The 71,709-nt window shown below is 47.4% G+C and overlaps 3 long non-coding RNA genes across 6 annotated transcripts; 1 reads left to right on the forward strand and 2 right to left on the reverse strand.

Annotated features, from left to right (window-relative positions):
• The first annotated feature begins 46,656 nt into the window (after positions 1–46,656).
• On the forward strand, positions 46,657–53,351 carry LOC109494872. Of its 4 annotated transcripts, none has more exons than XR_006590424.1 (3): positions 46,657–48,816; positions 51,456–51,637; positions 52,509–52,837. It is a non-coding gene; the product is annotated as an uncharacterized LOC109494872 (long non-coding RNA). The 4 variants fall into 4 exon arrangements; XR_002149982.3 differs by lacking the exon at positions 46,657–48,816 and adding an exon at positions 53,295–53,351 and having other exon boundaries at positions 51,101–51,637; positions 52,509–52,741; XR_002149981.3 differs by lacking the exon at positions 46,657–48,816 and having other exon boundaries at positions 51,101–51,637.
• On the reverse strand, positions 49,455–51,085 carry LOC109494871. The gene is made up of 2 exons (XR_002149980.3): positions 50,892–51,085; positions 49,455–49,933 (listed from the first exon to the last, which is right to left on the reverse strand). It is a non-coding gene; the product is annotated as an uncharacterized LOC109494871 (long non-coding RNA).
• Positions 53,352–53,362: 11 nt separating the features above from the next.
• On the reverse strand, positions 53,363–57,749 carry LOC123382281. Its single transcript, XR_006590425.1, has 3 exons — positions 57,518–57,749; positions 54,664–56,566; positions 53,363–54,505 (listed from the first exon to the last, which is right to left on the reverse strand). It is a non-coding gene; the product is annotated as an uncharacterized LOC123382281 (long non-coding RNA).
• Positions 57,750–71,709: the final 13,960 nt, after the last annotated feature.

Consider the following 71,709-nt stretch of genomic DNA (forward strand, 5'->3'; position numbering starts at 1 on the left):
GGGGGGGGGTTGCTGAGTCCCAGAAACTGTGTTTTCCAGGCTTGTCCTCATTTATTCAAGCCTCAGAGCGACCGTGTGAGGTAGACGCTATCGTTGTCTCTAGGACTGAAAACCGACGTTGAGAAGACTGAGTAATTTGCTCAAGTCCCAGAACTCCGGGTGCACTGAGCTGGGACTCAGACTCAGCCTGTCTTCTCTGGGCCACACTGTCCCTCCGCTCCGTGAGAGGTCCTGACATGCAGCCACCCTGCAGGGATTCTGTTTTGCTTTTCACATCATGGACCATCTATCTGGTCACGGTGGCCTTTTAAGAGGGTCCACGGAAGAAGCCTTGCTTGGGTTTCAAGACCAGGGAAAAGCGAATCATCTCTGGAGAGATTCGATTGCTTTTCTTTGATGGACACGGGGAAACTTAGCAAACCAACCTCTCACACCAGGATACAGATTCTAATTTCTTTCTTTGTTACTACCTTTTGTGGCCGATTGTATTTTCCCAGATTGAAGACCGCCATATTTCTGGTCTCACATGTGCCTTCAGAGCTTGGCCACACCCTCCCCTTGAACCAGGATGGGCTTTTTGTAGGTGCCTGGACTGACGGGGGGTGGGAGGGGGAGCGGAAGCGATGTCACATGACTTGCAAGGCAAAATCATACAAGATGAAATGGGTTGGTTCTGTTTCTAGCCAAGACGGGGTAAGCACACCTTCCCTTGTCTCTGTCAATGAATGCCGCCACAAAATGCAGACGCACTTGGAGCAGATATGTGAGGGCTCTAGAGGGTTAAGACTAGCAGGCAGATTCATGAAGAAGACCAGAATTTGAAGTATCCCTGAACTGGGAGTGAGCGTATCATTTTTCTTTCCCACCTGACTCTGGATATAGGTGCAGTCATGGAAATATATAGCAGATTGGGATGACGAAAGCCCCAGATGCTAGGATAGAGAACACAAAAGAGATTCTTCAGTGTATTAAAAAGTACCAGGGAGGGGCGCCTGGGGGCTCAGCCGGTTAAGCATCTGACTTTGGCTCAAGCCGTGAACTTGAGGTACATGGATTTGAGCCCTGCATTGGGTTCTGTGCTGACAGCTCAGAGCCTGGAGCCTGCTTTGGATTCTCTGTCTCCCTCTTTGCTTGTACTCTGTCTTTCTCTCAAAAATAAATAAACATTAAAGAAAAAAACATTAAAAAAAAAAAAGGACCAGGGAGATAAGAAAGAGAGTAGAGTTTAGGAAAGCAACTCCATAAAGTGATTTATGAGCTCCTAGGCTTCCTTCTGGGCTATGCACAGGTGGAGCTGAGCCCAATTAGCATATCAAAGACTTTGAAACGGAAGTGACACATGGACCGCGACCCAAGTGCCAGACTGGCCCCTGGGTGGTGTGCACACAGAGCCAGAGTCGAAGAGTGCTATGAAGACTTTCAAAACTTAAGTTTAAAAACCTATCCCCCCGGAAGATAGGTTGGCACTCGCGGCCCTAACTAGACACGTCAGTTGTGTGCTAAAACAAAATGGCAGCCTTCTCCATAGGGCTTATGTAAACCCTAGAGTTTCATAATGGAACAGCGAAATGTCCATGAGAGTGTCCACAATCACATGCGATGTTAAGAACTAGAAAAGTCTCAACTTTTATGAGGAAAAGACAATCAACAGACGCCAACACCGAGATAACAAAGCTGTTGGAATTACCTGACAGAGAAGCCATTATACAAAAACTCCAATAAGCCATCGTGAACGCACGCTTGAGGTAAATGAAACAATAAAAAGCTCAGCCCCGTCCCACCCCGCAAAAAGCTATACAGAGTAAAATGAAGATTTTAGAATTGAAAAATATAGTAACCAGTGGACACTCAGATGGGCTCCATGGCAGAGCGAGATGATAGACGACAGAGAAATAAGCAAGGATGAGACAGAAACCTACAGATTCAAGATGCTCAGTGATCCTCAAACAGGTAAACCTAAAGGAATCATAAGCGAAAGGTGAAGCACTAGATCGAAGAAAAAAAATCTTCAAATGAACCAGATTCAGATTCAGATTCAGGTGTCCCCTGTCACCTACAGGGGACGACGATGACAATAATTGTGAATTTTCCAGCAGAAACCAAGGAGGCCGAAAAGAAGTGGAATAGCATTTTTATTTTTATAATTAAAAAAAAAATGTTTATTTATTTATTTTGAGAGAGAGAGAGAGAGAGAGAGCCATCCAACATGTGGAGAGGCAGAAAGAGAAGAGAGAGAGAGAGAGAGAGAGAAAATCCCAAGCAGGCTCTGAGCTTGATCAGTGGAAGGCCAGACATGGGGCTCGATCCCATGAACTGTGAGATCATGACCTGAGCTGAAATCAAGAGTTGGAGGCTTAACTGACTCAGCCACCCAAGCGCCCGTAGGATGGGCATTTTTAAAGTGCTAAAAGAAAAATACCAACCCAGAATGCCATAACCAGCAAAAATATCCCTCGGAAATGCAACGGAAATAAACGTATTTTCAGAGGAAGGAAATCATGAAGAAATGTATACTACTCTTCCCCTCTTAAACTCCCTAACATATGTTTCATGTTTCAGAGCAAAAATTATAACATTGTCCGATGGGGTTTTTAGTGCATATAGATATAACATATACAACAATTATATCATAAAGGAAGGTGAGTAAAAGGACCTATATGGTGGTAAGGTGTCTACTTTCCACTTGAAGTGCTGAGCTATTGATTCTAAGTAGACTGGAAAAGTTAAGTATGCATATTGTAATCTCTACAGCAACAAATAAAAACCTAAACAAAGAACTATGGTTAAAAAAAACACGCAATAGAAAAATTAACATCAAATACTGAAAATGTTCAAACAGCCCAAAAGAGGGCAAGAAAATGGAAACAAAAGAACAAAAACAGAGCTAACAACAAAGAATAAATGATAGACTTAAATTCAAACATCAATAATTACATTATGCAAATGGTCTAACATCATCAACTAAAAGACAGAGGATGTCAGAATATATAAAAAAGACTTGGCCTACCTATATGCAGTCTACAAGAAATTTATTTCAAGGATAATTATAAATTTTGTCTTAATTCACAAAAAGGGAAGAACACCTGGGTGGCTCAGTTAAGCGTCCTACTTTGGCTCAGGTCATGATCTCACAGTTCATGGGTTCAAGCCCTGCATTGGGCTCTGTGCTGACAGCTCAGAGCCTGGAGCCTGCTTCAGACTCTCTGTCTCCCTCTCTCTCTGCCCCTCCCCATCTCGTGCTCTGTCTCTCTCTCGCTCTCAAAAAAAGAAAAAAACATTAAAAAAAATTCAAAGATAATCAAATAGGAAGGTTAAAACTATAAAGATAGGGGAGGATGTCATGTAAACACAAATTAAAAAAACAGCTATATTAATATCATCAAAGTATATTTCAGACAAAAAAAATTGACTAGAGATAAAGATGGATGTTAATTAACGGTAGAAGGGGCAATTCACCAAGTAGAGATATGATCCTGAGTGAGTTTGCACCAAACAACGCAGCTTCAAAAAGACATGAAGAATAAATTGCAGGCATATCTCCTTTTATTGTGCTTTGCTTTATTGCACTTTCCAGATGGAAAATGCATCTGGAAAATGCATTTGGTTTTTACAAGTTGAAAGTGTGTGGCAACCTTGCATCAGACAAGCTTGTTGGCACCACTTTTCCAACAGCGTTTGCTCACTTTGTGTCTCTGTGTCAGATGTTGGTAATTCTCAGGATATTCCAAACTTTCTCATTGTTCTTATATCTGTTATAGTGATCTGTGATCACGACTTGCCAAAAGCTCAGATGATGGTTAGTATTTTTTAGCAATACGGTATTTTTTTTACTAAAAAATTTTTAACGATTATTTATTCTTGAGAGACAGAGAGAGACAGAGCACAAGTGGGGAGGGGCAGAGAGAGAGGGAGACACAGAAGCCGAAGCAGGCTCCAGGCTCTGAGCTGTCAGCACAGAACCCGACGTGGGGCTCAAACTCATGAACCACAAGATCATGACCTGAGCCAAAGTCGAACACCTAACCATCTGAGCCACCCCAGGTGCTCCACAATACAGTATTTTTTAATAAAGGTACAAACATTGTTTTTTTAGACATAATGCTATTGTATGTGTAATAGACTACAGTACAGCGTAAGCATAACTTTTATAAGCTCTGGGGAAACAAAGAATTCATTTGGCTTGCTCTATGGTAATATTTACTTTATCATGATATCTCTGGAATGTCTGTTTTAGCACTGAAAGGAGAAAAAGAAAAATGCACAACTATAGTTGGAAACTTTTAACACTCCTCCCTCACTAATACACAGTAGACACAAAACCTGCAAGGGTGTAAACACATAAAAAAATTCAACCAACTGGATCTAAATGACACAGGTTAGTTACTCTTTCACCGATAGTATGTTCTTCTCAAGGGCACATGGAACATCCATCCAAATAAACCATATAGTGGGTCATCAAGCAAATTTTAACAGATATAAAAGAATTAAAATCGTACAAGATATGTTTTCAGGTCACAATCGGATTCAACTAAAAAATGAATAGCAAAAATAACAGAAAAATCTCTAAACCCTTGCAAATGAGACAACACAGTCCTCGAGAATCCATAGTCCAAAGAAGGAGTGTCAAAGGAAATTAGAAAATATGTTGAACTGAATAGAAAACACTGTATAACAAAATATGTGGGATGCAGATAAAGCAGTGCCTAGAGGAAAATTCATAGCATTAAAATGCTTACATTAAGAAAAGGAGAAAGGTCTCAAATCAAAGCCTATGCTTCTATCTTAAGAAACTAGAAAAAGAGCAAGATAAAACCAAAGCAAGTATTAAAAGGAGACAAGAATGGGAAAAGCAGAGCTCAGTGAAATAGAAAACAGAAAATGATAGAGAAAATCAATAAAACCAGAAACTATATCAAGGTCGGCAAAAATAAAAATATTAGCGATGAAAAATCATAGACATTAAATTGATAATAAGGGAATACTGTGAAAAATATCTAAGCACTTAAATGAAATTACTTAAGCAAAAATGGACTGATTCCTCATAAACCATAAACTACCAAAACTCACGCACAATAGTCCTATAACTTAATCAGTCTTAAACTGGCAAATAAATTAAATTTATAGTTTAAATCCTACCAGAGAAGAAATTCCCAGTCCCATCGAGTGTCACTGCAAATTTTATGAAACATTTAAAGACGACGTAGCACTATTATATCTACAACCTGTTCCAAATAATAGAGGAGACAATAATTCCTAACTTAATGCTGAGACCAGCATTACCTTGTTTCTAAAACTAAACAAAAAGTATAAGAAAAGAAATTCAGACCAATATTCCTCATGATGAGACACAAAAGTCCTCAAGTAAATATCAGCAAATTGAATCCAAGAATATATCAAAAGAACAGTATGTCATAAGCACATGAGGTTTATTTGGAGAATGCAAGGCTGATTTGATATTCAAAAATGAGTCGGTGGGTTTCATCATAAATAGAGTCTACAGAAAAAAAAATCACATGTTTATATAAATTGGTGCAGACAAATACGTTGACAAAATTCAGAGTACATTCAAGATAAAAACTTGCAACAAACTAGAAATAGACATTTTCTCAATGAAACTACAGGAACCTACAGAAAATCTACATCTTAGATAACATTTAATGGTGAAGAGCTGATATTTTCCCCTCCAACATTAGGAACAAAGTAGGATGCCCAATCTAACCATTCCCATTCAACATCACACTGGAAGTCCTAGCTGATACAAAAAAGAAGGAAAAAGAACTAGAAGGCATCTGTATTGGGAAGAAAAAAACAAAACTGTCCCTGTTCTCAGACTACATTATTTTCTATATAGGAAGCCCCAAGGAACTTCTAGATTCTTCTAGAACTAATCTTCTAGAACTAATTCTTCTAGAATTCTTCTAGATTCTTCTAGAACTGATAAGTCTGCTTAGCAAAGTCATAGGATACCAGCTGAACCCAAAAATCAATTCTATTCTGGTAGACTAGCAGTGGACAATTGGAAACTGAAATAAAAAAACTTACAATACGTGCCTCCCTCCACCCCAAGTGAAGTATCTAAGTATCAACCCAACACATCATACACAGGTTCTATGTGCCAAAAAGTACAATGCTGCTGAAGGAAACGTAAAAGGACCTCAATAAATAGACATGTGATAGTCAGGGGCTGGAAGACTTAACAGAGTAAAGATGCCAATTTTCTCTAAATTGCTCTTTAGAAGTCATGACAGGATTTTCATCATTGTTGATATAGACAAGCTGATTTTAAAATTTGCATGCAAAGCCGAGGAGCTAGAGTCGCTAAAACAATGTGGAAATAAAAGAATATTGTCTAAGGAATCGAATTATTTGACTTGAAATCTTGCTGTAAAGTTACTATAATTACGACAGTTTGGCCCAGATAGCCAAAGCGACGTTGAAAAAGAAAACCAACGCAGGAGGCATCACGATCTCCGACTTTCGCCTCTACTGCAAAGCTGTAAACATCATGGCAGTATGGTACTGGCACAAAAACAGACTGATGAATAGAATAGAGAACCCAGAATTGGACAGAACCCAGAATTGGACCCACAGGTGTATGGCCAACTAATCTTTGACAAGGCAGGAAAGAGCATCCAATGGAAAAAAGACAGTCTCTTTAGCAAATGGTGCTGGGAAAACTGGACAGCGACATGCAGAAGAATGAACCTGGACCACTTTCTTACCCCAGACACAAAAAGAAACTCCCAATGGATGAATGACCTAAAGGTAAGACAGGAAGCCCTCAAAACCCTAGAGGAGAAAACAGGCAACGACCTCTTTGGCCTCAGCGGCAGCAGATTCATGCTTGACGGGTCTCCGAAGGCAAAGGAAATAAAAGCCAGCTTCCGCCTGGCCATCTCTGAAGTCATGAGCCCCCATGAAGCCACCCCGGGGGATAGGGAGAGATGCTTGAGGTGTCCTACCTGTTCTAGTTCCCACGTGTTCTGTCTCTTTAGCTCGGCACCCGCTATGGGAATGAGCTAGCCTTCAGATGACTCCAGGCTCAGCTGTCCGTCTGCAACCGTATGAAGAGCCTGAGTGGGGACCACTTGGCTGAGTCCCATTAATCTTTGGAAGCGATAATGAAATGGTCATTGGTGTTTTAAGGTGGGGGGGGGGGCGGGGAGGTGTTACATGCATCACAGATAACTGGAAAATCATTATTTTTCAAATCATTTTAAGCTAGCTTAAATCCTTTTAGGTACCAGGTAGAGTGGAACCAATGAAGTGACACAGGAAATAGACAATGATTGAGATAATAAGAGATGATGTTGTAAAGGCCGAGCCTCACCTGGCTCATGGGTGGATGGTGACGTTAGAACCTATGCTTAGTCCCAGCCATAGTCCTATGCCAAGCTACCGCACCCAGGGACGGAGCTTCCCCCTCCTAATTCCTGGCCTTACTAAGGGGCACGTTAAATCCTTATTGAAAGAAAAGAAGAAAGAAAGAAAGAAAGAAAGAAAGAAAGAAAGAAAGAAAGAAAGAAAGAAAGAAAGAAAGAGAAGGAGGGTGGGGGGAAGGAGAGAGGGAAGAAGAAAGAAAGAGACAAAAAGAAAAAAGAGAGAGACAGGAAAAAAGAAAGAAAAGTAATGAAAGAAAGAGAAAGGAAAGAAAAAAGAAAAAAAGGAAGAAAGAAAAGAAAGAAAGAAAGAGAAAGGAAGGAAAGAAAGACAAAAAGTAATGAAGAAAGAAAGAAAGGAGGAAAGAAGGGAAGAAGGAAAAAGACACACACACTCCATATATTTACATATAGTTAATGTATGTAACCAGCCACGCAAGAGCTAAGACCCCAGGTAGGGTCAGTGAGAACACACACAGCTCAGCAATAAGAACTTGTTGCTGCCTCCAGGGCTAAGGGACAGGAGAGTAGATGGCATTGCAGAGTCCAGGGCTCAGGGCCGTCGTGTAGAAGCCACAACCTTGGACAAGGCAAGGAAGCCTGGGAAGCGGTTTATAGAGGTCGGTGCCCTGCGAGACGCAACAGAACACGGGGAGAAGGGTGGGGCGGGAGATCGAATCTTCCAAGCAGACAGAGCGAATGACCAGGCTGGAGGGTCGTCACAGTACCTGTCGCATGGAATCCTCGGTAAAGGGCTATCTGAGTTAACAGAAGAACACTTGGAACTTACTTATAAAGGACAGCTGCTATTCCTAGGAAGGAATTATAACACCCCATCGACCGAAACGGGAGGCAAAGCGAGGCTTCCAGAAGCTGATCGATTTGTCATACAGCTAGGAATGTCTTTATACCAGGAGAAACCAGACACGATGGAAGAGAGTACAAAGTTGGAAGAGTACAAAGTGAAACACGGATGGTTTAACGGAAGGGGACAGAGGTTGCAAGATAGATGGGAGGAGGAGGGAGGGCCAGGTCTGGGGACATGTCTCACGGCAAGAGCAGCCTGGTCTGGAGATGACCGCTGGGGGTCACTTTTTCCTCTCTCACCACCGTTGGGCTTACGACAACAGCCTCTGAGCATCACTACTATTTTAGAGGCAGGGCGGGGGGGGGGGATCTAATTTGGTGACCTCACGTCACACACGAGGAGCAGTTGGAAAGATGCCTCTCCTTCAGCCCAACCCTTTCCAAGCTTCCCTGGGAAGAGGTCACTTCGGGATCTGGGATGTGTTCCTGGGCATAGTTCTCCTGCCAGATCTAGCTTGAGTAGAAGGGTGACGATCAAAGGACACGGGCTCCAGAGTCAGACTGCCTGAGTCCAGATCTTAACTCCTGTAGCAAGCAGACGCTGCAACCGTGGGCAAGTCCCACTCTCTCGGCCTCCAGTTCTAGATCTGAGAAATGGGAGTAAAGTAGTTAAATGAGCTAGCGCGTGCAAAGTGCTTGGAATAGCCTCTGGTCAGGAGAAACGGCTCCATGAATGAAGGAGGTCATTAATAGTAGGAAGGGGAAGAGACTCTGAGCAGCTGCACGTTGATGGGGGCGGGTGTATCAGCTACCGCCCCTAATATGCCACGTAACAAACACAGAACCCGGTGACTCAAAAACGGAACGCTTTTAGTTCGCTCATGGACCTGGTGGTCGGATGGGTAGTTCCGCTGGGCTGGGCTCCCTCAGGGGTCTTGCTCAGGTGACGAGTCACCTGCAGGCTGATTTTGCAACTCTTGGCTCCCATTTTGGGAGTTGGCGGGCTCTGGGTCAATCTAGGATGGCTTCCCCTCCGTTCCATGTAGCCAATAGGCTAGCCCAGGCTTGTTTCCTGCCGCTGTGGCACTGGCGGGGTTCTGGAGCAGTCTTGGGAGGCCTAGCCTTGGAGCTGGCCACTTCTGCCACGTTCTCTGGGCCAAAATGTGTCACAGCTTGAGCCCAGATTCCACACACTGAGATCCTAACTCCTCGTACTCAGAATGGGACCATATTTGGAGAAAGTGTCTTTATTAAGCAGGTGATTTAGGTAACAGGAGGTCATGTGGCTTATGTCCTCATAAGAAGAGGAGATTCGGGAGTGGGAGCACCTGGGTGGCTTATGTGGTTAAGCGTCTGATCCTTGAGTTCAGCTCAGGTCATGATCTCACGGTGCGTGGGATCAAGCCCCGCGTCAGGCTCTGTGCTAACAGCTCGGAGCCTGCTTGGGATCCGATCCTCTCTCTCTCTCTCTCTCTGCCCCTACCCCACTTGCTCTCTCTCTCTTCAAATAAATAAACTTAAAACAAACAAACAAAAAAAAGAAGAAGAATAGGAGATTAGGACACAGACATGTCCAACACAGGGAAAAGAAAACCATCTGCGAGCCAAGAAGAGAAGCTTCAGAGGAAGCCAACCCTGCTGAGACCTTGATCTTGGACTTCTGGCCTCCAGAACCGTGAGACCGTAAACTTCTGTGGTTGAAGCCACGCAGGCTGTGGTCCTCTGCTATGGCAGCCTGAACAGACTAGCACAGATTCTGGTAGAATCTTCTACCTCTGGAGGTGAGAAATTACGGTAACGTCGCAAGCGACGTGTTTCCGGGGAGGTGTGAAAAATGGGGCTATTTTTGCCATCACCTTCCTGCGCCTAGGGACGGCGGTGAGTAGCTGAGCCAATAATCAATGTGGCAGAGTGATGGGTTGGAAATCAGGGGGCTTGACTATCCTTCCAGCTCCGCCTTCTCTGGGCCTCAGTTTCCTCAACCGTGGATCGGGTCTTGCAAGGATGCCCCCGCCCGCCGACCCAGGTCTGACAGCCGAGCCTCCAGTCCCAAACTGGGATCCTGCCCACCTGTCTGCCTGCCCAGCTCCAAAGTGGGAGTGAGGAGAAGATGTTCCTTCCCCTGCCCCAGGGGCACCCCTCTCGGGGGACTTCAGCCCCACCAATAACTGCCTCCTGCTTCACAGACAGAGCGCACCTGCCAAGGAATGTTTACCTACAAGTGCCTAACAGGGAGAAGCTCTGCTCAAAAGCCCCGCGTAAAGGAAAAAGCAACAATGGTATCTTTCTTGTTATCTCCCGGACTAGTCCCCTTCCCCTTGGGAGGGCAATTTAATGAGTATGGATTTGGGGGAGCTTTGTTTGTGGCCTTTGGAGAATTTGGCTGACAGGAACGATAAGAAGGGGAAACTCAAGACAAGCAAGAATTAATGAAATCCCAGCCAAAAAAAAAAAATAGCTATTAAAGAAGGAGGGGTGCCCGCGGAGGGGGCGTACTTGGCAAATCTGGAAACACATCCATCAGCTGACCTGGAGGAAACCAGCGCCTGGGGGGAGGGGGCGGGGAGCGTTCCCCCAGCAAACCTGGCAGAATCCGTAATCCTGCGACATCGTGGATGGAGGAGACGAACCAGCCAGAACCTTTGGAAGAGCAACAAATGGAAATCAATCCTTCCATAATAATAATAATCTGAGCTCTTGATGTCTGCCAAGCACCGACCTGCGTTTTTTAAAGTGTGTGAGCTCACTGCGCTCTCACAGAAGTCCTAGGAGGTAAATACTGAAATGCTTTTATCGCTCGCCTTACAGACAAGGCAAGAGGGAGTACAGGGGAGATTGATTGTCGCGCCCAAACTCTCACAGCTAATAAGTGATAGAGCTGCCCTTGAACTCGGGCAGGCTGTGTCCAAAGGCCAGATTTTAACTGCTTTTGCTGTAGAGTCTCCCCATTTTCTGGAGGCTGCTGCGTGAGAGACGGAAAAATGGCTCATTTCACAGACGGGGAAACTGAGCCCCCGGGAGGGCTCCCGGTGACACCAAGGGTCTGCGGTGTGCTTGAAACGCGACGTGCTTTTCCACCTGCGTGCCTCGTCCTCGTTGTCCACCTGGCGAGCTCCTACCTACTTGCCAAGGTTCTCGAATGCTGCCTCCTTTGGGAACTTTCCACGCTCACCTCGGGCTGATCAGACTCTCACGGGCAGGATAGCATGTGTCCTCATTACAGTGTTTTGCATAGGCAGTATTTTCTTTCTTTCTTTCTTTCTTCTTTCTTTCTTTCTTTCTTTCTTTCTTCTTTCTTTCTTTCTTCTTTCTTCTTCTTTCTTTCTTTCTTTCTTTCTTTCTTTCTTTCTTTCTTTCTTTCTCCTTCCTTCCTTCCTTCCTTCCTTCCTTTCTTTCTTTCTTTCTTTTCCAGAATAAAAAAAAAAACAAAGTTACATAAGTAAAGGTTTTGAAGTATTCATGTTCCCATGAACTAGAATTTATGTTTGTTAACATTCTGCCATAGTCACTATATCTTCTTGAATAAAAGAACTCCAACAAAGCAAATAAAAAGGAGGTATTATTTTTTTTCTTCTATTAAAGAGAGAGGATATTACAGGTGAAGTTGAGCCACCACACCTGCCACCTACGTTCCTTCCTTCTCCACTGGCATGAATCTGTTGAGCGTCTTAAGGATTTCTTTTTAAATTCAGATACATCTCGGGCTGCCTGGATGGCTCAGTCAGCGAAGTGCCTGACTCTCGGTGTCGGCTCGGGTCGTGATCTCACGGTCTGTGAGCTCGAGTCTCCTATCGGGCTCTGCCCTGACAGCACGGAGCCTGCTTGGGATTCTCTCTCTCTCTCTCTCTCTCTCTCTCTGACCCTCCCCCACTCACGAGCTCGTTCTCGCTCCAAAAAATAAATAACTAAACATTAAAAAAAAATTGTTTTTAAATCCACATACCTCTATTTACCAACCCGCGTGCGCGTGAACTGTAACTGACATTCGGAAAAGAACCCATAAAGCAGGGATGTGCAGGTGGACCAGGAATGGATAACCACCAACAACGACAAAAATGACAAAAATCAGCACCGCGAGTGCCTCAGAGGCTCACTGCACTTCCTTCCTGATTGAAATCCCTCCCTTGCACCACCTGTAGATTCTTAGTATAATTTAGTTTTTCCTGCTTTTTGAGCTTTGCCTAAATGGCACCGTGCAGTAACTATTCTCTTGTGTCTTGCTGCTTGGGCTTAACCCGTGACGGTAAAGCATTGTTGCCTGCATCGTCTGGTATTGAACGATACACCTTAATTTCTGTCCCTGTTTCTCAGGTGATGGGAATTTGGTGTGTCCCCAGTTCGAGGCCACTGTAAGCACCACGGAGCTACAGACGTTCTTGCTCGCGTCTCCTCGGGCACATGGCACGTTTTTCTAGGACACGTGCCTCGTGGAAGAATTGCTAGGTCAGAGGGCAGGGGTAACTCTAGTTGCCTTGCACGACACTAAATTGTTTTCTAAGAGCTGGAACTCCTAACCATGGTGCCAAGCTGCCTTACCAAACGCATGCGTTGAAGGAATCGATGGTTTTGGGGAAAAAAAAAAAAACGACATAACGAATCCAAGGAAGGGATCGCATTAACTCGAATCCGAGCATCTGTCTCCTGAAGTCTGCGTCTCCCTGTGGCACGTGAGGGCTCAGGACCCTGGAAATGGCTGGAATCGGCTGCTCCGGAGGGTTGTAAGGCGCCCGTCACACTCTTCCAACTCTCCGCCTGGACGACGTCTGCTGACAAAGCGGAAGGATAGGTGTTACCAGTGACGTGGGCTTTATCTCCTCTGCACTGGGTGGCCCTGCCTCGGTTTCCCTTTTGCTTTGCCGGGACTCCCGAGGACCTAGAATGATGGTCGTGAGCCAGACCCCAATGTCCTCTTGGGGACTGCTCTGGTACACACCCATTCCACCTTCATCCACAATATCAAGTGGGACCCCGTCAGGGTCCCCCTGAATGACCGAGAAGCCCCTTCATTATTCTGCTCAATATGTCTGCCGGGGCTGTTTACAGATCCAAGGATTCTCTTGCCAAATGTACAGCCTGCTCCCCAGGCTTTCATGTTATAATGAAATGAAGAAGAAGCAAGACATCTTAATATCCTATTCAGTGAGAAAGTGAGATTCCCCCCCCCCTCCGCCCCACCCCTCCTTCTCTCTTAATAGATAAATTAATATCATCAAACATGCTGAAAAGATCCTTTATGAAAACAAGTCTCTTGCCAAAAAAAAAAAAAAAGTTTATTATAAACCTAAAGAAATTTGTTTCAACTTGGTTAAAAGCCCTATTCTCAGCCACGAATTCGGTTCCCACTTTTTTTTTTTTCCTCCTCTTCAATTAATTTCACACTAATCCATTTCTTTATCAGACGGTGGAGTGGATGCAGTAGACTGAGTGATGAAGATAAGGGCCAGTGGAGGTGTTTGGCTCTGTAATTTCATCCTTGAATTTTGTGATTACTAACAGGACAACTTTTTTAATTTGCTCTTTTGTCTGGATTCCCTGGCTGGCAATCTGCTCGGTGAGCCCGGCTTTTTAATCAATCACCTAGATAATCAAATGTCACTGGCTATCTGCTCCGTGTAATTACTTTTGCAATTAAAAATCAACCTCAAGTTGCCTCATCTAATTAGAGGGATGGGCAGATTTTCATCTAGATTGATTTTTTAATAAATATTGACTTAAAATGCCATAATCTCATCATATTCTTTCATTTTCTTTGTACCAAAAATCAAACAAATGGAAGAATTAGCAAGCAGAAGGAATCGTGGGACTTCAAAAGCTCCTGGTTCAGACACACAAAACTATGCTGTACAGAAGCCCAGCTTAGCCAGCCTAATAACAACACTCAATGGTTTCCACCTTTTATTGGAAAAAGGAACAAAGCAATTCAATGATTATATTTCACACTAACATTGTTGCAAGTGCAGAGTGTTAAGAGCTTCTAATTTCATTTATTGCGCTGCCAGGGACAATCGTTTCTGTTAATGCTCTTATTTCTTTCAAAGCAATCTCACATTTGCTATTAGAATTTTTAGCATTAAGGGGGGAAAAAAATGTAGTGTGTTTCCTACCGGAGCCGCGGCCCCTGTGAGTTTTCTTAAATACACCAATGCCACTCCTAGGCAGATCATTTTCTTGTTTTTGCTGTCTTGTATCTTTTACGTCTTGTAATTAAAACATTGTCAATAACACAGTTCGTTGCTTTTTGGTTGTAGTGGCTGATGTTGAACACGGAGAATCCACAATCTGGTAAGGGATTACCTCCAGGAAAATAACACACTTTGCTCAGAGAACAATCGTCCCGAGATGAAATGTAATGGTATCTTGTGTGCCTGTTTAAAAAAAAAAAAAAATCATGTCGGTGACCCCGACAGAATTCCATTTAAACCTCAGCTGATTGGGGAGATGATGAAGAAGTAATAATCCTTCTAGCATCCTTGCTTTATTCCGGCACAAAGAAGGTATTTCTGTCTCCTTGTGCGTTCACACTATAAGGCAGGAATAGCGAAATGCCCGCATCTGATTGCACAATTCAAAAAAAAAAAAAAAAAGAAAAAAGAAAAAAGCCATAGAAAATAGAATAGAAAAAAAAAAAAAGCCATAACTAAGGCAAGTCAAACTTTTGGCTCTCGTTGGTGGCAAGACAAACAGGGGAGTAAGGACAGACCCAAACAAAAGAACCAAGAACTACTAGAAAGACAACAGTGATGTCACTCCAGGCCTCCCTCTGCCAGGGAGAGAGGTTCCCGCCTGTGTGACTATGTCATCTGTAATGTCTGCCATACTCCCAACTTAGCATCCCGACCAACAGTTCCGGAAAGGGTACTCCTGGGCCTATCAGTCCCAAAAAGCGTCGCTCCAAAAATGAGGGCTCTGTGGTCGAGTCAGTTTCAAAAAACACCCACACCATTCTCTACCTCCTAGCTGGAGAGAAAAAAATACGTCGCAATCCTAGAAAGTCTCTGAGAAGTCCTGCAAACACAGAAGCCTGCTTGGCTCAGAAATTATCAAATTTATTTCTCCTTCGACTGTCCGTTCTATGTATCTATCTATCCGTTTATCTATCATCAATCAATCAATCGTTTATTTATTTAGGGGTACCACGTAGACACAGTCTTTCAGTACACACTTTGGGAAACGCTAGTTTTTGCATAGCACGCGCACGAAATCTCCTTTCCGGCACCACCTGCCTCTCTGGGGGACGAAGCTTGTCTTCGGATGCCTCACTGATGGTGCTTCCTGAGTGCAAAGTGATGTCTGAGTTTGCTCATGGCCATTTCCAGGGACCTACCGAAAACGAGGCAGGCAGTGGGCGACCCTGAGCTTTGTTCATGCAGCGGGTTCTGGCCAGAGGGGAAGGTCTGCCAAGAGTGTGCTTCCGCATCATCAAGCCTCACGCAGGTGCCAAGGGTTGTCCGGGTGCCCGCTTCTGTGGGGCAGCTCCACCAAGGGTTCGAGAAAGTAATCGGGAGAGAGAAAGGGAAGGGGCGCGAGTGAGACTAGCTGTTTATTGCACACTTCCCGCGTGGCAGGCGTCGGGTTACAGATTCTGCCATCAAGTGACTTCGGATTTAGCCGCCACAGGAGCCCTGTGAGGTGGGCACCACTTGGGTAACTATTCTCCCCCTAATAACAGACGAGGCAACTGAGGGTTCCCAAAATGAAGTGCTCTTGAAAGGCGAGGGAGCTGGGAATTGGCAGAGTGGAGTCCCAGACCCATGTCTGAAGGCCACACGACACTTGGGGCTCTGAACTTCATCTCCTAGGAGGAAGCCTGGGGACAGGAGACGGGGCCGCAGGCCAGGGGATTGTTGCCGCGGCAGAAGAGACATCATTGCGAGGCTGGGGATCACAGTTCACCCGTGTCACAAACCACTCCCAAACTCGGCGTGGCCTAAGCAATCGGCCCTCGAGTCTGCAGGGTGACTGCGGGACTCTTCCGGTCTCCCCTGGACTAACTCACGAGGATGCGCGCAGCCGTGGGCTGGGTAGGGGACCCTGCCAACGTTGGCCGGCGTTCTCCCTCGTTTCAGGGCTCGCTGGCCGCCATAGCTCCAGGATGGCCTTGGCTTGCACAACCGGGCAATGTGGCTCCGCTCGGCGAGCCATAGCTTCCAACACGCGGGCCTGGGGGGGTTGGCGTGGAGAAGGCAGAAGATGAGGAAACGCACAAGCACGTTCCTTTCACGCCTCTGCTCGCTTTGTGTGTGCGGACACCTTCTCGACCAAAGCAAGCCACACAACCAAGCTCAGGGTCAAGGGGCTCCCACGGAAATAACGGAACGAAGGGCATAGATCCAGGGAGGCCGAAGGCTCGCGGAGGAGGCGTGGCCGGATTGCCAAACCGAGGCTGCCAATTGACCGGAACTCATTTCATCCGACCGTCGGCTGCACGGGATGTCTCATCTGTGCCACACCGAGGCCCGAGCCCCGTCTTTCTCCCTGGGCTGCCGTGGGGCGGGTTGCCTCGTACCACTGAATGATGCACTCCCCCTTCCGGAAAGATCAGCCAGTGCCTGGAGGCTGGCCTTCAACAGGCCCACTCAGGAGGCCGAGTGAAGCTCTACAGACATACGAAGCCTAGGGTACAAACTCAGACGGCAGCAGAAACACTGAATAAATGAAACCGAATTCCCTGAGCGCAGGCACACTTTTGTTCATACGTAAAATACAGAGAAATAGTCTTTTAAGTCAACGTGGAAATACGCCCTCTACTATTTTCCTTAAAACGTGGTCCCTCTGGGGTCTGAATGTTGCTTTCCACTTTCGTGAGTATCGTGGTTGTCGTGGTGTATTTCCTCCACCCTGGGAAAGAAGAAATACAGACACGAGGACAAATGGCCGTTATTAGTCGGTGTTGGTGTTGGGCACCGATAGAGGGTGGCGGAGACTGTGACACGTGGACAAGCACTCGGTTCGTCTGGACGATTCATCTGCTTCGTGGGAGCCACCTCTGGCTGGGGGCTGGGGGGGGGGCGGGGGAGCCATCTCTCATGGCTTCATTTTCTTTTTTTTTTCTTTTAATTTTTATTTTTTTTCAACGTTTATTTATTTTTGGGACAGAGAGAGACAGAGCATGAACGGCGGAGGGGCAGAGAGAGAGGGAGACACAGAATCGGAAACAGGCTCCAGGCTCCGAGCCATCAGCCCAGAGCCCGACGCGGGGCTCGAACTCACGGACCGCGAGATCGTGACCTGGCTGAAGTCGGACGCTTAACCAACTGCGCCACCCAGGCGCCCCTCATGGCTTCATTTTCAAAAGAAGCCACAAGTCTGGATTTTGATACGAACTCTTGGAGGGTGGCCCTCAGTTAATGAAAGGAACATGTAGACCAAAGGAAATGCATTTGTGGCCAGATCTAGCCCATGGGGCACTGGTTTTCAGTCTCTGGTCTGAAGGACTCCATCGCACTGATAGGGAAACTGAGGTTCAGAGATGGGAAAGGCCTTGCCTGAGGTCACAAATAGTCCATTTCAGAGATTTATTCACTTAAAAAAATGTTTAAATGTTTATTTATTTTTGAGAGAGAGAGAGAGAGAGAGAGAGAGCTGGGGAGGGGCAGAGAGAGAGGGAGACACAAAATCCAAAGCAGGCTCCAGGCTCTGAGCTATCAGCACAGAGCCCGATGCGGGGCTCGAACTCACGAACCATGAGATCATGACCTGAGCGGAAGTCGGACACTTCACCGAATGAGCCACCCAGGGGCCCCGTCAGAGATTTCACTAGCATCAAACTCCTTAGATTGTCTCATGGCCTGGCGTTTGATACTTTCCCAGCCTTAGTTTCCGGAAGTTCTGTCTTTCTCAGTTATGCAAGTATCCCTCAAACCGACCTCACCATTAAAAAGAGAAGCTAAATGCTATTCCCCCTTCAGCAATCCCAAGCCTTGCTCAACTCCCCAAGGATAACCCAGGCAGCAACCCCAGATGCACCAAACCCCGAAGCCAGCGCGGTGCTGGGACAGGAACCCACGGCTTCGGGCCTCGGGCACAGCCCTCCTCCTCCGCCCCTGCTTTGAGGTAAGACTCCTTGCAAAATCAGCAGCCTCTTCAGCAGCCCGAGACACCAACACAGCCGTGACTTTGCTCATCGGGGCCTTTCCCACGTGAGCCTCGGTAAACACGTCCCCGAGAGCACCTGAACTCAATATCAGCCCGGGCCCGGGGATTAGCAGGCAGAAGGGGCCGCAGAAGTGGGATCCTTTATACGTTTTCATATCTCTCCTCTCCAGGAAAACAAACAGCCTCTGCTGAGTCTCAATTGTCCTCTCCGGCCGGGTCTGTGATCATCCTAAGAAGGCAGCCAGCCCATCAGCCAAGAAGGCTGTCGTGTGCTAATAATGCAAGATGCTCCTGGAAACCTCCCCATACGTGGTAAGGTAGGTGTGGGGTCCGCTTCGACAAAATGTTCCCTTTCCGCATTCAGTTACGGCTCTTTGATAATGATCATTATTATAACGATAATTATTTTTATTGTTCTCACTTCGGTATTATATATCATAAGGCAATCCCCCAGGTTGAATTTATGACCAAATAAATCAGCCGACAAAGGAGAACAGCCTTGCCTTGTTCGGTATAATATTTTAGTTGTATTTGCATTTGGAGGAGGATTTGTGGCGAGCTGAAGGATTAAATCCCATGAAATCATTATACAAATTTCAAAATGTCAAGTGCTCTGATGGAGATTATGATTTTATCTTCTTATTTTGACAGGAAACCGCGTGTGGCCACCTCTGTCTTAGAACAAGCGAGGAAGGGAGGCCAGGGGAGACCAAATAAAGATAGAGGCGCTTGCAAGTTTCCTGATCAGCTGTCTTTTTATTCTGCTCGCTTGTACGACAGAGCGTAATAGACATTTTCCTTTGCACAAAATAATAAAAGCAGTACTTATCGCACGGTGCCTCCAGCCAGTGGCAAAAGGAAATTAGAAAAGTCCAATGAAGCTGAGAAGTAATTAATCATCATACAGTGGGGCCTGTCAAATCAGAAGGGTCCTTCCAGCTGATAATGCTCCCCAACTCAATTTAGACTGATAGAAATTAGAATTTTTTTTCTCCTCTGGCAAAAAACAAAAAGACTGTGGAGTTAGCACAAACGTGGCCAGCTGTTGGCTTTCTTGACTGCCTGACCCATTTCCAGCGATGTCTGCATCAAGTGTAACTCAAGCCAAAATTGAGGCAACACCGTTTACTCCTCAAGGCAAAGGGGAATCAAAACTATACTGTTTTAAGACGCAACCCCCCCCCACCCCGCCCACCGCCGCCTTCTTTTTCCCCTCCACCCTCGCCGTCTAGCCCCGGCTAGGTAAGAAAAATTAAAGTTTGGGTCTATTGATCAAGTCAGCTGATCTCCCTCCCCATAGAGCTGTGGGGAGGGAAGCCTTTACCACCGTCTATAATGAGGCCAGACTCTTTGGAGATCGAGGAGAACAAATAAAATGGGTCCAGCAGAAAGCACTGAGAGCTCCAGGCAGAGCAAAGAGGATAGCAACCTGCTTTCAGAGGTTCTTGAGCTCTGGGGGGGATGGGGAGGATGGCACTCGCTCGAAGGAAGACATCTGCCTCTTGGAACAACGTAAGCAGTTTACCCCACAGTCCGCTGCTTCCCCCACTCACCACCGGCACTAATCCTGGTCTCACCGTGATCCAAAGGGCCAGGTCGTATTTTTACTGCCTCGTCCAGGTACTCCTGAAGGTGAGGGTCTCGAAGAGGCCAGGGCGGGGATCTTGAATTCAAACGTCTGCGGACCCTGGGATGGAAAGGACGCAGGCGAAGCTGGCAGAGGCTGAACAGTAGGGAATGGTGGGGACTGTGGCCAGTTGGAGCTGGTCTGTCTTTCCCGAAGCAAATAGCCCTTACTTGCCTCTAAGGAATCATTGTCGAGGGACCGTTCATACACTACGTTGACGGGTCTTCTGATCGGCCACGATAAGCTTCAAGTCTAGAATTTAACATAACGTCTTCTAGTTTTTGAATATAGGCAACTCATGAAATGAAGACAAAAAAAATACGTGAGGGCATCCACCATCGCCTACCATTTGTGGCTTTGGTCTACAGTAAAGTGACGGCCTCAGCAGACACCGTGTTTCAGACGAGGCTCTGGGTCCTGCGGGGGCCGGGGTTTGAATCCTGGCCCCACCCTCAGCAGCGGTGAGCTGCAAATCGAACAGCTTCGCTGTTACTACCTCAATTTCCTCATCGGTCAAAAGCGGGCCACAATCAGTACCTACCTTATAAGCTGGTGAAAAACGCAGTGCCCAGCCCAGCGCCGGCACACGTCAGCGTCCAACTCAGGGCAGCCGTTCATTGGCTCATCACCCTGAGCCAACCACTCACCCTGCCTCCATTTCAACACCGTCTCCAGATACCCCGCTGCGGATGCCCCGTCCCCTTAGCACTCACACGGACTTTTTGTTACCTCCTCACTTGGAACTTGCTATCCCGATACTAGTGATTTCCTTCCATTTGAGAGGCAAAGCAGGAACCCACCAAGTTGTCAGAATCATGGGATTTCAGATTCAGCAGTTGCTCAGAGCAAGCCTATTCTTATGTAGGAACCATAAGGGTCACCACCCCCCCTCCCCTCCCCCAGTCAACATGGCCGCTTGCATTGTCTTGCTTACCATCTGAGGCCTGGGGGCGCAGGTTAACTTAGAGGGCAGTATGGTGACTCAGAGGAAGATAATTTCCCATACGTGGTATTTACCTAGCGAGCCTTCGGTGCCAAAGGTCTCAGCGATACCCGCTCCTTTGGCTTCCTTCACGACTGATGGCGGAAAAACCACCACATTGGTGACAACCACCATGGCCGACGATCACGGCCATGTCTTTCACATCGTGATAGCAACACCGCGTGGTTAAATGTTTCCACCCCCTTCTTACCGACGAAGAGACTGAGGTTCAGAGAGGTGAAGTAACTCGCCAAAGGCCACACGGCTAGCCTACGCCAGAACTAGGTTGGGCCGCATTCACAACTCATGCTACCTCCGCCATTTTACTTTGGGGAGAACACCCTGGTGGGTTGTCTTTCTCCTCCCTCTCGACTTCTTTCTTTTACGGTCCTGCTCATTCACTCACTCACCCAATGTTTACAGAGTGCCTGCTCTGTGCCAGGCTTCTCCTTACCAAGTCCCAGTATGGTTTCCAGCCATAGTGACCAATGGACTGTGGGGCCTCGGGGAAGAGCGGACGGGAGCCAGGCCTTAGGGTCCCCTCCGAGGCAATTCGTGGCAGCTGGCGCTGGGGCCCCGCTGCTGTCACGGAGACTCGCCAATGCAGACGCCCAGCGCACAGAGCACATACAGATACAAACATCTGACAAGAGTCCTGAGGAGTGGCCCCCAGCTCCGCTCCATGTGCTGGATCGGAGCTCGGCTGCCTCTCCAGTTGCTTTGTCAACCCCTAGGGAAGGGGTCAGCAAACTTATTTTGTAAAGGGCAGACAGTAAGTGTCTTTGGTTCTGCCACTTACCTGGGCTCTGTTACAACTCCGCAACTCCCAAGCAAGAGCAGTAATCAAATGGTGGGCGTGGCCAGGTCCTCCGGGGGCTGGATTCGGGGTGGAGTTTGCCGACCCAGCCCCAGGGCATTGCCTTTGCCTGCTGAGTCTCCACCTAGACCAGGTTCCAGCCAGCCCAAAGTGGCACGCCTGATGTGTTAAAGCCCGGAACTTGAAAGTGGCACACATCGCTTGGCTGATGTTTGATTGGCAAAAAGGAAGCGGGTAGCCAACAGTCCGCTGCAAGGGAGTCTGGGTAATATAGTCTAGTTGGGCCGAAGGATCAAGGGAGAGCATGGACTTCGTGTGGACAGGGTGCAGATCTCGCCGCAAACCTTAGCCAGAGCCAGGGAGTCTGCAGGGACAACGATGCTCTTTCCTCAGTGACAGATGCCCTCCGCCACCCTTCTGGTCCCACGTTCGCCTGGGGCTCATGAAGCCCATTTGGAGACTGCAGGTGAGTGCCGTGCAGCGATGCAGCTCTCATTTAAGAAATCCTTATGATGCTGGGACGCCTGGGTGGCTCAGTCGGATGAGGGTGCAACTTCAGCTCAGGTCATGGTCTCAGGGTTCGTGGGTTCGAGCCCCGCGTCAGGCTCTGCGCTGACAGCTCGGAGCCTGGTGCCTGCTTGGGATTCTGGGTCTCCCTTTCGCTCTGCCCCTCCCGGCTCACACTCTGTCTCTCTCTTTCAAAAATAAACACTAAAAAAAGAAAAAAAAAAAAGAGGTCCTTATGATTCTGATCACCTGAGCTGTGAATTACATTCCAAACGAGTCTCATTTCACTATAGGTCCTTTCAAAAAGCCAGCTAGGCTTGAGCATGTAGGGGGAAAAAAACGATATTCACAGTTTCTGCTTGTAGGCGAGGAGTGATGGATGCGTGCTGCTTTTTTCAGACTCAGTCTGTTCTCCGGGGCTGCTCCTGCCCTAGCAGAACGAGCTCCAAAGAGTCCTGAGAAGACGCTCCCCATTGGGTGCCCTGGCATCTGGGGCCAGCTACCCCTCCGGGCACCGGATGTCTGAGAAGTACGCACAGAACTTTCCTCTAATGGCACCATAGATGAGATATGGGAGGCAGAGTCCCTCAGCCTCCATCCAAACTGCCTTGGGGCCGGTGGAGAATCTGGAGGCCCAGGGTGTGCAGAAAAGAGGGAGGAGGGCCTCCAGGCTCTATTTCCCGCTGGCCCTGCCCCTCTGGTCCAGGAGACGCTTGGTGAGGCAGCACAGCCGGCCTTTGGGAGTGCAGAGCAATAGCACGCACTGAATTTTCCCTCCATCCATCCTTGAGGGGACGAGGGCGCAGGCACGACCTGTGGGAAATCCCGCCCGCGAAGGGACCCGCGTACCTGTCATTGGGGTATTTGTCCAAGACCACAGGGTGGAGAACCACATTCAGAGGCACTGCTAGCTCTCTGAAAACAACCTCAAAACTCCCTGCACGTCAATAATAATGATAACGATAATAATAATCATAGTCCCGGCCAAGGCTTTATGGGTGCCACAGGCCATGTGCCATTCAAACTCATTTAATCGCCACGTCAGCTCCACGGGGTGGTGCCGTTACGGCCCCCACGTTACTGACGAGCAAACTGAGGCACAGAGAGGTTATGTGAACGGCCTGAGGTCACACAGCTGGGACCCGCCCCCCCCACCAGAAGTCAAGCCCAGGCAATTTGGTTTTGAGCCCAGGTTCTCACCACGCTTTACCATGTCTTGCTGCCCGAACGTAAGAAGCCTCCATCAAAAATACGGCCCATCTCTTTGGGTTTTGAGGGAGAGACCAGCCTCCCTGAGAGGAACCCGCTCTCCCACTGCCGTCGAAATCTCATTTTCTCCTGGCTTGTTTACAGACTGGGTGTTAGAGCCTAATAGATGGGAGGATTTTGAAAAGGTCCTCAGGATAGCAGAGCCAAGCTAAGCAAACGGCTCGTGTACACAGCCCGGGCGAGATGAAAGGCCCCGGCCGTCCAGGACCACTCAGGCCCCTTATCTGCCGCTGGCTGGCCCTCTGTGGGTTCGAGAAAGCCCAAGTGGGTGGCGCTGGCGGAAAGTTCAAAGCCATTTTTGAACGGATAGCGCAATCAAAAGTTGGCCTATCTGTTGAAATATTTAGGAGAACAAGATATCACGTTGACCCGCCTACACCTGGGACCTTTCTGAATGCTGTTAAACGGGGTTTCAAGCTTGTTTGTAGTCTTAATCTTTAATGGGCTTCTGCGTTTTTCAAAGGGTAGAGTTTGGCACAACAAACCCAGCCTCCCTGCCCCCCCCCCTCCAACCCCACCGAGAAAAAAAGATATTTCTTCCCCGTCAAGAGAGGTATGTTTGGTGACCTTCGCCATTCCCATGCCTTCTGGAAATCAAAAGGGAAAAAGACGGATGGTCCTATCTCAGCCTCAGAGTGGTCGCGGTTTCCTTTCTTCAACCCAAAGCGCTAAGATAGGGAGCTGACGCCTGCACCTGACTCCCCCCACCCCCCGGAGACAGGCCTTTAAAGAAGACAGGGAACCCAGAAATGAAGCTTCAAGTTTATGGTGAACTTGTTTTTGTCCTGGGGGCTCTGGGGGCTTTGAAACCAAACGGGATTAGTTTACAGAGTGCAGGGCTAACTCTTTAGAAGGAAACTCATCTAGTAGTTGAAAAAAGGCAGAAGGTTTAGGTAAAAACGGATTATCTTGACTCTCTTCCCTCTAGACCAGGCTGTCCCTGAGTCTTAGTGGGACTATATAATGGAGATCATACTGTTAGCATGAGCTCTAAAGATGCAGAGTCTATGTAAGATGTCTACATGGTGCTTAGCATGTAGGAGTAAAACGTGGGTAGCAAAAACAAACAGAAAATGTGGCTCCTTTTGCCTTTCTCCTCCTCCTCCTCCTCCTCCTCCTCTTCATCATCAACCATCAGGATGACTCACATGGGTCTACCAAAATGTACCTTCCTTTAGCTTGATGGTGGGAGGGGGTGCTTTGTAAGGTCTGCCCCTAGTTGGGTCAGTGGAGACCCCTGCCGCCTGGGTGGGACTCCCTCCGTCACAGGGATGAACCGATGGCCAGCTGTCCTCTCCCCAATCCATGAACCGAAAAAGAGAGCCCAGGCGATGACCTTCACATTCCTGTGTGGAGTCTAGACCCAGAGCAGGTGCAAAAGCAATGAGGAAAATGGCAGGCGTCGTTCAAGATGGGAGCTCCAGCCTAGCTGCCATAGTCTTTCCAGGTGGTGGTGATTCCAACAAGTCAGCTACGGGTCACAGGCTATCGCCCACGACGGTCACCTCCACTGCTTACGTTTCTCTGGACCTATCTTGTTAGAGCTAGTATGTTTCCGGATCCTGATCCCTCATCTATAAAATGGGGATCATCACAAGATTAATCATCATACTAATACCTAACCCTTGACAGAAGAGTTAATAGGTGCTATGCACGGTGATAAGCAATATTGCTTTTTTTCAAGTTTATTTATTTACAGTCTCTACACCCGACGCGGCGCTCGAACTCACGACCCAGATCAAGAGTTGCACACTCTTCCACAGGAAGCTGTACGCTTTCATCCCAACTTCGTTAGTTAGCACGGCGCTGCAACTTAAAACTGTTGTGTGTTGCCTTTACGTTCCCATCAGTAACCTCGACTTGGAAACAAGTGACCTCCACTCAGAGCAGGCCTTCTTTCTGAGGAAGGGATGGATGGATATAATGTAAGAGAGAGACACGGAGGTCTAATATTTTGGGGGGAGTCTTCAATATTTCATAATTCATTGCTAGAAATAAACGTATTGAAATGAAACAAGCAAATGAAATGAAAGGCAGCCTCTTGGAAGGCAGAACCTTCTGGAGAGGACCCCGCTGGAGCTGCAGTGGTCACCTGGGACCCGCGGGACCCCTGGGACACCAATGGGTCAGGAGGGCCGGCTCACCTCGAGGTACAAAAGCACGCTGCTCGTGGCCACGTGCCCTGGCATGAATTCCAGGCACAGGCAGGGTCAAGATGGGGAGCAGGAAGCCCCTGGATCCACAGAGGCCCCCTCGTGAGTCGAAGGGAAATGATGGACTTACATATTTAATGGGAAGGAAACTGTAGAAGAGTAATAAAAGTATGGTCATGTAGGCAGGTATGTTTGGTGTGTGTGTGTGTTTAAATCGACACTCCGGAGCTCCTGCTCTGGTACAATTCTTTTGTTAGATCAGGTAATATTTTTGAAAAACAGCATTACAAAAGGTTAAATGTAGAACAGATGTAAGTTATAAAATACAAGCTGATCAAAGCTGAGATTTTGAGACAGATATGTTAGCAAATGATGATAAATCCGTCCCAGTAGGACTGTAAGAAGCAGACAAATGTAACTATGGGAGAGCGAAAGTCAAGGGTTGAAACGGGGGGAAGGGGGGAAGAGTGAAAACAAATGTTGGAACTAATTCCGGGGGGCTCGCGCAGAACATCAATGAATGTGCGCCGAGAGAGGAGACCAGCACAACGGACACAATGTCCTCCGTTTTCTTTCAAAGAATAATCAGATTCCTGGGTTTTGAATAATCCAATTATGGATTCCGATGCCAGAGCCTCGGCCGGCTTCCCTTACACCGGGTTCTGACCGTTGGCGTTCCAACCTGCCGGCTTCTGGTTTAAGGCTTTTAAAACTCGGCTTTCGAATTCGGGCTCCTACCCTTCTCATTAAAAAAGCCAGATAATTTATAGTCACATCATTAAACCGCTTCCTTAGCCACCGCGATAAACTTATCATTCGGGGTGGAGGCCGGGGGCGGGGGGGGGGGGGTGTGTAGGGGGGGAGCGGGGAGGGGGGGTGAGATTTCAACAAAACATTACCCCTGCTTTCTGGGAAGGCAGCAGAGAAACAAAATTAAATAAATCAAGCCTCTCTGTGTCAATAAATGAAGCCCACGAGAAGTCAACTATTTACTGAGGCTTGAGTGAAACAGAAAACATTTAAAGATCAAGAAAGAAAAAAAAAGGAGGTAATTGTTCAGGCTGTCAGCAGGGGACCGCTGTGATAATTTGATCTGAACTCCGCTAACAAATGACCGAGCCGTTCTTCCAACTTTAGTATCTGTTTATGCTCCTACAAATTGAAACCCCGCCGCTCAGCTGCACAGAACAGGGCGCCGTACAATAGCACATCAGCCCGTCGATTAGTTCAAGGTGAGGATCCATCCCAGGCCTCCAAGCCCTCCCGAATATTTTGTCTTTCCCTGCTGGGGTAAAAGGGTGCAGACATATGTAACTAATGAAGAAACAGGCTTCTATGGACTGGAGGTTGAATGGAAAGAATGCAGAACAAAACTATAAAATAATAATGGACAAAGGGGCAGTGAGGATGGGGGGTGGGGGAGTGGGAGGACTCTATCCCTCCTCTGCTTACCCAGGCACCGCTGCGGCACCGGCATTCCCGCCCCCCCAAAAGTTTTCAGAATGCAAGGGGGTCTGTTATGTGTGTGATCCCCTAGCCCACGGCTCCGGGCCAGCCATGCCAATGTGCCGAACTGACGTGAGATCAAAAGCCTGATAAATGAGAGGAAAGGGAATGTTTGACCCACTAAACCATATTCTACAAGAATCCCAGGCTTTTAAAGTAATAAGCAAGGCCATAAATTACAATGTCTGGGGTATATTCTGATATATTCTGGTGCACATGAATGCTATTCGTATATAATATTTTTAGAGAGATCTATGAGCCCTTGAATGCATAAGAGTCTAGTTCCCTATTAGAATTCTGCGTCTAGGGTCCCCATTTGGAGAGAAACAACTTATCTTCCTGGGGTTTCAGAAGCTAAAAGGGATAATTAGGTGAAAAAAATATGCTTTAACGAAATGGGAGCAAATTCAAAATGACACCAGACATCCATACACCGCTTTATTGGATCAATAATGAGTCACATTTAGAAAGGGAACTTTGGGATCGAGTGAAAAAAAGATGAATAAATGAGCGTCAGCACTATAGCATAGGGTGAAAACCAGGCTCTGTCGATTGGAGGCCTCTCTCCACCACTTTGAGCTGGGTGATCTCGGTCTGCTCACTGGGCCTCCTCAAGGCTTGGTTGTCTCCCAGAGCGATTGAGAAGGCAAAAGTAGGTGGGGGTGTGTGGGGCACGGCGACCCAACACGTGGTAGGCGTTCAATAAACATTAGGTAACGTTTCGTTGACGTGGTTATTATAACGGTCGCCGAGAGTGTATAGATGGAAGGATGGACAGAACGTTTTGGTTAATCCATCAAAACAAACAAACAAACAACTCTGCTGAGAAATCAGAAAGCTCGTGGAGACAATTCTAAAGGAAGCCACCGCAAACGTTGCCTACCAATTGGATTGTTGCATCGGCCTTTCTTTTGTGCTTCTGCTGTTTTCTAAATTTGGAAACCATTCGTCCCAACCTACTCTGAGGCAACGCTGACAAACTTTCCAGCAGAGGGCACTGGCCCCATTGAATGTCGGGGAGACCATTTTGAAAATGGCTGCCTTAACTGCCCCAAAGAAAACACTCCTGCTAGCCACTAAGACAAAAACATTTCTTTCTGTCCGGGCAAATTTGCCTTCAGACCAAAAGCATCTCAAGATGGCCAACGGTCTTGCCTGCTAGGGTGTTGCCAGATAAAACAACTGCTTACTAGGACCAAAATAACTCCAAAAGCCATGAGATGAAGAAAGCAATGCCGAAGGAAAAGCCTCCTTAACCTCAAACCTTTCGTCCTTCAGCTAGTCGGGTCATTCTCAACCAAGGGTGATTTTGCTTCCCAGGGGATATTGGCAGGGTCTAGAGGCATTTTTCATTGTCATACTGGGAAGAGAGAGGGGTTGCTACTGGCATCCGATAGGTAGAGAGTAGGGATGCTGTCGACGTTCTACAGGATGTTTTGGGACAGGCCTCCATAACACAGAACGGTCGGGCCCCGAATATCAATAGTGCCAAAGTTGAGAAACTCTAGACGAGACACAGGCCCGACACTGGTCTTCCCCCTGGCTCAGCTTGGCTGGGGTATGCGTTAATGCTGGAGTTGCGATGCTATGGAGTGTGAGTCTCAGCAAATTAAAACAAAAAGTTATCATGAGCAGAAGCGGCTCTTGGCCGATCAAGCTTCACTCAGGAAGGAGACAACACAGGTGCTGAGGTCATGACTTTGGTTTTCCAGTCCCAAACTCCAGAGAGCCTGGCACAATCGGGAGATTGTCCAGCTCGTTTTATTTTCCCAAAGTGGAGAAGTTGATGGCCAGAGACTGAATACTTACGGCTATACTCAGAACCCCCGGGGGATGCTGAATACTCTAGAAATTAACCAGAGATGGTAGGTAGACACATTGTGTGGGAGGAGAGTCCAGAATGGCATCAGTCCAGGTCCGCGCTTAAATCCCAGCTTAGTCTCTTAATAATTGTGTCACCTTGGGCAGGTCAGTTAATCTCTCTGGGTCTCAGTTTCTTATCTGCAAAACAGGGTTAACTCCATCCACCTTGCAAGATTGCGGCGAGGATTAAGTTAAATAATGTACCCGAAGTTCCACATTTTTCCCTTCAAGAACGAAATCCATGCATCAAAGCGCCCAGTAGATGTTGACATTCCATGTTAAAGTTCAGCAACGTTTTCTGAGCCTTCAGTAGGAGCCGTGATTCGCACTGATGCCCTCACTTTTGCCTTCTACTATAATCTCTATTTTACAGATGGGTAAACTGAGTAGCAGAGGCAGGGTTTGAACCGTCGCGGCCAGATGCCAGAGCCCACACTCACAACCTCTACCCCACCTGCCACACTGAAAGAGGTCAGGGCTGCAAGAAATAGCAGAGATCATTTGGACAACCTTCCTGATTTCTCAGATGGACAACTGAGTCCCACAGGGACTGAGCAGTTTGCTTGAGATAAAGCTGGTGTGGAAACTGGGGGTGGGGTAGGGTCCTGACTCCCTTTTCTTCCAACAAAGAACAGCTCTGAAATTTTTTTTTTTTTTTTTCAAAATCAGATACCATTTTCCCAGCACAGGGTAAACACAGGACAAATCACTTAGCATGTGTATCTTAATAACCCAACTTGACTGAGATGAATGGATTCACATTCAGTCATCATATAAGCCTATTAAATATTCTAGGAGGCTGCAGTATACATTTTAATGGATGTTGAAACACTAAGCGTGTGTGTTTATGGCTCTTTTAATCTTGCCAGTTTTACTAATATGATTAGTTCAGGAACCATTTCACATTGAGACTCAGGTATCAAAGAGAAACACAGAAGTTTCTAGAACCATTTTGGACCTTGATTTTTTTTTTTTTTAATGGAATATTTGGTTCTCACCTAAGAGCTCAGTTAGAGAAGGACAACACGAGGGGCCAAAATCATCACATCAGTGCCTCTGAGGCCTCCGGGGGTAGAAATCTACCATGGCTCACTGTGAAATGTTCTCCTGCATGGTTATCAATTGCGCTACCCCCATTTGGGGGGACCCCAGGACTTCACAGGCCGCTCTCCCCAACTACACCCAAGTTTCAGGCATGAGGGTCCACAGGGCACAAGTGGGGGTCCCTCCAACCCTGCCTCTGCACCAGCTGCCCCCGATCTTTAACCGATCACCCCCCATGCCATGGTGAATGGCGTCCAAATGAGGTGCTCTGTGTCTGGGAAATGATTTAAATGGCCAAGTGCCACAGTGAGAGTTGTTTGTTCTGGGAATGGAAAGAGGAAATTGTCAGAGGAAGTGAAATCGGAAATGAAGAGATCAAAGGGAGGAGGAAATGAGATTGAATGGAGTCCTTTCTGATTCAACTTTGCACTCTTCGCCCATGTGAGGCAAAGAGATTAGGCTTGAAGCAGCTGGGGTGGGCGAAACACTTTCCAGCGGGTGCATCCTGGCGATGGCAGCCCTCGTATCCCACCCCACAAAGGGACAGAGGTTGGGAAGCTGGGGGTAAGCCAGACCTACCTCCCACAGAAAGTCCAATGGTGAGTGTCCCAAGCAAATCCCCAAATGCCAACTGAACCACTAACCTATGGGACCTGACGAGTGTAATGCTTGAGCCCAGACTCTCTCTCCCCCAGAAGAAAGGGAGTTCTCACCCAGAACCATCCGTTTTCCTAGTTCCCAGGGTGGGAAAGGGGGCTTCCAAAAGGCAGAGTGAACAACAGGAGTTGGGTTCCAGGGCCTAATGGGGTTATGAGCTGTAGGGAATCAAGCTCTAGCGATGATCCTTTGTCCTGGCCTGAATGTGTGGTCAGTGCAGAACTTTGTAAGGACCCAGAGGCAACAGTTGGCATCTCATTCTAGAGTTAATACCTACTTATCCAGTTGGGGTTCTGGTCCCTCAGCCCAGATGACACAGTCTTTCTTTCTTTCTTTTTTTTTTTTTTTAATTTTTTTTTTTTTTCTCAACGTTTATTTATTTTTGGGACAGAGAGAGACAGAGCATGAACGGGGGAGGGGCAGAGAGAGAGGGAGACAAAGAATCGGAAACAGGCTCCAGGCTCTGAGCCATCAGCCCAGAGCCTGATGCGGGGCTCGAACTCACGGACCGCGAGATCGTGACCTGGCTGAAGTCGGACGCTTAACCGACTGCGCCACCCAGGTGCCCCGACACAGTCTTTCAATAACAGAGATTTACTGATCTCATAGTGTGAGATGTTAGGGAGACAGAAGTGAACAAAACAGACTGCTCTCAGGAAGCCGCTGTTCTAGGGGGGCAGGGGGCAGTCAAATGAGACCAAGAGGTTATAAATATACGGGATGTTTGAAGGTGATAAGTTCTAAGGATCAGATAAAGATAGGAGCTAGAGAGTGTTCTAGAAAAGGCATCCAGGGGAGCTTCCCTGAGAAGGTGAAGTTGAAGGAAAGCCCCGAAGGTGGTGAGTTAATGAGGCTGGGGCGACATCTGGGGAAAGAGCTTCTCTCTTACCCTTCTGTCCTCACAGCAAGCACATGGCCACGCCCTTCTTGGGCCTTAAAGGGGTTTTCCTTCTTGCAAACAGGAAAACTGGTAAGAAGCTTTGTGAAAAACTGGTCAGATGGAAAAAAAAGAAGGGCTTTTTCGTATTGCGGGATCTCCCAAAGGCCTACCGAGATGCCAAACACCTGACTTCGGTGCCCATCTCCGAATCCTAAAACCAGGCTGATCTGTATTCCAGAAGACACAGTGGGAGGGTCTCCAATCGTAGGCATTTTACCTAAGGGAGAGGTGTGGCGGGGCGGGGTGGGGGCAGAGGCAGGGATGGAGGGGGATGGGTGAGGAAACAGCCCCGGGGCCTGGAGGAGCATCCATGGGCTAGAGATGGCCTCTGTCCTTCCTCATCACCTCCTGCGTGCCTCTGCGGACCCTGTCGGCACCTGGGGCAGGGGTGGGGTTATTCCAAATGGCGGAGAAACCCCAGCCAAAGCTGGGACGGAAGAGTGGGGCAGGAAGGTGATTTCCAAGGCCACTGCTCTGGGGAGATTATACATGCAGAACGTAAGGAGTGAGGCTCTGGGACAGTAATGGCTAGTGTCCCTTCTCTAGGGATCCAAAGAGTTGCTTTGAGACACCTGCACTCCACGGCTTTGCACAATACAGCATGAGGAGGTCTGTGCTATCAACAAGCAATACTAAGACACACACACACACACACACACACACACACACACACACACACTGCTTTCTATACCTAGCAAAGTAGACGCTGTTGAAGGTTTGGGATGACACAAGAGAAGGAATGGGTAGAGACTTAGATCACAGTTGTGCAAATGACTTCCCAACAGCCATCCCCACTTTTGGAAATCCTTCCCAAATGCTCCCAGCCTTGAGGGATCTTTCAGCAACTGAGCCACTCCACGTAGCCAGCGTCCAACCGTTTCCGGTTGCCGTCCCCTCACGTGCTCTCCCAGGGAATTTCTGAGTTCCTGCCCACTCCTCTTCCCACCCTCAGACCCAAGACGCCTACGGTGAGCGGTCCCAAATCTACCGAGGTGGTCAGCAGAACCCGAAGACCTTCTTTTTAGTCCGTTTCACTCTTCTTGGAGAGCCAACTCCCATTACAGATGATGAGCTCTACAATTTGGGAGCTCAGATGGGTTAGTCACATGGCAGGACCACTTCTCGTCTCTCCACGACACCCCCACGTGGTACCAGAACACGACCACCTCTCGCACAGACTTCCTCCTTGGCTGTTTGGTTAAGCTCAAAATGCTGTTGGGGCAAGTCTTAGGGGAAGACTCCCAGGGACTCGGGGAAGAATGAAGACTCCGAGTGTGGGGAGGGGGGGTGGGGGGCAGGCACTAAGCTGTGATGGGAGCCAAGAGTAAGCACTAAGAAGGGATTTTGATGGCCCTTTTCTCTGTCCCTGTCTCTTGGCATCTTACCCACTTGTGGTGGCTATCTTCTGCTTTCTGCTCAGCATCGTTGTTGTTGTTGTTGTTGTTGTTTTTAGTTTATTTATCTACTTTGAGAGAAAGAGAGAATAGAGAGAGAGGGAGAAAAAGAATCCCAAGGAGGCTCTGCGCTCACTGGGGCTCAATCTCACGGACCGTGAGATCATGACCTGAACCAAAATCGAGAGTCAGATACTTAACCCACTGAGCCACCCAGGTGCCCCCAGGGTCTTTTTTCCAAGAGCGTTTACACAGGTCTACCAAGGCCGCCAAGAATCACACAGCCCCACCTCCCCCGCTGTAGGGTAGAGAGGTGACCCAGGCCAGCCAGTTTGGCATAGCACAGTGGTTCCCTATCAGGGGCATCTCGAGGCTTCTGCTAGAGCTTGGGGGAGAAGCGTGCCCTTGTCTCTGAACCCTTGCTGAAAGGAGGACGTAAATGTCTTGGGTCTTGTTGTCCCCGTGGAAGACAGGGGTAGGCGTCAGTGTATGTGTGCAGGTGTTGGGGTTTTAAAGTGGCTTCGTTGAGGTGCTCACGCACGCTCAGACTTACTGCCCGGGGTTTCTGCCTTCATTGCCACAAGCCATGCGGCCAAATGGTGCCCTGCTGTCTCTTCTCTCCCAGGCTGGACTCCTCAACTCCTTTTTCCTGTCGCCCCACCCTTCTGTGCCCTTCCCCTGACCTGTCCCCGGTGGTCATCTGCCATCTGGGTTTCATGTTTGATTCTCGTAATCCTGAGTTTCCCAAACTTCACTCCTGTATGTGTCACCTTCACTTTTTTTTTTTTTCCTGCTACAGCCACCTACCATCGGGCTACTCATTATTTAATGAGTTCCTTTAAGTAGATTCACGACTTTTCCGATTGTAAAAGAAAATGGTATTTTGTAAGAGTAAACCGAAAGCCAGGGGGTTCTGGCATAAATAGAATGTAAATAGAGATACAAAAATAGTGTTATCGAGGGCTCGCTAAGTCAGTGCCAAAGGCTGTACCCTGAAACTTGCCCTTTTCATGTTAAAAGGGAAGCTGGCAAGATGTCGCAAAGTATTAAAGGCATACTGGCGCAAAATTTAGACTTTCTCTTGTCGTTATGGAAAAGCTGTGAAGGGATTGAAATGAACTAATTTTCTCATTAATTCATTAATGAATGCTGTGCACACGTACCACTTAAAAGTGTTTAAGTGCCCCTAGAACTTGGGGAAATGCTAAATTAATCAACAATCGATACTTACGCCCTTTTATTTCTTCCTGTCCTACACTCACCATGTCTTCTCCAACTAGACTATAAACCCCTCAAATGCAGAGGCTAGACTCGTGCTTTTTTTTTCTTTAATTTTTCACATTTATTTTTGAGAGACAGAGAGAGACAGAGTGGGAGTGGGGGAAGGGCCGAGGGAGAGGGCGACAGAATCCGAAGCAGGCTCCCAGGCTCTGAGCTGTCAGCACAGAGCCCAACGCGGGGCTCAATGTCATGAACCTTGAGATCATGACCTGAGCCGAAGTCAGGTGCTTAACCGACTGAGCCTCCCAGGTGCCCCCAGACTCGTCCTTCTTAATACTCCTATCTAAGAACCCACAACTGTGGGGCCCATAATCGTCATTCAATCAACGCTCATCGCCCTAATCAAAGGTTTGGAACCCTTGGCAAGCAGGGCTGATGTTTTTCTGAAACTTTCTAGAGTACTCTCTTGTTAAGATTCGCTAGATGACAGGGAATCAAATTGTCAGAAATTATCGACTTTTCTCTGAAACTCACAGAGGAGAGACTTTTGGAGGTCATACATCCTTGCTGCCAAGTTCCCCACGCACCCAGGCTGTTTTCTCTATATTGCCCTTGAGGACTTCAGTGAGACCGATCAGCCCTGCAATCAGCTCACCAGACATGATCTGACGATGCAATGTTTTTTTCCTCCCGTGATGAAATTGATCCATAATACGGCGCTCACACACATGACAAATACCGGGATCTGGAATTAGATCTTAAGGTCAGTTTTCTTTTCCATGAGTATTTTGTGGCGCGATCGGGTTTCAGAGGAGAAGTGCACAAAGGCTCGTGAGTAATTTTGTCTCATTAACAGCCCTGGGGAGTCCTAAACCTCTCTTCACTGACCTGCCTCGTTTGTTTAGTGGAGGGATGGTGGGTGGCCGGGCGGGGGTGGGGGGACAGAAAAATTGGTAATGAGAATTACACTTGAGACCATAAATCCTTTTTGAGAAGTTAGCGGACAGAGTGCTGATTTGCCACAAAAGTAGGTTCCTAGCCTTCTTGGACTAGGAACCTAGTTTATGTTTTTGTTTTTGTTTTAAATTAGTCCGATATTTAACATTTAAGGACAGCATCATATATTGCTGTAGTGAAGGCCTGAGCAGAATCTCAATGAACCCTCCAACAGGAGTGATTTGTTAGCAGGCACTTGAGATCACCAGCGACAATTCATTTCTGTAGAGTAATGTAAACTAATTATCTACAACGCGGAAGCAAGGACTGTGTCTGCATGGTAAATTGCCGAATATTGCATTATAAGAAGAAATATTAATTCGCATAACATAACATTAAAATTGATGACGGACTTTTTTCTGTTTTAATTGTTTAATTTTTTAATGGCTATTGTCTTACAGCAGCAGACGTCACGTACCTCAAGAGGCACACAAATGTATTTGCCTGAAAGCACATTCTTGGCAAGAAAAAGAAACGGTTATTCAGAAAATGACTATTCGTTCTTTCGCTCGTTTCACGGAAATTTATTTTCTCTCCTGGGAAATAAATTTTAATATTGGGGGGGGGGAGGATTTTTTCTTAGTGTGTGAGTGTAGTTTCAGTCAGAGAAAGTCGTAAACTTTTAATAAAATAAAGGAAGCAGGGCCATTGAGACAAACACAAAATCCTAAGAATTAACATTCTGACTGGAGGGTTGCACTTTATACTTTCTCTCAACCACAAATTGTTATTTGCCACCATTTTCGGTCCCTGAGTGCTTAAGATAATACTGACAACTTGATGGAGAGATTCCTATCACTTAGTTCTCTCCATAGGTACAGCAGAAAAATGCCTAATTGAATTATTTATTTCTTTGCTGTTCCAAATGAAATTAACAGTGCGGGCCCTGAATGAGTGGATCTTGCCAAGAATGTCAATCAAGCAAGTGGCTCTCAGGTCATTACACTTAGATTGGATTGGGGTGGTGAGGAGGGGGAGGAGGAGACGGGCTTTTCCAGGGTACCATATTGTCAGCCCAGGGCTGGTTCTCCACTCATTCCTGGATTTCTCTACAGCTTACAGTTTCGTGGTGCCCTGGAACTTTTTGGGGTCTGGGCATGAAGACCCACAGGTGCAAATGAGGTGGCATGGATTCTGTGACCTTGTACCCCTCCCTCCCAGCCAGAGCTGACTGAACCAGAGGTTCTGACCCAAAGAACGATACGTCTCTAGACAGTTCTATGGCACACCAACTCTTGGCATTACCAAGAGTTCCGCCTAATTCGAGGTGAGGGGGAGGTCAGTCAGATTCCCCTCCTGGGCAGATGGGCTGAGGTGCTAAATTAGTTATGGTTGTGCAGACAGGTTGTGTGACGTTGTGGCTGGCGGCCATGTTGAGTCAGTGGAAGTCGAGGAGGAGGGGGAGAGACGGAAATAAGATAGGGCAAGTAAAAGCAGAGATAGGAAATTACGCTCACGACAGAGAGAGATGAAGAGTATTGACTGGCCCTTGATAGTCAACAAATCCCCTGAAATCTGGCTGCACTGTCCTTGGATGGCAGGACACCTTGGTGCCCTTACAATAACCGCGTATCTTCCACTAGTTTGACTGGCTTTCTGTGCTGTGCTACCTAAATCGCCACGCGTGGCTCATCTTTGGAAGATGTTTCTCGACTGTTTCTTGACCGTCATGCCCTCTGACCTCCGGATGTTTGCACACGCGGCTGCCTGCCTGCAGCACCTTTCCCCTGCTTTCTTTGCCGAATCAACAACCATCCTTCCCTTATGTCTCAGTCAGGGACCCCCTCTTCCGGAAGCCCGTCCAACCCGCCATGAGTTAGGTGCCTTCTCTGTTCCACGGTCCCCCTGCCGTGGCCTTCACCACACCGTTCAGCAGTCAGCAACCTGCACGTCTGACCGTGAGCCCCGTGAAGGCAAGGCCGTAACACCCATCTCTTGATTTTAAGAGCCGGGACACTGAAAAGGCTCTACTCCTTCTCGTTGAAAGATTCAACGTCGGCAAAGCACCTCAGAATCTTGCATCGACATTCTTTGGCTTGGCCTTCAAAACGCTTTATAATCTGACCCCATCTGCAAACCCATCACATCCGCAAACCCACCTCTCCCCACCGAGCCCCACATTCTGGCCCGTTCAGTACACGAAGACGTCGAGAGCCTGCTTCGGTGTGCCAAATGCGTGTTTGCCAAACTAGCTGTTTGCTGGCGTTGAATCTTAAGGCTTGACTCGGGGAAGTAGAGTTTGTTATTCATTATTATTATCAAAAGTTTATTGATTATTTAGAAGCGAGTTTTGTTATTAGAAGCAAGCTCCTTCTCAAGGTGGTCTCTGGGGCACCTAACTTAACCTCCTGGCTTAAACGGAAAGGGGGGAGCGCCGCTCCGGGAATCCTTTGCACCTCACGTCCACCAGTTTCACAGCAGGTCAGAATCATCGGACCCGGATCTTGCCTCTTGCTTCTCCACGTAAAGCACAATCTCCTCAAGAGCACACATACCCGAATTAACGGAAGGGTTTTTAGCACCGCGTTGTTGGGCTTGTTTGTTTATTTTTGAGAGAGAGAGAGAGAGACAGGGTGAGAGCAGGGGAGGAGCAGAGACAGAGAGAGACAGGGAGGGAGAGAATCCAAAGCAGGCTCTACACTGTCAGCTCAGAGCCCAACGCAAGGGTCGATCCCATGAACCATGAGATCATGACCTGAGTCGAAATCAAGAGTCGGATGCCAAACCGACTGAGCCACCCGGGCCCCTGCAACGACCTTCTTGATTTTGCCTCACCTGAGGACTACTTATAGGAGCATTTACCTAGTATTGTTCTTAAAATCGATTCGTTTATTTTATATTTATTTTCTTTTTAAAGCATATATTCAATCCCTATCCTCTAAATGGAAAAAAACGTGTTCACTGCCTCTAAATCAAATATAAACATTTAAAAAAAAAAAGCAGAGCGAGCAGAAAATTTAGTATCATTAACTCTAGGCGGTCGCCGTTGCCTGCGAAGTCCCTGAGCCTGAGTCCTTCCCGCTCTTTGGTAAAAATGATGATGGAGAAGGGTTTAAAAGGTGTTAAGGACGTCTTACTGGCAAACCGAGACCTCCAGGTTGCTACAACCAGAAGGATCTTGAGAGGACTGTTCAGGTAGTAACTTTCTCACCGTGCAAATCTGTGTCATTTAATACCCCACCCAAAAGGCAATTAGCATCCCAACCTTTGGAGATAACACCGCTCCACAGCAACCAGTAGCAACTTGCTACTGACTCAGTTTACAGCCTCGAATTCTGTTCTCTGAGATGCAGCTCGAAGACACGAGAAGGTACGAGATGCTACTCGAAGATCCTAGAAGACGACACGAGCTTGAGGAAGCATAATAGCCGCCCACACAGTTGCATGAAATAATTAGCCTGCTCTCAACGCCAACAGCAGCATCCCTGACAGCCATAACAAAGACACCTGCTTTTCGCTTCCAAGAGACATTGGTCTTTCTCTGCTAATACTCTTCGCCACGCAACCTGGACAAACAGGAACAAGTGGGTAGGTCAAGTGTCAATGTCAACACGCATGTGTGCATAGGTGTGTGTTCCTGTGAAGTTAAACGTTACCAAAGCAAATAGTCCGAGGCATGCACACGGTTGACACTCGTTATTGGCCGGTGTGAAGGATACAGAGACATCCGCGTGCTTCTCCAACAGTCTGATGGCCAGGAGCTGTTCTTCCCACAGTCCCGCCATCAGCCATACATACATTCCTAGGCGGGGTCCCAACTGGGTTGAACGCACTGGTTTCAAGCATGTCCAAGGGCTTTCTTTTGTTACATTCACCCAACCCTGTTGCTCCTGCTGTGTTTTATTAGGCAAATATAAAATTAACAACACAGCAATAATTATTTCCTAAACTGGTTCCAACACAAATTTCCAATTTGAGGTCAGATGTATTGCCTAATAAAATTTTTACAGCTGCAGTCAAATTGTGGTAGTTAATTCCTGGAAAATACAATTCTTGATTCGCCAGAATTAGTTTTTAAGTCTTGCTTCATCCTATAAAGACGAATGTGTGTTACTGCAATTTATACAAAATGTTCCAACAGTGATATCCAATATAATAGCTTGCATAATTTCAGCTAATTCTGTTAGAGGTATTTGACCTACTGATGATTTCACTGAACCATACATCACGGCTTTAAGATCACTGGGTCTGATCTTTCTAAATTGCCCTTTCTCAAACTGTGTTAAGTATTGCTTAATGTTATGCAGCTAAACACGGAGTCGTGTCAAAAAGGAAAAGAATAATTAGAATATCCATGAAGGAGGATTCTATTTATACTCCTTCTGCTACAAGTGATTTGTTGCTTTGAGACCTGTGCCTTCATCACCCACTTTGAGCCACTGTTCTGAACTGGAAAATTCACCCACGTGTACTTGCAGAATTCAAACCATTTCATTTGCTCGGGTTCCCCAGGACCTGGAAATTACGGAGTTAATTAAAAATGTTCAGTAGGCAGTTCAGGAAGACTATCGATAGCAAACTCAGCACCTACTACGTGCCAGACCCTGTTCTAAGTGTTTTACTCAACTTTTTAATCCTAACAATCCCGAGAAACATGAGGCTTTATGATGCTACCCATTCTACAGATGAGAAAACAGAGGCACAGCGACAGTAATACGTCAGATGCAACCAAATTGCAAGACAAATAGAGGACGTGGGATTCAAGCCCAGGAAGTCTGGCTCTAGGGCCCCTGTTTTTGACCACTTGGCGATATTGCGTAAGATAAAGAATCATACCTTAAACAAGCAAATGATCAATATTCACCACAGGTGGTAAGTCCCTCTTCGGCTCTTTTTAGCTACGTAATGACAGCAGCAGAAGAGGATTGTCACGCGTCTTCTTTTATGACGCGTCTCATCTACACGTTGTTTTCTAAGCGTCTAAGACCGGCCACGGCATCGACACAAATCGGGAAAATTCTACAGACTTCTGGAAGTGGCCATCTTCTGCAACACAAATGCAGACCGGCTTCTGGCAAGAATCAAGCAAGTTCAGTCATGCTTTCTTTGGCCTCTAGAAATAATTTGTTCCTTGGCACCTGGCTGCAGAGTGGCGGAAAAAGAAAAACTTTTGGACCCTGACAGGCCTGAGTTAATTCCTGTTGGGCCACTCCCCCGCTATGTGGCCTGAAGCAAAGCACTTAATGGGTCTGTGCCTTCATTTTCTTTGTTGGTAAACGGCGTGTATCTGTCTCTTCCCGCCCCACCCAGATTTCTGGGTCTGTTAGGGTTCGTGAGTTGCAAGCAACAGTGACGAGCACCCCGGCGCTGGCTAACCTAAGCAGAAAAAAATTTACTGGAGAGACAAAGAATGTAGAAGGCAAGACTCAGCTGGGGAAGGAACGAGAAGGAGCTTCTCAGAATTACAGCCACAACTAAAGAGATAAAGCATGCCAAGTTCATGGTACGTTGAAAGCACTCAATGAAGTTGCATTCTTTCCCCTTCCGTCCCGGGCTTCTTTTCACCAAATTCTCCATCCGTTTCGACACATACGGTGCGTCTACTGCGCAAAGCACAGCGATCAGTGTAAAGAATGTGAAAAGGAGTAACTCAGCCCCTGCCAAAAAGTCAGCCATGCCCTCACCCAGAGTATTATTTTATGTTGTTGAGAAATACCCAAATGAATCATTCATCTCCGAAATAAATGGCTAATGTCAAAACATTTACTAATGCAGACAAAGCTGACTGAAATAAATGGTTGAATAACCCATTGTTTGGAAATCTACAAGAGTAATATATATTACAATCAGATAAATCAAAATTACAAAGGATTTTCTGCTGCTTTTCCAAATGCTTGCCAGAAGTTGGTCAAATGACAGCAAGACAGTTTAACAAGTGGTTGCCAGTTACCTCCAGGGAATGAATGGGGAGGTGGGGGGGGGCTCTGAGGCACAGGAAGGAGTGGGGGACAGAGAGGAAGACCACTTTTCATCTATGATCTCCTGGAGAGTCTGACTTTTTCAGCGAAATGTGTTTATTTTAGAGCAATGAAATAACAAGTTTATAAAAAAGATACTTATCAGGCCACTTTAGGTTGATTAAAAACACACACACACAGCGTGAGCTAGCCTAGGCAGAAAGGGGGGATTTAGTGGCTCAGGACTGTAGGTGAGGGAGGGAGGGAGGGAGAATGGTACCAGAAGGTCTCTATCTAGCTCCACCATAGCTTCTCGTCTCTGCATCTCTTCCTGTGGCTGTGGCCGTGAAGTTCGTGCTTCCGTTAATGGTGGTTCCTGGCCTCCCGTCTTCACAGCTTTGTGTCGGGACATTAAAAGGTTTCGTCTCTAGTTCCTGGTGGAAAATCCTGAGGGGAGCGCCCAGCTGGACTGGCTGCAGGCTCCCAGCCACCCTTGGCCTGGAGTTGAAAGAGTGTAATTGGCTCAGCTTGGGCGAGGCGCTGACTCATTGACCAACCAGCGAGGCAGAGAGGAGGTCGTTTTCAACTGCTTCACAAAGAGGGAGGATGGAGTGAGGCCGGGTGACGTCAGTCTTGTCACCAGAGGTGTGTGGTCCTCTCGATGTGTCCGCCCCTGAAGTCTCTTAACCTCCCGGCTTAGAAACCAGATCCCCAATTTTAGACGAGGCTTATGAAAAAGAACTTAAGGTGTCTGAGTCTTTCGTACTAAGTCACAAAGTCAACAGTGCGTTTTCCAATTCTTGCTTCCCTTCTAAGCTGAATCCCATCAGGTGAAGAACAGGACTGTAAGCCCCTTGATTTCTTCTCATCTTTGGATCCTCGGGGCTACGCATTCACCCCACAAATGTTTATTGAGCACCTACTATGGGCTGGGTACTACGGGCATACGGCCATAGGCAAAATGCACCTACTGGAACATGTGCTGTAGTGGAGGAGACAGGCAATGAACCCAGGCGCGCGCGCACACACACACACACACACACACTCTTACACAGATCTTTGACAGTTTCCGGTTATGATGGGGGCTAAGAAGAAGCTGAAAGCCAGGTAAGAGGGGAGAGTATCAGGTGTCGGGGGGGGGGTGGTTGGCTTACAGAGTGTGGTCAAGGACAACCTCTTTGAGGAAATGATCATTGAATGGGAGAGGCAAGTGGATGAAGGAGAGTTTTCTGGGCAGATGGGGCAGCATGTGAGAAGGCCGAAGGTGAAAATGCAGTTGACCTGTTCTACGAGCAGGAGGGAGGGCATCCTGGTGGGGGGGGGGTGGGGGCAGAAGGGGAAAGGGGGCGGTGGAGGGAAATGAAGAGGGAAAGGCCCTAGGCCCTGGTCCCAGGCAGCCTTGCCCACCAGGAGATGCTGAATGTTGTGATAAGCAACTGTGGAGTGTTTTAAGTAGGGCAGTGACAGGATCTGATTCATGCGTTTCCAGTGCCTGGCCAGTGGTAGGCTCTCGATAAATATTAGTTAACAATTACAAAAATACTCAGACGCTTCCAGAAATGTAATAGTCTCCTTGGCAGGAGGGAGACGGTGCTCCTGGCGACGAATGAAAACAGACTGACATTTATCCAGGGCTGTATGGTTTACAGAGCTCTTTCGCCCCGATGATCTCATGTGACCTCTCATCTGGACACAGATCTACGACCACAGGCACCAAGGCAAGGCCCGCGCGCGGGGTGCAGACCGGCCTGCCGCGTTTCACACCGGTGTCTCCAACAGCTGGCGGCCACCAGCAGGTCCTTAGAGCCCCACGCCCCCTCCCCCCAGCATGCTCTGCCACACCCTCCTGAAGGCTTAGCTTTGCAAACCAGGGGCCCAAGAGACCAGAGCAAGAGGAGATTATGTATGCTCTGGGAGATTTCTTGTTTTCCTTTGCTTGCTTGCTTGCTTGCTTTCTTTCTTTCTTTCTTTCTTTCTTTCTTTTTCCCCCTCCCTTCTACTCAAACGTGAGGGTTTCTTTGGTGGCTAAAAAAGAAAAATGATGGGGCGCCTGGGTGGCGCAGTCGGTTAAGCGTCCGACTTCAGCCAGGTCACGATCTCGCGGTCCGTGAGTTCGAGCCCCGCGTCGGGCTCTGGGCTGATGGCTCAGAGCCTGGAGCCTGTTTCTGATTCTGTGTCTCCCTCTCTCTCTGCCCCTCCCCCGTTCATGCTCTGTCTCTCTCTGTCCCAAAAATGAATAAACGTTGAAAAAAAAAAAAAAAAAAGAAAAATGATTTAGTTTGCCCCTCCCGGCGGTGGGGAGTCCCTAGAGAAGCCCCTGATTTAAAGAGCTGGTGTCACGGCCCTCAGTTACATCATGGGGCCACTCTTTGGAGCCAGGCTGGATAGTCGCCACCCCCAGACTCACGGCGCCTCATGCCAGGGCCTCGGAAATCACAATGTCCACTGGGCCTCTCGGTCTCCACGAAAGGATCTTTCCTGTGCCGTTCACCCTCAATCCGTGCGGGAAAGGTGGACCCTTACCCTTTCTTCTGGGGAGCCCTGGCACACAGGGAGGGAGGGCGAGGGGAGGGAGGGAGAGATCTGGAGGGGATCGGTCCCCCAGGCGCCTCCCATAATCCCAGGTCGGTCAGGGTGCTGGCTCCAATCAGCGCCCTCACTCACAGTCTTTGTGACCTTGGGCAGAGGGCAGAATGGCTGCCCAGCCAGGTACTGGCAAATCGGAACCTGGAAGGGCTCCCGGTTCAAAGGCAGTGATAAAAGATGAAGGCCTGTCAAACGCAAGCCCCTTAAGATGCGGCCCAGTGATGGGAGCCTCAGAGCCCCGGAGGTGGCTCTTTCCGGGGGCCCCCGGCGTGGGCGGCTGGCCTTTCCCATCGAAATGCCATTTCTGCCCTGGCACACACAGTGCTTAAAACGTCCTTAAGTCTCGGTGTATTTTTGAACGTGTCTTCGTGACGCTTTCCAGCGACTCCTTCCGAGAGTCTCGGAAGACAGGGCCTTCAGGATTTGTGGAATGAACGCAATTGTTAACTGGCGGCCACCAGCCGCAGCAGCAAGAGGCACGCGCGCGCTCTGCGCTCAAAACTACAGTCGTACGGAAAGAAAGCAAATCTACATGTTCTGTTGTCAATCACGTTTATTAAATTAAAAAAAAAAAAAAAGTCCTCTCCCAGGCAGTAGGAAAAGTTGGGGCGGGGTAGGGGTGGGGGGGAGAAGTGAATGCATTGTATGTTGGAGAGCTAAGCTAACAATGTCATTAACAGACGCAATTATGCATTCTGATGCAAAGTGCTTCAAGCTGCCAGTCTGGGGGGGGGGTGCTTACAGTGGGGCTCCCAGACCACAGGCTGCAAAATCTCTAACAACTTTATTCATCTCCCCTGGCCTACAGTTCAATCCCGCTTCCTTTGAGTATCTCCTGCAAATAAAAGGCCCCATTCTTTGGCTTCCCCGGGCTTTATTCGGAGTGAAAACATCACTTTGTGCCCACGTTGTGTTAAAATAACAGATTTGTGTTCGTTCCTGTAGGTTTCGGGTGAGGGGACGAGGCCGGGCGATCCTCAGTGCGGATGGTGAGGCGCCTTTTTGGGGAGGAGGGTGGAGAGAAAGGGTCTCCAACAGGGAACCTTTGTTCTGAAATGCAAATGAGCCTCTGCGACCCGGCGCAGACAATGCCAGCCTGGTCCCCGCCACGAACCCCATCCGTCCGCGGCTATTTTGTTAACCTGATGTTTCGTACATTCTTTCTCTCACACCGAACACTTGATGTTGACAGCTGTGAATTTTAAACAACCATTCTGTGTATGCTTTTCGAATTTTGTGTATTCAAATCGCTCCTCCATATTGGGGTGGGGGGTGGGAGGTGCCCTTCGGAAGCCAAGTGTCTGAGGTTCCTTCCTTCTTCTAGAGATCTCATGCTTTTCCCAAAGTCGGGGCCACTCGGAGTGGGAAACATGGCAGAAAATGGAGCTCGCTCATCGGCGGCATTGGAGATGACCAGGGAGTACAGAAGCACTTGTGATGACAAGCCACAGTGGCCCGGAGGCAGGACTCTGGAGGGACGAGCCACTCAGGCGTACTCTGGTGGCCCCTAGGAGCTGGGTCCTCTTCACGTCTGCCCTTGCTTGTCTGTAAAATGGGCCACAGCCGGGGCGCCTGGGTGGCGCAGTCGGTTAAGCGTCCGACTTCAGCCAGGTCACGATCTCGCAGTCTCTAAGTTCGAGCCCCGCGTCAGGCTCTGGGCTGATGGCTCAGAGCCTGGAGCCTGCTTCTGATTCTGTGTCTCCCTCTCTCTCTGCCCCTCCCCTGTTCATGCTCTGTCTCTCTCTGTCCCAAAAATAAATAAACGTTGAAAAAAAAAATTTTTTTAATAAAATGGGCCACAGCCACCTTCACAAAGGGCCGAAAATAAAGACCTCCTGTATCCAGGCCATCAATCCGATTTTATTTCCTCTGTCCAATTACATTGTCCTGGCAGCCAATTTTTCTTCCTAGAGTGCAAAGGCATGGGCGTTAAGTTTTTAAGCAGAAGGAACACAGAAAGAGCTCTCAGACTGGCGGCTTGGATTTAGAAGACACTAGATTGGCTGCGTGAGTTTTTAATTTGGGTGTTTGTTTGTTTGTTTCTTCCTCTGCCTCTTTGGTAGGACACGGTTCACAACGAAACACACACACGTGCTGGCAGCAACTCTGACCAAGAAAAAAGAAGGTTGCAAACGGGGCAATTATAAGGCCCATTGTATTTGCTATCGCTGAACTTCCAGATCTCAGACTCAGAGCCTCCCGGCAGCAAGAGTGAAAGGGGAATGATGGCCAACGACACCGCCTCACTTCCCTGGAACACACAGTTCTCCAGAGGGGAGAAACAGTTTCCAGATGCTTCATCTGAAAATAAGCTTTATGCTCAGGGCCCTTCGAAAGGGGGCAACGAGAACCGAGAAGTTCAATGTTCCCGCGAGAGCAAGCACAGTTGCAAAATTCCCAGAGCCAGAGTAAAAAAGTGGGAACGGCGGGTGCCTGCCTAGTGCCCGCTCGGGTTGTTCGGTGGCGAGTTCGCAGAACCCCGTCGTGAGAAGGATTCAAGGCCGCACGGAGGCTGGACAAAGAAGGCAGATGATTGACCGGGCATGCTATGTCGCTCCTTACCGTGGGCTAAATAAACACAGCACAAATGAGCCGCTTTCTGGTGACGGCGTGGTCCAAAGACAGAGCTCTGGGGCTAGACAGGGTATGGCTATCATTCTCCTTAGATGTCCCTGAATGACCTTGTTCTCCATTGGGTCTTCCAGAAGAACTGGCAGGCTGGGTGGTGTTTCTATTGATGCTTGAAGTCAGAGGAAGTGGGTGGCAGGTTGAACTAAGAGGCCTACGCTGCAGAAGCCTGTCCAGTAATCACATCTCGATTCAGAGCCATGCCGCCCTCCACTTGGGCCTGGGCCACATACTTTTTTTTTTTTTTTTAATGGTAAAATATTTATTTCTGCAAGACTTTTGAGGGGCTTCCACTTTCTTTTACTTTTCTGTATTGGTTGAACTTACTCTATAGTACATATTACTTTGATGATCAAAATCTGGTAGCTAGATCATTTTTTTTTAAGTTTATTTATTTTTGGGAGAGAGAGAGAGACAGAGCGAGTGAGTAGGGGAGGGGCAGAGAGAGAGAGAGACAGCGAATCCCTAGCAAGCTCCACACGGTCATCACAGAGCCCGATGTGGGGCTCGAACCCACGAAAGGCGAGATCATGGCCTGAGCTGAAACCACGAGTTAGATGCTTAACCGGCTGAGCCACCCAGGCGCCCTAGATCATTTTAAATTAGTCATTTTTCTTTCTTCCTTTCCTGGTTTTCTTTCTTTCTTTTTTTTTTTTTGGCTTCGAGTCAGATCAACGTTCTGTAAGGGCTAGTCTCCCAGTGCCCTAAGACACAGAACTGATGAACAGAACCTTATCTAACTCAATTCCAAATATCTGGAACTGTTTCACTCAGGCCACCCTTGGAGAGGAACCGAAGATAAGAAAACAGTTTGGAGAATCTGTGATGTCTGCCGAAGACCCATGGTTCTGAGACAGTCACCTTGCACATGTCCGTGGCTCAGGAACCCCACAGCCACAGGCCAATGGCCAACGTGGGGTCCTGGAGGCCATGATCAAGAAACAACAACAACAACAACACCAAAACATTCACTAAATATCAAGGCAGGAAACACAAGGAGGAAACACCTAAAGAACAATTTTGAAAAACCATTCAAAACTGGAAGGGGTTGCTGTGCAAGATGTCAATTCTGGAGAGCGTGGCCGGATCCTTAGACACTGCCTTCCACCGACTAGGGATGTGTGCACACGGATGCCCACTCCTCTCTTCTGAGACTCTCCTTCTCCGAAAGCCTCTGGCCACGTTTGCAGAAGACTCTGCAGCAGGGGTGAATTTCCAAAGCAGTTTTTTTTTTTTTTTCTGGTTAGCCTTCAATTAACCAGAAAATCAAATTAATTGTGCATGAAGTTCTAGTTCCAGGATGCAGGCTGACCCATGGAATATGCAAATCTGGGTAAAAATAAGTCATGTTCAAGTGGGGGCTCTCTTGTGTTTGTTTTAGAGCGGGGAAGAATGGAAAAACAAGACAGTGAGGGCCCAGGGCCAAAGAAAATGCTATATTTAGACGCGAAGGGCTTTGTTTGGCCCCGATACCAGTGTAGACACAGCCAGTCAGGAACAAGGGGGCCATTCAATCAATCCACCTGACACGCTACTGTCGCCGGCCTGTGCGTTCCACGGGCACCGAGCTCAGAACCATCCTGAAAGGGGCTGTCGGCTGGGAGGCGGTAACAGCTGGTCCGTGGCAATTAACCGGCAGTTTCTATTGCTGAAGGAGATTATTTTGGATGGTGTAAAGAGATTCAAATAAAAATGTCAACGTGCCCATTATGGATGAAAGTTAGAAAAACTTAAGTGGCCCCGAATTAATCACTACATGACAGCGAGGAACGTAAATGAGTACCGAAAATCCTCCGCAAATCTATTTTCTTGCCTTTTTGGTAACCGTAAAGAAGCTTGCTGGGGGGTGTGGGGAGGGCATTTCTCGGCTACAACCTTAATTCAGCTCGGAGTGAAGATTTAACGACAAAGTTACAAGCCCTTCAAGTAGCATTTATTGAGGGGCTAATGAGCGTCCCTAAGAACTCTGTGGAAAAAAGAAAAAAAAAAATAGAGGCAGCCACCAAACATAAGAGGCCTTGGAAAATACCGAAGAGAGGGGAGTTCATTAGGCTTTTTTTTTTTTTTTTTCTTCCCCGTTCTCAACAATGAAGATTTCTGCTGCCAAACCTTTCAGGAGTAGGGTTGGTTTCCTTTCAAGTAATTGATGCGGAGTTTGCTTCTGCACGGGGTCCAGACAAGCTCTCTCCAACGAGAAGCAGGAAATCACACCGTCAAAGGGAAACTGTGCATTCCTTCCTCCCTGGCTGGGTCGGCCCTCACAAACCCTGGATCTATGCTGCCTTGCCAAACCGCCTCCAATTTCCATGCCCTCCCACGGCTAAGATAACGGATGCTGCCTTCGGCCTCTGCGAGCGGCACTTACTTAAAACTCCAGCTACGCGGTAACAAAAAAGGCTGCTGTCACCCCAAATCGAGCAAATGAGCTCCTGTCCTACAGCATAAAAGGTAAGAGAGTTATTGAATGTTCCCCGCGGGGAAGGCCCCATTCACCCTTGCCCTCTCCTGGCAAACCCCCCCCCCCCCACCTCCTGGAATCTTCTAGGCCCTCTCGCCTCCACTCCTCCTTCTGTCTCCGGGAGCACAGGAAGGCGTAGCTGGAGCCAGTCTGTTCTAAACAGACCAAGTTTTCTTAAGTCAGGGCTTTTCTTCTTTTTTCAGTCAAAGTAGAAGTGGGAAGGAATGCTGTGAAGAAAATAGAAACTGGCAAAGCGCTTTAACTTCAAATATCTTCTGGTCAGCGCTGATGCACAGAACTATTGCTGTTCCCGGCAAGTAAATACAACTGAACAGTTCTGGGAAGTGGGGAAGAAACGGGGCGGGGGTGGGGGTGGGGAAGGGAGAGGCCGGCCGCAAACCCCCAAATGCGAAACAGGTATCGTGACTTCTGCTCGCTCAAGTCGAAGAGAATCATGTTTTTTTTGGAGCTATTATCCCCAAGGAGTCTCGAAAATGATCTGCAACATGCAGTGAAACTGACACGCAGAAAACATGCGTATTTAGGAAGTATTCCCGGCGTGGTTTGTGCGTAGCCAAAACATTCTGTTTCTCTCGGGGTAGAAAAGAAAGTCTGCACTCCAACTGCCTCCATTTGGAGAACACATTTATTAAAATGCCATTTTCCGTGGCTGTGTTAATGCGCGATCCGGGAGACGTTTCCTATTTGTACGCTACACGCCTGCTTGCGAAGGTCTACACCCTGTGGCACAACACCGGCGCTTGAGGAGGCCAGATGGCTAATTCTGAAAGAACTGTCTGCTTGATATCACCCAGGAAGGACTCAGACTAATTCACCCCTCACTGGGCCGTGTCTGTATGTCGGAGAACATCTCTTTAAACACAGTCACATCCTGAAGGCTGCGCATCGTCCTTGTTTCTTCTGAAGTTGACAAAATTCATTTGGCCTCGTTTAAATGGATTTTTTTTTTTCAGTCGCATATAAGCAGTCCTCAGTTCCAAAAGGGAAGCTCGACTGGGGACTGCCGGCTAAGGTCACAAGGGAGAAAACACTCTTGCCGTCTGTCTTCGGGGCAACCGAGGCTAAGACGGACGGTGTCCAGGGTCCCTAGTAAGGAGACTATTCATAGTGATTATTTACAATCCGTTAGGATCGTAGCAGCTTTCACTTGTGTGCCAAACTGTAGAGTAACACTTGGCATCCACTTTTTCAGTTAAACCGGACAACTCGATTTCAAGAGGGCTAATAGGCACTGATCTACACTGACCACACTCCAAGAGCTCAGAGAAGTTAATCAACGTGCCAAGTTCACACGACGGGTCTATGGAAGAGGCAGAACTCAAACCGGAACGGACCTGCACGCAAAGCTTTGTTCTTAAAAACGGTGCTGGTCTGCCCCTTGCTCCGCTACCTGTATTCACACTTGGCTGACTTTGCGGTCACCCTTTCTTCTGTTCACTCTGGCCTGCCCAACACATAACCCTGCGCTCCAGAAGGGAGGCAGTGTACCCCTGGTCATTAAGAGTTGACGGGCTGGGCTCAGAATGCCTGGGTTTGAAACCTGGCTCTGTCATTTACCTACGGGGCGACCCTGGGCGTGCTTCCCAGCCTGTGAATGGGAATATGGGAGATTTCCACCTAAGACGGTTGCTGTAAAAATAAAATGGGCGAAAATATTTCAGTGTAGGATCGTTTTGGGTACCTGGTGCCACCACGCAGTTAATGTGAGGGAGGGAAGGCAGGCAGGGAAAGAGGGAGTGGGAGGAAAAGAAGAAAAAAGAAACGAGAAGAGAGGAGGAAAGGACAGAGGAGAGGAGAGAGAAGGAGGAGAAAAGAAAAGAAAGGGAGGAAAAGGGAGACAGGTTGGAAGACAGAAAAGAAAGAACAGGGGAAAGAGAGCAAGGAAGGAAAGAGGAAAGAAAAAGAAAGCGAGGTGAGGCCGAAAGGAAAGAAAGAAGGAAAGAGAAAAAGGGAGAGAGAGAGAGAGAGAAAGGGAAAAGAAAAGAACGTCAAAGGAAGGGGACGTGTTCTGCTCACTGGGTCACCACGGAAGGAGGGCCATTACCCACAGGCGATGGTGGAGCGAGGAAGGAGCATCTCAAGGCTTCAGACAAGCCTAGTGGGCAGCCCCAGGGCCTCTCCCACTGTTCACCGACTCAACACCCTTAGCGTTAACCCTCTTCCCGCACAGCCTCGTCCCCCCCGCAAGCTCCCGAGGCGGTGCCAACGGCTTCCCAGCCTCGCCTTCCTGCGGAGGTGAAACCGTCCTGGCCCAGCCTTCTCCGCGCGGGTCGGGTCACGTGACCACCCCCGAGCCAATCACCAAGACCCAAGGCACACCGCCTGCCGATCGGCTTTCTGGCCTCACGCGCTTCACCCTTGCTCAGGAACCGAGTCCCACGGACTGCAAGGTGGAAGAGGGAACGATTCCGTGGAGGGACTTGGGGTGCAGCTGCCCAGCAGAGTGCACGTGGGAGCGGCAGGTTGCTGTCTACCGCGGGCGAAACTTGCCTGCTGAGAGCGTCCCCCCCCCGCCCCCACCCCCACCCCCGTCCTAGACGATCCCTTGTTTCGGTGTCGTTGGTGTGGTTCCGGGACTTGAGCGCTTGGGTTTGACTCTTGGCTTCAGCGCTGACTAGCTGTGCGACCCTGGACGGGCTGATCCACCTGTCTCTACTTCAGTTTCCCTGGCGAATGGGGTCAGCAATCGATCTTCCTCACCGATGGGCAAGTACTACCGTGTTCGGCCTAATGTGAACGCGCACTCGGCACCCAACACATTTTCGCCGTTGGATATTCGAAGGTGATTCGGTGAGCACCCGGGAGGCACCAGACCGGCTTGGGTGGGTGGGTGGGACACACTGGCGAACAAGACGGAACGACGGCAGAACCTTCGACCTCCTAGACCTAATATTCTCGGGCGGAAAGAGGCCGTGCCCGAAAGAATGAGATAGTCCCACGGAAGTTAGGGAGAAGTGGTATGGAGGAAAGAAAGCAGGTCAGGGCGGAGGGGACTTCAAGAGCAGCGGTAGTGGGGGGCACGTAAGCCCAGATTTGGAGGGTGCGGTGAGTTAAGCCAATAGGACATGGTGGAGTGGGGGGTATTCCAAGAGGGGGGGGCAGGCAGCGCGGAGCCCCAAGGTAGGAGCGTGCCTGGAGTTTCCGCAGCAAGGGGACCAAGGTGGCTGGAGGGAACAAGAGAGGACAAGAATTGGGAGATGTGAGGGGCGAGGCAAGAGAGGAGATCAGGAGGGGCCCCGGGGGCCCCCCCGGGAAGACTCGGGATTTGCCTCTGAGGGAAGTGGGAGAGCGGATGTGACTTTGTGCCGGGCTCGTGGTGGCCGCTGTGTTGAATGCCCAGCAGCTCTGGCTATTATCGACTGAGGCTGTCTACATTTCAGTTCCGCAGTTGAGAAAGCAGGGGGGTTGTAAACTCGTTGTAAGGATGGCAGGGGGATCCTCCCAGAGCCAACCCGCCAAGGGGGGCTGCCTGGCTCTTATCTGAAAAATCGATGCCCCTCCAATGCAGTATGGGTGCCTTTTCTCTGCCGAGCCTTCCAAAGAAACAGGACCGAGGGCCGGGCAGGTTCTGGATGTGTTAGCCTCATTCGATATTGTAAATGACTCCGCCTGATTTCGTTACCTCACTCTGTGCCGGGTCAGGTTTGGACTTTCTTTGCAGAGACGAGAAGAAGAGAAGGTCCCCTAGTTAGAAGCGTAGGACAGAGGGACTGTAACACCCGTTGGCCTTGCAGACAGTCCGGCCCGCTGCACGTTTGGGACGGAAATCCGGTGGAGACGGCTCAGAGGAGAAAGATGCCCACTGAAATGCTTAGGCTCCTCGTCTCCCAGAAACCATTAAGGCGTCTCATTTGCAGTTTGTCTACAATCTTTTGGGCTCATTGAAGCTTCCAGGTAGTGTCATCTGTGAACGCTAATAAATCCCGTATGTTTGTTTTCCTACCTTTTGGTCTTTTTTGAAACTTTGTGATAAAGTATATTATTTATACAGACACGTGCACAGATCCTATTGTACGGTTAGGTGAATTTTCCCCAAAGTGAACAGCCCGATGTAACCAACACCTGCGGCCCATAGAACATTGCCGGGACCTCAGAGACCCTTCCAGTAGAAACCATTATGCTGACTTCTAATATGATAGAATAGGTTGGGCTTGTTTTTTTTTTTTTTAACTTTATTTAAATGAAACCCTACATGAATTTTTGTATAGCTATATGAAACCCTCTATTCACTTTATATAAATGAAATTCTACGGAACATCTTTTGTATTAACTTCTTTTGCTTCTGTCGTTTGTGAGATTCGTCCATATTGCTGGGGGTAATGATAATTCATTGATTTTTCTCGTATGTTCCATTTTATGACTATATTACCATTTCTATACCAACTAACTGACAGAATTTGGAGTTGTTTCTTTTTTTTTTTTTAACATTTATTTATTTTTGAGACAGAGAGAGACACAGCATGAACAGGGGAGGGGCAGAGAGAGAGGGAGACACAGAATCGGAAGCAGGCTCCAGGCTCTGAGCCATCAGCCCAGAGCCCGACGTGGGGCTTGAACTCGCGGACCGCGAGATCGTGACCTGAGCTGAAGTCGGACGTTTAACCGACTGAGCCACCCAGGCGCCCCTGGAGTTGTTTCTAATTTCTTACTATCATAAATAAAGCTGCTCCCTGTATCTTTTGGTGAACATCATTCATGCATTTCTCTTGGGTACATAAGGCCTAGGATGGAAACCTCTGGGCCATAGGGGGTCCATATGCTTGGGGTGAGTACATTGTGCTGAGCAGTTTTTTCTAAGTGGTTCCACCAATTGGACCTCTATCCACAGTGCGTGAGAGTCCCCACTTCTCCACATTCTGGACAACGCTGGCATTTTCTGATTAGCCATTCTGATATAAAGGGGTAGCTCACCTTTTGAGTTTGCAAACGATTATCTTGTCTTTCAACTATCAAACACTTTTTGGACTCCTCCTCTGTGCCGGGTTACTTCGGCAGACATCCGCACACACATCACTTCGCACAGCGACCTCACCAGGCTCAAAGGCTTTATCGGACTTCCCAGGATCACGCACGTACGGTCTCGGTTCGGCCAGGACATGGGACTTTCAAATGCCACACCCGGGAGAGTCCCCGAAAACGAGGCTGGTTGATAATCCTACAGCCAAAAGACGCCAGAGCAAACATTCGGAGATTTCCTCACATTAAGTTTTCTTCTCGACACATTACGCTCTCGCTACTCAAAGTGAGGTCCCTGGACCAGTGACATCAGCCTCGCTCGGGAGCCAGTAAGAAAGGCAGCAGCTGAGGGGCCGGCACAGACTCTCTGAATTCGAACTGGCCTTCCAGCAAGATCCTCACGGGCTGTGTTTGTGCCCTCACAGTTTGCCAAGCACTGCTCTGTGCCAACAGCTTTCAAGCTTGGTTGCACTTAGGAGTCACCTGGGGAGCTTTGCTGTTAACTGTGGCCCGGATCCCATCTCTGGAGGTTCTGATTTAGTTGGTCCGGGATGCGGCCTGGACAACAGGATTTTTCAAAGCCTCCTGGGCTATCGCCAAGTTCGAGAACCGACACCGTCGTCTATGCTACGCAACCTTGGATGGTATCCCTTTGTTGTAGTCTTTTCCGGATTTTATAAGCAAGTTTGCGATCACCTTTAGCTGCACAGTGGAAAGAATTTAAAGACTTAGGTCATCGTCTCGTTAGACAACACCCTCCCAGGGTGAGGCACCCAGCACGGGTCTGTGCTTTTTCCGCCCAGCCTTCTGCCCTTGAATGAAAACCCTACAGCTCCCTTACAGTTCGGCGTGTAACTCACCCTGAGTGGATCTGATGGCCCGAGGAAGAAGAAAAAGGGTTCAGGCCTGTATAACAGGTCAGAACTCAGTCACACAGACATCCTCCAACACCGACATGCTTGACAACACAGGCAAAACAGCCAGGCCACTGACCACATTTCTTCTTTTCCTCCCAGTGACCTGAGCTCACGTAGCTGCGACCCACTTAAAGGCTAGTCCAGGCTAACAGCCCGCGGGCCGCAGCGGCTCAGGGAAACGCTAGGCCCGAGATCCCGCCAGCCTTTGCTCGACAGACCCTGATGATTCCTTCATGGGGTAGTTTTCCGGACATGCCCTGGTTTTCCTGTAAGATGGTAAGGCGTCTGTGGTCTTCCACGTGCGGACCAAAGACTTCTGGGTACTCGGATGAAGAAATCCGGTCCTAGTGAGGGCAAAATATTTACATGTTGATTTAAGCTTGTCCATGAAGTTGGGGGTAAGGAACACTTCCATCGAGAGAAGGGAGAAACAAAGAGTGCGGCGCTGCAGTGGCCTTTCGATGGTACCTATTTAGGTAGAAGAGACTCTTCCAGCACCTCCCCCCTTTCCCTTTCTTTTCCTTTGGATGATTTTGGGGAATCCTCAAGTTCCTAGTACAAAAACAATTGATAGTGTGTTACCCTGTTGGGGTGTGTGTGTGTGTGTGTGTGTGTGTGTGTTTGGAGGGAGAGGGTCAGATACTACAACTGCTGTCTAAAAAGTAGAATCACATAGCTCATCTCAAAACACTTGCCTCTACCTACAAATGTTTCAGTCTGTTACGTTGTAACATTATACAAAGGGATTTCCAATTGGACTTGTTATTTGCTCCTATCTGCAAAGGTTGGTGCGTTCTGTTTCGAAATATTGTTTTGGAACAAAAGCTGTACTGTGGTAAGTTTTGTAAAATGCAGTATTTTGAAAAGGCTTATAAATGCTGAGAAAAAATATTCACAGAAGCATCTTCTGGGCTCTGATAGGAGACGTTCTGGTGAGGCATCATTGTAATAATTTACTATTTGTCAACCAATAGTAATAGATAGTTTTGTACACGTATATACCCAGTGTGTATACTATGATCTTGGATAGTCCTAAGTGCTTTATACGTATTAGTGTATTGATTTCCAAAGCCCGTTGGAACAAGCGTGTTGTTATTTGCCTTTCGCAAATTAAAAACGGGGTCCTGTAGTTGATAAGTGATGGAACCGGGATTCGACTTCAGGATGTCATCTCGTGTCCCAGCGTGTGACTTTGTAGTTTTGGTCCTGGAAGTCCTGTGCCCTGGGCACCGCCTCAGTCCCAGGCATACCCGGACCATTCGTTTTCTCACCTGTAACACTAACCTCCTCCTGTATACAACTTCTTAGTCTTGGGACGTATTCATCTTCTTGCAATTCCAACACCACTGTCCGATCCAATAAGCATTTTCAGCTATCCGCTGTGATCAAACAGCTCTTGGCCAGGTGTGGCAGAGACCCAGAAATAAATAAAGACATAAACCCTACTTTTTAAGTCACTCGTAAGTACCCTAAAGGGAAGGAAATGTACGTTATTTCATCAAGAAGTCATGCAGAATCTGCAGCATGGTACCTGTACAAACACCAGATTTCAGTGTCAATGTGTGTGTAACACAGATATTGATTTGCAGGTGGCAGCACAATTAGTTACTATGACAGTGCAACATCTTTGTGAGAACAGTGTGGGGCTGGGGTGCTTGGACCTGCTCATCCATGCAAAGACTCCTTGTCAAATATTTTAATGAGAAGAAAAGCATGGCAGTCGTGATGAAAATCCAAGGTGACCTTGGGCTGGGCAACACATCGCCGATCACCTAGTGGTTTCTCAAGGTCTTTTTTGGTGACGACGGCGGCGGCGATGGCAATGGCTTGTTTGCAGAGTTAGTCTCTAGAGGAGGGAGAGGAGGAGAAACGGAGAGACCAGCTTACAGAGAAGCATCTTTGTCTCGACATTAGACATTCGTTCTAGCGAACACTAGATACCAGCATCTAAAGCCTGTTTGTCCTTGGTTAGGTTAAAGACCTTCCGCTCCTTCAGTGGGGGGCCCACAGCCCCAAGCTTCTCAGTTGCGTCTCCGGGCCGCCGTGGCTCTGCGTGAGCCCCGCCCTTGGAGTCTGCTCACGGGTCCCCATGGCCCAGAAACCTAAGGGTCAACTCTCAGAACAGCAGGGGGCCACCAGGGACTCCCTTCTGACTGGACAGGGGTCTGTCCTGTGAGTTACCATTTTGAATATCAATTCTACGCACTCTGGTAAACTCCGAATAAATTCCCCTTTCTACTTCAGCGGATAGTGTCCCCTTCTGTGTTTGCAATCCAAAGCCCTGGCCCATACGTGCACTTGTATACATTTAATTTTACGCAGGCTGTGTTTAAGGAAAGATCCTTCCCTGTTTCCGTTGTGTTTTGCTGCTTCTCCAGGTGGGGGTTTCACCATGTTGAAACATACAGAAGTCCCCTGCCTGCCAATATCAGAAATTCTATTACTTCTCTTCTCTCTTTGGATTAAGGTACAGACTCTAAAACAAGTTTTCGAGCTATATTTAAGCCACATTAATCCAGAGTACTTTATCAGAGATTACTTTTAAAAATCGGAGGGGCGCCTGGGTGGCGCATTCGGTTAGGCGTCCGACTTCGGCCAGGTCACGATCTCGCGGTCCGGGAGTTCGAGCCCCGCGTCGGACTCTGGGCTGACGGCTCGGAGCCTGGAGCCTGTTTCCGATTCTGTGTCTCCCTCTCTCTCTCTGCCCCTCCCCCGTTCATGCTCTGTCTCTCTCTGTCCCCAAAATAAATAAAAAACGTTGAAAAAAAAATTAAAAAAAAAATTGGCTAGTGCTTACCTGGGAAAGCAGAGCGTGGAGGGAATGGGAGCCTCCAAGGGGCCACAGGACCTTGGTACTTGGTATTTCCTCTGCCTGGAAAACAGAAATTGTTCATATGCCCTGATCCTGGTCAACGTAATCTTGTTTTCATTTTCCTTTCTCCACCTCCCACATCAGTAACACTGGCTCCCTAAATTGGTAGAAGGTAATGGAATAAGGATGAGGAGGAATTGTCAGAGAGAGAGAGAGAGAGAGAATAGGCTGAAAAGTCTCTCCTAGTGATTTGGATATCACACGCTTTCCTTCCTTTCCGACTGAGAAACTCTTGAGTCAACAGAACGTTATTGCAAAATTTTTGATCAATGCCTAGGAGTTAGTTTCCTGGGATGGACCAAATTGTAGCATAATTATAGAAATTAACTTCATTTAATCAAGGTAGAGTGGGTGGGAGATTGGTGGGGGGAGCAAATCACCTACCTTGAAACAAACCGGACGGAGACCTTTAGAGTTTCCTAAACCTTGAAAATATATATGGTGCTCCCCTGACCTACCATGGAGAGTTCAAAAACTTATAAACTCAAAGAATGCAAAACTTACATGCTGATCGACAAATGGCTCATTGGAAAAATTTCTTAATGCAAATTTCCGGCTAAGCTCATCAACACTTAAATTTCTGTGGTGTCTCCGTTTTCCTGGTGCCGTAAGCCACATGCTTTGCTGGTTCTTTGCGCCATCTTGCACTCACCAGTAGTCAGAACCCCGTGTCCTAGACATTTATGAACAGTGTGGTTCCGAGTTAGTCTCAGCTTCCTCGGATACAGGATTCGTGGTATCTATTGTCTGCCACCGTGAGATATGACCATGAAAACACTTGATAAATCGTAAAGGGCCGTACAAGGTACGTCGTTGTTAATTCTGAGTGGATAGTGAGAAATAGATTGTGAAGGCACACTCCGTGCTCCCGAGAATCTGAAAAAGTTAGTGACTCCAAAAACATGCTTCTCCATGTTATGCATATGGACATACCCTGGAGCAACGAGGTAGGGGAAACCACAAGAGATTTTTATGATGTTCTGGAAAGGGCTCACTCGCAGCCTTAACATTTGATGGTGAGATTAGGAAAAAGGCATTTTCAGATTCAAGGAATAGGCATCTCATGAATCCACAGTCAGAAGTTACTAGATGATGCCACCAAAAGACAGGCACAGAGCTCCAGGAAACAGAGATCCAACCTAACTTAAGAGTAAAGGGATTCCTGGGATGATGTTGAAGAAAGATACCAAGAAGTCAATCTAGTGGACTCGGTCCAGACCGAGTAGGAGAATGGGGTGGTGTTAGAGTCCAAAAGAAGAATCTAAGAATCCCTAGATTCTAGAAGAATCCCAGACTGGCCAAAGAGCAGACATATTTTAAAAGCTGAGAGAAGAGTCACAGTTTTGATAGAGAGGCTGCAGGTGAATTACTTGAAAGGTGGCTAGAAAACAAGGCTCTTAGCAACTCCAGGGAAAACAAAAAACTCTGTAAGAAGGAGATGTAATTATAATCAATGGCTCAGCTGAGGGTAATACTGACATGATCATAACAAGGTAAAAGGCTGAATATTGAACTAAATCAAATTGTGGCCTAACTCTATTGGGAGGAAGGTGACAGGAAGTGAGCCTGATGTTACCAGGCATATGTGTTGGAGGGGGGCAGCGGTGAGAAACGCATGAAGACCCAGAACACCTCATATTCTACTGTAGGAAGTTAACAGACAATACAGAGATTTAAAACTAAACACAAAAGCCTTCCAAACATCTTGTTCAGAAACAAGGAAACACGTTCCCAAACATATGTCGGAAAGGACTGAAGGTCACCTCTAGAGAGCAGGATTAGGGTGCGTGGATAGGAACTGGGGAGGCAAGGGGGAGCCTCACAGAATTCTTCTTAGAACCAGGAACATGCATGACTTCAAGGGAAGGTTTTTAATTCGAAAGGAGAAGGGAGAATCTGGGCTAAGATGACAACAGACAGGACAGAGGTCGGCACTCTTTAGCCACAAACAAGGAGGCGTGAAAGCAGAAAGTGCAGCGGCCGGATTAAGAGCCGCCAGCTCTCTATCTTGACTCTGTCTTCGTCTGGGAATTAATAGGTTACAATGAACATCTCTACCTGGGAAAGGCCTGGCTGGCGCCCAGGGTCCGCACTCCACAAACACTGACAACAGCAATAATGAAGCTGCCAGTCCCAGGGGCACGCTGGGGACGCATCTGCCACAGGCTGGTCTCGCAAGCTGTCAGCTTTCTTAAATGCACATTGCCAGGCCAGGGGAAGATGTCACCTGCTCTCCCGGGCGCACCCTCACTGCTTATTGTCCTTGCTCATTCCCACGAATTCGGCCCCGGTATGTCTCAATGCGGGTTTCTTCTGTGGTAAAGAAGGTGCTGTTCTGCGTTTCGCCAAAATTCTTGGAGAGCTCGCAAAATTCGCCTGGAAGTGGATTCCTAATGTGGGATCTATGGAGGGAGGTCTCGGTGGGTTCTTTGAACCCCCCCTGAAAATCTATGGAAACCTGCATATGTATGTGGATGTGCATTTATTTTGCGGAGGTTCGGCACTTCGCTGTGCAGAGGGCTGGGGTTTGTGACCCAAAGCACCAGACTGAAAGCATTGGGTGCCAGGCCAGGATAGAGTGATGTCGCCATGTTATGCCATCCACTTAATAGAGACTAAAGAAAGGGCAAGCATTGTTGGGGTCCATGGGCTTCTAGATAATTCCCAGCGCTGTTCTTTCAGCTTTCTGCATCTTGCGGGAGTAAACCCATGCAGCAGCCACCTGGAGAGGCGGGGACGTCTGCCTAAGACAGGAGAGAGGCAAGGCAGTCTGGAGAGCTCAGCGATGCTTTACCCTGGGATTCACAACACCCGCCGCCCTCCACCCCAAACCCACCCCCACGGCTGTGTTGCCCGGTGACCCTTGAACAGCCGGGAGAGGAGGCAGATTCTCAGAGCTCGTTTTAGGGGCTCTAGTTGGAGGCTGAGATTCATCAAACACGGGAAACTGTAAAGGGCACGATACAGGTATTTGCGGCAAAGACCTCACTCCCGGGAACGCGCTGTCGTGCGTGAAAAGCACTGTTGTCATAATCCCCCAGACTTGGGTCGCCTTTGTGCCATATTAACAGATGGGCTGGGGGCAAGTGGTTTAACATCTGCAAACCTCAGCTTCCTCGTCTGTTAAATGGGAGTCATTTGACTCAATTCTCCAGGCTTTCCTGAGGACTACATAACGATATATATTCAAGCATTCGATGCCGGGGAAATGGCTAGCGTTCCATAGATGATAGTTGGGATTATTACTTTTTAAAAAATAGGGAAATAAACATCATGGGATCTCATCTTTTAAGGAGCAAATGATTGGACATTATGTGTGTTGTTCATGCCAACGATAATATTCCTACAGAACTCGTGATCGCTTTTCCTTTCTGGAGTTCGGTTGTTCTCGGCTGGGAGGGAGGTTCGTCCCCCAGGGGACATTGCCATGTCTGGAGACATTTTTGGTAGCCACAACTGGGGGGATGCTACTGGCACCTAGTGGGTGGAGGCCAGAGATGCTGCTAAGTGTCTGTCACGCCCTGGAAGGCTCCCACAACAAAGGATTCGTTTGCCCACGACGTCCGTGATGCCGAGGTTGAGAAAGCCTGTTCTAGCATTACATATGAAACCCAAGTGGGAAAAAAATACACTCTAAGGGCCCTACTGAGGGCACTCCCCCGTTCTTGGAAGAGACAGTGGCTTGATTTTAAGAACAGTGTTTCCAGCTGCTTGGCTTGCCATCTCTATTCTGACAGTCAGCGAGAGCGAATGACAGCATGACCGCGGCCGCAGGGTGAGGCAGACCAGTGCTGGGGTGGGGGGTGGGGGTGGGGGGTGTCCTGCACCCGAGGGGCAAAGAGAGCCAGCTATTGTCTGGCGCTTCGGTAGAAACAACAAAGCTCTGTTAGTCTCCACTGTGTTATTAATTTAAACTTTCAGTAGGAGATTGATTGGCAGAGGTAAAGTGAGGCTTAAGATTTTTTTCAAAGCGCCAGAGTGCAAGGTGGCAAGCGTAACCTTTTGACGCGCCCCCCCACCCCCCCCAAACCTCTCCCACGGCATTCTAAAATAAGGCTGGCTCCGAGTGGGGTTGTGGAGCCCAGGCTTAAACGATGATTTCCACGTCACGGTTTCTGAACTGTTGGCCATCCTTGCAAATTGCCATCTTGGAAGCCATTGCACACAGACAAAAATTTCAGCTGGAGGGAGGTGATTATTTATCCAGCAGCACCCTGTTGTTTCTGATGGGGTTTTCCAAGACGGAAAGGCTCAGAAGTATAGAAATAGCAACATCACCCACACTTCCCTTTCTCTTCTCTCGCAAATCCATACCCAGATGTGCTAACAGGAAGACCATGGTAGGGCGGGAAGGATACCCAAAGTGACGGGAGGACTCCCGTGGTTGAACGGTGGGTTTTTGTCCCAGCGCCCGGAAGCCAGCCATCCTCCCCACCTCTCATCCGTCTTTTGTGTGAAAGTCTTTGCTAAGAGTCAAGTCTCAACTGATAAGGCCTTGGAGACATAATCATTTTCCATTGACGCCACTTTGCAACCAATTCACAAACATTTTCATATTAATATTGAGCAATTTCCCTACATTCTAATCCGTCAAAGTAGGCTATTAATCCTTCCTGTACCATTCTCTATTCAAATGCTAACAATTTTCTTCTCACAAGCTAAAACATTTGTCCGACAGCCCCTCGCACAAAGACCCTGCATTGTTAGCGATGATGGATCAGAGTGCTAATATGAAAGATGCGATGTAAATTACATCATTGATATTGTACCTATGTAGAGGAAGAAAATCTTTTTCAGCGATCATTTGTATGCTAAAGATAATGAAAGTGATCCCATAGCACAGCAACCTTAATTTTCCTTTCTAAGAGAGAAAAAAAAAGGTTCTTTATGGTAGAGAATATGGAAATCCATCACGATTTACAATGGATGGCGCACAGGCCATCGTTTACTTTCTGAAAAAAAAATACACCATTTCTTTTAAAGAACTTATTGAAATGACTTGAGAAACCGTGTTAAAATATCTCTTAAGAATGGCATACCCCGTGGTTACCAGGAGAACGATGTGGCTCAGAGCTGAGTTCGGGTTGAAGAACAGAGAAATGCCCCCATTCGTGGTTGCGAGTGGTCAGACAATTTGTATCAATTATCAAAAGCCATTGAATGGTACAGAGACTTGGAGGCGAATACGTTTAGGGCCCTCACAAAAGGGGGGACATGCAGAATAGCGCGTGTTACAAAATAGGATGTAATTTGTAATTTGTTAACATGACAAATCATGTTTGTAATAATACCTGGGCTCTCTAGCATGGTAAACTCCTGGGACCAAGAACTGACCCATCTAACTGGAATATCGTCTTGTTCTCCCAGTCATTTCAAGAAGTCATTGAACGTCATTTCTTCTCAAGTCATTTCAATAAGTCCTTTAAAAGAAATACCTAGCAAGTCAGGGGTCTTAAGTAGCACTAAAGTAATGGCTGCGATGATTCATTCACCTCTATTTACTTTCCGCCTCTGAGTTTGCTGGCCTCCAGGTTTTTCCTTCTGTGCAAAGGGCTGCATGAAGGCAGATATCCAGGATTCATCCTTCCTATCTTTCTCTCCCCCGTCAGCCCCGCGCTTCCATCCAGTCTTAAAAAGACTCGTCCATTCTCCCTGAAAAGACTTTCCCTCCCCATCAGTCTCTCCATTAGCCACTTCCGGTGCCTTCAGCCGAGACTCCGCCATTTTTCATGTGGACTTCCGCCAATCTGGTCTCCCCGCGCGCTTGACCCCTTCTTCACAGCGGAACCCAAGAGATCTTGAAAAACAAATGTGATCATGTCGCTTCACTATTTTAAAAGAAAAGTAAATTAAGTATAAAACAACCTCTTTGTCCTTAGGGATCACGTTCCGGTGCCTTCCTTTGGGCTGGCAAAATGTCGCTAATCGGGCTTCTGCTAGGTGACCCCATCTCCTGCCACTTCAGCTAGAGAGTTCCTTCTTCTGGCCAACGTCTTCCCTTCCCAGTGTCCTTGCATACGTTCTTGCTTGCCTGGCAAGCTTTTGCTCTTGCTCATTTCCTGCTTATGTTCCAAACATGTCCTTCAGGCATCAGCTGGAACACCATTTCTTAAGGAAGCCTCCTTTGTCGACTCGCCTTGTACCACCCTCTCCCGCCTCCGCGCACATCGGTACTCCAGGTACACCCTGCACTTTCCCTTCGCCACATTTACCAAGAGTTATAATTCACGCATGTGTGGTTATTGGTCTGACATTTGCCTTCCGCCAAGCTGCACACCCCAGAAGAGGAAGGATGAGGTTGATTCCACTCCCGCTTGTATCCCCTTCTCCCCACACAGTACTTGGCAAATGAGCAACTCAGTAAGCACTAGAGGACACGGGGCACCCGGGTGGCTCAGTTGGTTAAGCACCCAACTTTGGCTCAGGTCATGATCTCACGGTTCGTGAGTGTGAACCCCGCGTTGGGCTCTCTGCTGTCCGCACAGAGCCCACTTGGGGTCCTCTGTCTCCCTCTCTCTCTGCCCTCCTCTGCTCGCGTACGCACAAGCTCGCTCTCTCTCTCTCTCTCTTTCAAAATAAATCAGCATTAAAAAAAATCTTAAAAAAAAAAAGCAGTTGAGGACATATGTGTGAATGAACTAAATCTGCACAGAGCATTTTACTAGGAGCTTGAGGAATAAATACAAGCATAAGACACAGTATCTGGAAATGACGGTGTGAAACTTGAACATCATTAAAAAATAATAATAATAATAAGAGAAGATCCGAATCTCTGTGCTCGAAAACTCCCGGGAAATGTTCTCCCCCATCTTTGCATGCATTTGGTTTCTTTGGGGATTTCAATAGTTTTGCATCTGAAAAGACAATTGGTGCTTGAGCCCCATTAAACCTCATTATTGCTTTCTGAGGATTAAGACTTGCCCCCGAGGAATTAGTGATTGGGGGGGCCCCTGTTCTTTTTTTTTTTTTTAAGTTTATTCATTTACTTTGAGAGAGACAGAGACAGCCTCCAGTGGGGTTGGGGCAGAGAGAGAGAGGGAGACAGAGAATCCCGAGCAGGCTCCGTACTGTCAGCAGGAACCCAGATGTGGGGTTCCGTCTCACCAATCATGAGATCATGACCTGAGCGGAAACCAAGAGTCCACGCTTCGCCACCCACTGAGCCACCCAGCTGCCCCGAGGGAACCCCTGTTCTCAAGCAGCTCTTGTGATGGGCGGAACTGAAGACTGAGTTTCTGGGTCTCCAGCCCAGGGGGTAACACCCAGGGAGTTAAAAGTGCTCCTGGCCGTGAAACAGTCGGGCCTAATACTCAGGCGAGAGAGAAAAGGGGGGTTGGAAGAGTAGAAGGGAGAACAGAAAGAGAAGACTAGAGAAGGAGTGACAGCGGAGAGGTTTGACTCATCTGTGGGCATGCTCAGATAAGGGGCTTATGCCCCAGATCATTGTTTTCCCCGCTGGCTTCCCGGAGCACTCTGTGACAGGTATGGGGGGGGGGGCGGGGGCGGGGAGGAAAGGACCCTGACACAGAAAGAAAAGAGCCCTGGGATGTAGGGGGGGTAGAAAGGGAGACTACAATGGGCACTACCACCTTCCAGGGCCTCAGCAATCCGTGTGAGCCCAAATCCTCCATTGGGAGGACTGCCTAGTCCTCCACGAGCACAGCACTGGGCACCCAGCACCCTGCAAACATCTGTACACCTGGTCTGCATTTCCTCAAACACCGCATCCTGATACATGCCTGATGACCTAAGGATCTACTTGGCACCACTCAAGTCTCCATTTGCCTGAACAGAGCCCTCGGATCCGGTGATGGGAAGGCCCACTCTTCCTTTCGCTTGGGGAAAAGACCTGTTTACAATGCACTTGTCATCCCGGCTCCCTGCTGAAGATTTGCAGCAGACACAAAGCGATCATTTTACAAGATCGAGGAAGTCTGGGAGATCAGGTTTTCAGAGTATCACCTTCTGCTTTGGCTCATTGGCTTAATCCATTTTCCTTAAACCAAGTGACTCGCAAAGAAATGGTTACGGGGTCACAAGACAACATGTGGCTTTTATTTCCTCTTTCTTAGCCAGTATCTGAAAAGCCCCGTGTTGGAATCTAAAATAAGTCAGGCAGTCATAATCCTCACCTGCTGAAATAGTATTACATATATATATATATATATGTATATATATATATGCACACATATACATATAATGAGTAACCTAGGAAGTTTCCTGCACCTGCTGGTACGCTACACGGGCCGAACTTGGTGAAGAGTTGGAGAGGTTGGAGGCAAGATGTCCAACCTGGCATCGTTTATAATAACCAAACACTGAAAAGAGCCTGAATGCCCACAGCTAGGGGGATGGTTATGCACGTGACGGCATAGCCCTGTGGGGGAATATAATGATATCATTAGCCAAAGCTTGGGGAAATGCCAATAATGGTCTGAAAACTGCTGAATACCAAATCGTCTACATAGGGTTGTCTCCATTATGTGGAAACGCACAGGGGAAAAAAAAAAAAAGACCCTCGAGATTTGCACTGGGAGGTAGGATCATGAACATTTCCCCCCCTGACTTATTTTTATAATTTTTATATATATTTTATATATATATATATTATTCTTATTTTTATAATTTATATATATATATTATATATATATATTATTCTACAAAGGAGTCACATTGCTTTTATAAATAGATGAGCGTTTTCTATCTATTTCTATCTCTATCTATCTATTTATCGATCGATCGATCTATGGTTTTCTTTAAGGCGAGAAAATTGGTTTCCAGAAGATACCATACATTGATCTGATACCAAATGATTGAACATCAGCCCCAGGCTTAGGCTGCCCCCTCTCACCACATCTCGCTATAGGCTTGGGTCCAAAAGACAGGAGTTCAGATCATTCTACCTACGCTACTAAACAGGCCAAAGAATCCTCCGGAGAAAGCCAGCTTTTCTCCATCACCGGTGGCCGTGATGACTGGTGGAATCCAGGCCAGTTCAAAAAAAATTTTTTTTAATGTTTACTCATTTTCAAGAGACAGAGAGAGACAGAGTGCAAGTGGGGGAGAGGCAGAGAAAGAGGGAGACACAGAATCCGAAGCAGTCTGCAGGCTCTGAGCACGTGGCAGCATAGAGCCTGATGCGGGGCTCGAACCCATGAACTATGAGATCATGACCTGAGCCGAAGTCGGACGCTCAACCGACTGAGCCACCCAGGTGCCCCAGAAATTCTTTTTTTTTAATTTATTTTAATCTTTGTTCATTATTTTTGAGAGAGAGAGAAACAGGGGAGGGGCAGAGAGAGAGGAAGACACAGAATCCGAAGCAGGCTTCAGGATCCGAGCTGTCAGCGCAGAGCCCGATGCGGGGCTCAAACCCACAAACCCTGAGATCGTGACCTGAGCTGCAGTCCGACGCTTAACCCGCTGAGCCACCCACATGCCCCTATGCCTATTTATACTGAAAGTCCATTTAGCAGACTTTCAAAAGAGCCGGAGAGCCATTTTGGAAGTGGAAACGAGGGGCAAGAAAACTGACTTTTTGCTGGAGCGTTTAGCAGAGGCCTCCCGCGACCCGTCTACGCACAGCGTGGGAGCATTTCCTCCAACCAGCTCCTTGCTTCTTAACTGCACTTAGGTTCAGGGCTGTTGTCCACCCTCAACCAGATGGCAGCCCAGAGCCTTTCTGCTCCTGGTGCTGAAAGCCAGTGGGTAGATAATTATTCAAGGTCAGATTTTTAGAGTTGGATGCCAGGAAAAAAAAAAAAAAAAAAAAGCAAACATTAAGGGTTAGCCAATACTTTGCAAACACTTGTTTAAGGATTTCCTAATTACTCTAAGTGGCTCCTCTGGTTCTTGCACTTAAAAGGCTGCTGCTTCGCGTGATGTCATCTCCTGCCCATTAGCTCAGCAGTCAATTTGCAGTATTAGGAGAGGCAGCAAGAAAATATTTGCAAACATCAACATTCTCAAGTCTTAAAAGATAATCCCCCTTTCAACTCCCTATGAGCATATCAGCGGTACAGTTAGGTTTTCAGATTCCTCTAAATGGTAACACCACCAGCTGGATTGTACAGAAAACCTTTCTTCTGAAGAACTCAAAGAAATTTCTAAGCGGTATCACATCAATTGCCGAGCAAGTCCTCAGAGGACTGGCCAGGCAGGTAGTTAGAGGGTAATTAGAAATGCAAATTGATAAGCTCTTTTAAAATAGCTCCAGAGCCAGCTCCCACCTGAGTAAATCTGGTGTAAGATTTTAGTTTCAGGATTGCTCGCTTCCAAGAGATCCTGATCCGTTGACCATGGTATTGTTTCATCCGTTCTTCATAACAGCAATATTATCACGAGCACCTCCATACTACAGACGGGGAAACTGAGGCAGCCAGCGGCGAAGCAACTTATGCCAGGCCACGCCGCTTAAGTGACAGCCCCAGAGTTGGAACGCGACCAGATGTGTCTGACTTTTAAACTTTGACCTGTAACCTACCACGTGGCTACACGATCTCCTGTCTCTCCTGCGGAACGAGAGATGAGGGGATTTTTCACAAGCGCGGCGCAAAGAAGAGTTCCTCTACAGGTGGAAATCTTGCTAGAGGAGAATGCCTGCCAGACTGGTTTTCAATCTCTGTTCCTCCACTTATCCTTAGCCGGGTGACCCTGGCCAAATTACTTCGTTTCTCGGAGCTTCCGTTTCTTTGTTTGCATAATGGAAATGACAGTGGTTCTTACCTTGGAGGGTTGTTGTAGAGATTAAATGAGCTAATGCAAGTTAGATACTTAACCACCGTGCCTGGGCACAGTAAGTGCTCAATAAAAGTTTGTGTATTATTATTAGGATGTATAACCTATATATTATTATAATGCATATTTTTATTATTATATACTATTTATATACAAGTATAATAAAGCAACAAGGTTATTATTACCATTAGTAGTATATAGTCTATATATTAGTATAATACATATGCTTATTACTATTTCTTATTTATATATGCATATAATAAACAGCATATTATTATTACTATTAGTAGTAGTACATATATCCTATATATTAGTATAATACATACATTTATTATCATATCTCATTGACATCTGAGTATAATAAACACCAGGGGTGCCTGGGTGGCTCTGTCTGTTGAGTGTCTGACTCTTTTTTTTTTCTTTTTAACATTATTTATTTTTGAGACAGAGAGAGACAGAGCATGAACAGGGGAGGAGCAGAGAGAGAGGGAGACACAGAATCTGAAACAGGCTCCAGGCTCCGAGCTGTCAGCACAGAGCCCGACGCGGGGCTCGAACTCACGGACTGTGAGATCATGACCTGAGCCAAAGTCGGACGCTTAACCGACCGAGCCACCCAGGCGCCCCGAGTGTCTGACTCTTGATTTCAGCTCAGGTCATGATTCCATGACCTGATTCACGATTCCATGATTCCACACGGGGATCAAGCCTCGCATCAGGCTCTGTGCTGAGTTACCCCTCTGCCGCTCTCCCCTGCTCATGCTCTCTCTCTCTCTAAAATAAAAAAATAAAAATAAAAATAAAAACAAACAGGATTATTACTATTACCATTATTATTAGTATATATGTATCTTATGTATTAGTATAATACATATATTTATTATTATATATTATTTACATGAGTATAATAAATGAACAGGATTATTATTACATATATTTATTATATCTTGTTTACATATGAGTATAATAAACAGGATTATCACTATTACTACTGTTGTTAGTGTATATATCCTATACATTAGTATAACACGTATGTTTATGATATATTATTTACATACAAGTACCGTAAACAGGATTATCATGACTATTCTTCTGATTACTGTTGTAAGATTGTTCCTACACGCCCATCGTGTTTTCAGAGGGCACCATCCGATTAATCTCCAAACCGACAATTTGTGTAGAAGGCTTGGGGGGCAAACTGTGTCCTGGGGATCCACTCACCCGAGCCTCCGGCGCCTCAAAGATGGGAGAGAAAGGCTCCCACACCGCTCTTCCCTGAGCCTGGTTCCCCCTCTGCCGTTACCAGGCGAGTATTTACTAAGCAAATCCTCGATCGACTTCCAAAGCCAGGAAGCTGCGGTTAATTTCGCATGCCAAGAGAGACCCATGGCGCAGCATTAGTGTCCTAATTTATGAAGAGTGAAATACACTCCAGACGTGGCCAGCTGGTTCAGGTGAGGGGATAATAGAATACCAGCAAGCAACATCATGCCAAGGAACTCAAATTGTATTAAGATAAAAGTCAGCAATATTTAAAAGTAATTCGGCTCATTGGAAGCTTCTAGACATTCCAAAACTCAGTAATAACTAAAGCACACAGTGCAATGAATAAAATGAAAATGTGACCCGGGATCTCCCCATTTATTTAGAACCGAGAAACTGAAAATTGCTCTCCCTAACCGATAGGCCGAAAGTTATTACTTCATTCACTTAAGCATTTTACATAAGGCAATTCTCTGACGATAAATCACACTGAAATTGATTTCAGTTTAAAAATGAAAAAAAAAAAATTCCGCATTAACATGTGGAAGCTTAAAGATCCGCGGATCTGAATTATTGGGGGGCTCATGCTAAGACAAATTGAAAAGTAAGCTTGTAGTCACTCTTAGAAAATAAATCTGCTCCTCAGAACCACCCATTATGCGAGGAAAAATAAACTGCCTCTCATTTCATTAGGAAAACTCATTTGCATTAACATTTATACTTACATATGTAATAATGCATGGTCCCAGCCTGAATACAAGGTGGTAATTCAATCAAAAAGCCCCGTTGATATGCTATCATAAACAGCAAAAATGGAAACAGAGCCTTGGGAATAAATCACCCTCTTACTATTCAGCTGGGACCACACTGGGCTATTTTACACTACATGCATTGGTGCAATATTTCACAAATATAAAAACTGGTATTTTCCTTTTCTTTACTGACATGTGGCTGTTGAACTGGTAGCTTGTGGAGCTCTAGCAGGTGGAGGGATGAATCCCAGTGGTGGAATCAGACGGCAGGCAACGACAAGAAGGCAATTAAAATTTTTTTAATTAAAATAATTTTAATCAAAGTTTTGAAGAAGAAAAAAACCACTTGAAATCTTAATCCAAAGCATAAGGTTTCTACACACACCTCCATTCGGAGGGAAGGAGCCCTGGTGAAAATAAGCATTGTTTTCGAAGCGGCGAGATTTTCAGTTGCTAATTAGACATCTTCTCTTGGCTGATCGCACAATTTAGAAAATGGATAAGTGGCATTTTACCAGGTTCTACAAGGTTGTGTCGAGGAATCTTGGTGGCGTTGCGCATCCCTCCGCCTGGAATACTCCTCCCCCGTCCCCTCCTGCACCCGGCTCGGTGTCATTCATTTCTGCATGCATTTTCTCAGGCTTCCCTGATCACCTCCCTGTCACGGATGCTGTCCGTCTTTCTATTACCTCCTCCTGGTTTTCATTTAGTTTTTAAATTATTTTTATTTTTTGATTTTATTTTTTTAAAGTTTACTTATTTATTTTTGACAGTGCAGAGAGAGAGGGGGACAGGGGATCTCCGACAGCAGACAGCCCGATGCGGGGCTCGAGCCCATGCACTGGGAGATCATGACCTGAGCCGAAGTCGGACGCTTAACCGACTGGGCCACCCAGCAGCTCCTCCTGGTGTTGGTGGGTTTTCTTTTGGTTTTTGTTTTCAATTTATTGTAGAAATTTTTAAGCATATTCACAAATAAAGGGAATAACAGAACGAGACTCCGCTTCGACATCCCTGATACTTGGCCCCTGCTTTCTCCTCTTCTGCCCACCACCTACCTCCTATTCATGCCAAGCGGAACATCGTGTCCTGCCATCTGAAAGTATTTTGGGGTATTTCTCCAAAATACAAGGACTTCTAAAAATATAATCACATCTCAAAAACTATCACACCTAAAACAATTAACAATATCTGAAAAATTAACAGTAATTAGTATCAGTATCATGACATCACCAGGCCAGTGGTCACATTTACCTGATTTGTTGGAATCAGGATCCAAAAGAGACTTGTGATTTCCTATGTCATATCGGGCTCTCTTGACCTTTGGGGTTTTTCTTCTATCTCTTTCTCTTTTTTAACTTGCAG

Source organism: Felis catus, chromosome E2, assembly GCF_018350175.1.
Source record: "Felis catus isolate Fca126 chromosome E2, F.catus_Fca126_mat1.0, whole genome shotgun sequence".
In the NCBI taxonomy this organism is placed as follows: domain Eukaryota; kingdom Metazoa; phylum Chordata; class Mammalia; order Carnivora; family Felidae; genus Felis; species Felis catus.